Raw genomic sequence first — 72089 nt, forward strand, 5'->3', positions numbered from 1 at the left:
GGAAGATCCAGGTTTTAACAGCAACTAAGGAGTCAAACTAAAGCTTTTGTCTACAATTTTATTGATGATCATGGTTTTTATAATGGAATATTTTGGGATTTTTGAACTGAGGGTCTTATAATAAAATGTTAGAAGCAGTTTATGTAGCATTGAGTAGATTACTTTGATAGTGTCTTTATTTGATGTAAATCTAATTCCGGTGGTCCTAGAGGGTATTGCTACTCATCTGAGTGCCAAAGGAGAATTCTGCCATCATAAAATATCAACCTTTTATTTCTAAAAACAGCATATGCTTATATGAATGATGTTATAAACTTTTAAATTATTGTTATGTTTCCATGGGACAGTTATATTCATAAACGTCATTGATTATCGGTGGCAGCAATGATCTTAACATGTAAGACATGTTAAGAATAGAACAAGTTAAGCTTTTAAGATCAGAGTAACTGGAAAATAAGTCAACAATGGAGCACATACAGTGGCTGCTAATGTGGCAACCCAAACAAACAAGCAATAGTTACTACCTACAAAATAAGTTTTTCAAAAATACAATGTGACAGGTTTGTATTTTATTTTCTATGAACTTCTAGCTTTTTCCTCCAGCTTTTTAACAGTCTCACTTATGAACAATTTGCCCTTTTATAGTGACTGAAATGCGAGAAGGAAAATTAAATTGGTATTTTGTAATCAGTTTCTTTTTGTGCAATGCTCCTAAGCTTAAAATATTGATCTGTGTTTTAAAGAAAAGCTTTAATTTATTTATTTGATTTTCTGTAAAACCTTTTGGTGTGGATATGGTGCAATATTCATAAACTTGCCTTGCATTTTGCTTGAGCCTCCAGAACCAATAACATAACATATTAATTGCTTATAAATCTTAATGAAACCTCACTTTAATAATCCTGAATTATTCCGTTGACTTCCTTAAAGCTTCTGAAGGACCTAGAGTGTCTCAATCTGATCAGTCATAGATCAGTGCTACCAACCCTTAAACAACAAGGCCTTAATGTCAAATGTTTTGACCCAAAACATCAAATAGCTGTCGGGAATCTAATCTGTCAAAATGCACAGCATCCCTCAAATTAGCTGTCAGTCAAACTCAAAAGTGAACAAGATCAGCCCAGGAATAACAAGCAGGTCAAAAAGCTGACAAGTCACACAAGAGGCCAGTGTTCAAAGTAAAGAATATAACAAAATGAACAAAACAGAGAACGAATCCACTCTGCATCACAAGACATGTGTAACAACACGCCATTGTCATTAGGCCTCAGAGTCTTTGTTTGAAACCACACTGACATATTGTGCTCTCAGACAGCACTCGAGACTGCCCTGATGTTTATTCAAATAACCAACAAGTGCAACATTGGCATGAATTGGATCTTCTTTCTTCCAACTAATAAAGGACAAAGGCAGTAAAACAATTTATCTGGCTGTCTTAACACAGCCTTGCTCACGTCGTGTTTTCTTCTTGAATCTCATCCGAAAAGAGAACCACTGAATACTAGTTCCACTTCAGGCCTTTCTATTTGCTCAACTTTCTGTTCTATGAAATTATAAAGGGAACTTTTTGCAGCTTTTTATCCACTTGATAGCACTTAGTTAATTGCTGTCCTTTCATCGACAAAAACGCATTCTGTCACAGAAGACGCACACACCAAACTATAAGCATTCACTGGCTTTGTAAAGATCTAAGTGATATTCCTTTTTATGTATTATAAAATTAAATGTAACCTGGTTTTAAACTGATGTATCTTATACCATTGTCGGCACACATTGAATCTCTTTAATACAAATTTGTGAAAATCAAACTACAGCGCTGCCAGCAGCTGTATAAGTGCCTACTTTCCGAAACAATCATAAAAACCTGGTGAAATCTCTTTCACTGGAGTTATCAGCCAATTACAGATACAAGAGATCATTGAATTAACACATGAAACTTGAAAGCTTTTGCACTTTGATGCAGAATGTTCTCTGGGAAAAAAAGAGAAAAAAAATATGTCAGACCTTAAACTGCAATAACACATTGAGTCACCTGAGTTATGGGGCAGTCAATGGGTATTGTGTTAAAATGAAAAAATGTCACTGTTCTTTTTTTCCCTTTCTAACATTTTTGTAAATGCTAACTAGACAGCGATATGAATGCACAAGAAAAAAAATCCCCACATTTCCTTGCTTAATAAAGGAAATGGTATTTAGCATTAACCCCAAATGCTGTGCCCCTTTGAAACAACGGACACCAGAGCAGTGGAAGAGCAACAAAAGACAAAAACCCAACAGCACAGAGAGGTGAGCCAACTGTTCCAAGTCCTGCACAAGGGAGGATGGAGTAAAAAGGGGAGGAGAATTGGGAAATAATTTAGCATTTGTGTAAGCTGTTTATCAAATTATTAACTGCACAGATGTTTCCGACTAGGCTACGAGCTGAACATGAGGTCGACCAAGCAGAGGAACAAAGGTCTGAAGGATTCAATGGAGATGTGCACTGCATGTCAATTTAATTTACTAGCTGTTAATTCTTATGCAAATTGTGACCTCTGTTGGGGCGTATCAATGGCTATACACATTGCATGTTGCTACAGGAGCAGCAGAAAAAAACCCAGTGAAAGATCCCTGCAAAATAGTGTTATATTTGTAGTTTGTTTTGTAATTAGAAGAAAATTTATATAATAACATGTATACATATATATATATATATATATATATATATATATATATATATATATATATATATATAGAGAGAGAGAGAGAGAGAGAGAGAGAGAGACAGAGAGAGAGAGATAGTTAGATTAAGTATATCAAATATTTGTAGTTTGTTTTGTAATTAGAAGAAAATTTATATAATAAAATGTATATATATATATATATATATATATATATATATATATATATATATATATATATAGAGAGAGAGAGAGAGAGAGAGAGAGAGAGAGAGAGAGAGAGAGAGAGAGAGAGTTAGATTAAGTATATCATTTAATAGAATATAATATCATATAATAGAATACTTTGGATAACAAAACTAATCCTGCATATACTGTGTATGCATCCTCCCAATTGTCCCACTAACCTCTTTCTATGTCACTGTGGAAAATAGGGGAAGGACAATAAGTTTAAAATGGTCAGTGTTAATATTGTCTGTACTTTGAATCATACTACAGTAAATAAAATCCTTACCACACATGTCATGACTTCAAACAAAGGTTAATCGCACAACCAACAACCTTGGACAGGCTCAGCTGGAGCAGCAATGAGGCAAGTCTCATTTTCTTCATCACCTCTAAAGCACTGGCTTTCAGCTCTCTGTGCCACAAACAAAAAAAACCTAGCAACAATATCAATTATACATGCAGGAGGCAAACAGGGGGATTTATTTCACAACAAATAGCCTCATAGAGAGATGCTGAATAGGGCAGATTAGCATTAAAAAAGGACAACAAAACTCCCCTGTTCAACTGCTAAAGAGCAATTTGATGGGTCTGGAATTGGGGGAAATTGGTTGATTACAATGTGCATTTGAGGGGCTGGAATCCAAATCTCTGACATAGAGTGTTCAAATGAACATACTTCAAAGGTTTTGGGAAATACTGATAATGATAGTCATGGTTATTATCTATGTTGCAAAAGAGGGTTATTCAAAATATAAATGACAGAGAACATACAAATCCACTATTTCTAAAATAAATAAAAAAACTATATATTGAAACTGACTGATTATACTCAGTTTTTATACACCACAACTAATGCATTGGTCAATAAATCACCAATGTACAGATAACATTTTAAAACTAATTTGTAATGCAAAGTAGAAAATTAAGCTTACAAATTACTGTTGTATGTGCAGAACTGTAAGGTTTTAGCATTTGTCTTTGTGGAAAGAAGCAGTTGAACAAGCAGTGTGATAAACTAAAGCAAAGTATGACACAAAGCAGTAAAAAAATATGTTTTTCTGTGAATGAAAGGAGAGAAGACTGCCACTGACGGGGCATTCTTGTCCACTATTTAAACATTATGTCTGTAAATTTTGTGTTGCGTAAGTATTTAAACCAGAAGTCCAGTTTGCCACAAGTCATACAAAGAATGACCCATGGAAGAATGAGCTCTGACTACCTGTGACTAAAATTAAACCTAAATAAGGCCTCCTCTCAAACAACATGGTTTGAAAAAACAACACTACAGTGCACATCAATCTGAACCAATCATTTAACACTTTTCTTCAGCAGGAACAAGGAAGCTGTCCAAGCCAGGATGAAGAAAACTAATAAGAAGCTACAAAATACCTGAGAGTGGGGAGAGATACAAACCAAAACACACAACCAAAACTGCATTGGGATTTTATACTTTAGCACATTCATGTGTTAGAACAATTCAGTCAACGTTGCCCAATATCAAATTGGGAATCCCTTGCAAAATTTAAGGACAAATGCTCTTCGTTAATTTGACTGAGCTCGAGCAATTTCTCTAAAATAAATTGTGAGACTTTTCAGCTTGTTATCTGTGAACATTTTTAGAACAATACAGGGCTTTGATTTGGCTCTTACTTCACAGTAAAGCAACACAATTCAATTAGTTTATCACGTATATGCAATAAAACATTCTTATGTTTATGGTAATCTGTCAAAAATGTTAAAATGCTTTTTCAAGGTGTGTGTGTGTGTGTGTGTGTGTGTGTATTTGTGTAGCTACTTTTTTCTCTTGGCACATCATTGAGGCTATGTGTCTGTAAATTCTAAAAAGGCTCTTACGAGGAAAAAGGAAAAGTCATAATTTAATAATACATAAAGGACAGAGATAATGGGTTTAATGATAATAGCAATCATTTTCAACGGGCAAGTTTACTTCATCAAGATCAACATGGTAAAACATGACATTTTGAAAAATGTCAGTGATAAACTATGATGGAAGATAAAAGGAAACTGCCATTATCTGTGAAAACGAGACATCAGTCTTTTTCTGACAGGGAAGGGAACGCTTATCAAACAAGACAAAGGATGTTGATGGATGATATTTAAGAAAGTCAGACTATAATCCTTGATAATCAGAAGTGGTATTTAGGCACTTGCATTTTCATTTCTCAAAAGACGACGCTTTCGTTTTTAGCATTTAAGAGTTAATTTAAAAAAAAACAAAAAACAGACCATGTGGATTTTGTGTTTACCAGCAAAGGTTTCTGGGAAGTCGTTCTCATGGTAACCACCGTAAACACAACCGCCTTTCTCTCTGCCTCCTCCGTGTGCCTACCCTTCATGGTCTCGGCTCTGCCGCGGCTCCAAAGCAGGTGAAAATGGCTGCATCGACGTACAGAGAGGACCGCTACTATGCAAATATTGCGCCTATTCAGCAAAACATGCGTAAAAGGTAAGGTATTTCTGTTTTTTCTTACCAGGAGCGTCGGGCCGAGGTAGACTGGGGGCTCGAGTTGTAATCTCTGCCGCCTGGTGGTGTCTTTATGCCGCGCGACTCTGGCTAGCTATGCGGCGAATTTCAACAGCTAATTGTGTCTGAAGCTAACTTAAGCTAACAGAGGTAAAGCGAGAAGCTGCTCTTGTGTCCATACGTGAATACTTGTCAAAGCTAATCTCCGTTTAGTGATTGCGCTATTGTTTTTTTTTTATTAGATTGCGTGCCTGTAAATAATAGAGCTAATATTGCGAATAATTAGCCTAGAAATACCTTTTATGGGCTAAGCTACATAGGTCTTCTTTGAGGGAATCCCCTCCTTGAAGTTTTGGTAGTTTTGTACAACTTTTTCCGGTTCAAAATGGAGCTATTTACCACCGGACGTTTCGGATTTTTTAAACCGTATTCGTACAAAGCAAATGCGCAAGTGTAAAAAGTTTAGTAAGTTCAATACACATGACATTTAAGTATTTTATGTAAGTGTTCCTCCTACAAAAGACAAAGAAAATTATATGCAATGTTTAAGTAGTTATAAGGAGAGGAAAAGGTTTGTTTACATGCGCAATATGAACGTAAGAAGGGACAACATGGAATTGGGTGGGTATGAGTGGGGGTCATTATTTCACTAAGGGGCAATTGACCAGAGCCTTCATGGGGATGACAACTTTTGTACTTGTTTCATGTCTGTATGCAGTGAGAAGCGCAGACTGGAGCTGGAGAGGGAGTTGTTTACTTACTCCAGATCAGACAAAAGAATGTAAGTTTCACCAGTTGACAAAAATAAGAATATGTGGACATCTGAACTTCTCATTTTGCATTTTAATATATTTTTCCCCCTCATTTTCTTGCACATGTATGCTACATAGTATTATTATTATTCACTCTCCAGAGGAAATCTCAACATTGCAATGCAAACAGCTGTTCAATAAAGAATCAAACAATAGTAAAAAAATGACTTCTAAAGATTTTCTTCTTACTGTTCTAAAAAAATCTTTAAAATGCTTAAGTGTTTTGCCTTGAGAAACAGTTTTACCTTCTTGTTATGAATCTTAGAGCTCCATTATTTTCTAATAACGGCATTTAAGCAAATTAAGAGGTCATAGTGTGAGGCAAAAGGTACCTTTTAACCTTGTACCAGGTTGTTTTGTATGAATATTTGTGTCTGGTTACTTAGCAAGAATATTGTAAATGGTTTCTGAGCCTTAGTAGGGTGTCTTCATATTCACATTTCAGGTCAAAACAGCAAAGCTCATGTTGATATGAGGCTTCTGAGCAAGCTTCAAATTTAAATCATATTGTGCTTAACCTTTTCTTATGAGAGGTCTAGCTCTTAGTTTTTGACAATGCTCTCAGATAATATATCCCTTGAATAACACTTCTCCATTGCCTTCAGCTTGCAGATAAAGTGTTCCAAACTGCGCAGCTATCTCAAAGAAATCTGTGGCAGGGAAGCACGAGCGAAAATGAGAAACCTTCAGCTTAAGAGAGATGTGGAGTGCATGGAAATTAGCATGAAGGAGCACAGTTCTGACCATGGAACCCTCCAACAACAAAAGGTACTACATTCACTCACTCTGCTATGTATTTATTAACGCAGTTTCAGATTGCTTATATAGATTTTCCCTTGAAATAAGCACTCTCAACAGACTGCAAAATCCCCAACCCAAGCAAATAAATATTTTATTCATAATCTGATTAAAAAACACCTCTAGCAGTAAACAAATGACTTAAAGAAAAAGATTACTTCAAACACATTTTACACACATTAGCTTAATTGCCACATTGTACATTTACTACCAGAAAATGCATAGTAGACAAGTAGACAGCCCATTGAAATTGCTCATAGTGGCTTGATATGAGAGAAGTAAACACTCAAACAGTGCAATTTATCACCACAAGCAAATGAACAAGGGACAAAACAATGAGCCAGTCAGATTATCACTTAAAACTCAATGACAGTGCTTGACAGCTTAATATCAAATTAACAAAATTGGCTAATTATGACTCACTGAGTTAATTGCCCAATATAGAGACTCTGAAGTGCTCCAGAGGTTTAGTCATTCTCTCCCCTCAAGCAGTTGGTTTATTTCCTCTGAATGCTTTTGAGCCCTATATGTTTGTTTTTGTTTTGGTGATTTTTAGCATCGCTCTTGCATGAATGATTTTATTACCACAATTGTGACACCTGAAAAAAATAAATATTCCAAAAGTAATAGGGATAAGTTTTATTTTTAACATAAAGAAATATGTTTAAAAAAGCGTATATTTGAGCTAAACCAAGACTTATTGTTCGATTGAAATACAATTACAGTGTGAGTTTAGATTAAGGCAGTCAGTCAGATAAACGATAAGGAGAGTATCTTCTTCTACACCAGGCACGCTCACTTGAGTAAACTCGCTTCGACTGATAGCCTGCTGCTCCAAGGTTGTCACTTTAGATTCTTTGTAGTCATATAATGTTGAGCACTGGTATTGGAGGTAATCCTTTTCTAATGCAATGTGAATATGATTATTTTTTCTATATTGTATCTGGTTATTTAATAAATTTTTTACACAGGCTGACTTCTTGGAAAAGATTTCCAGATTCACTCAAGTGAGCAGCAAGACAGAGGAGCTGGAAGCGGCAAAGGTAAAAACTGATAATATTTTGGTGCTGTAAATTTTTCGGATAAGAGCATCAAGCTTCTTGTGTATGATACATTTTGCTGCTTTTGTGTTGTTGCTTTATATTTTGTGCTTATTTTGTTGGTTCTTTTTAACTCGTGCTCGATGCTCGTATTTAAAAATGTTTACAAGGTTTATGCAAATTACAGACAACTCTATTGGGGCTCTGTTTTCAGATTTAGGAGAAGAGAGGAAAGCAGACATTATGCCTAGTAAATCTGTAGAGGAGTCTACGTTTAAACTGTGTATCTGTAATAGCACAGGTGTCTAATCCTTGCTGGGGAATCTGCACAAGCAGTGTAGTTCAAGCCCATAGCTGCTTTCTCCCTTCACTTAAAGCATTTAAAGCTCTTTTAGATGAAATGTCTAAGACATCTCACAATAACTTGGAGCATGCTGTCTAGAGCAGTCACTTGTAACTGTGTGCAGCCCCCCTACTCTCTCCCTCAGCCTGTCGATATTGTAATGAGCAAAATGGTACCGTCACTCCATTATGCATACAAGCCATTGGCTGGCAGTGTGCATGTCCCTCAGGCTGCAGCATTCATTAAGGAAAGCTTACCGGGCTGAAAGCTGGAGACAGATGATAACGGGATATGATTTTCATATTTAATACATTCCTTGGAAGAGCACACGCGTGCCGCAGATTGATAGAAGAATCAATTGCTACTTTAGTGAAACACTTTCTACTTTGCCCTGCAGCTACCGATGGAATCACTCAGCCAAGAAATTAACTTTTCCTCTTTTTTTTACCTACTTTGTGGATCTGCTGGGCAGGCTGCATGGGTTACAGTGAATGTTATTAAGCAGCTAACTGTTTGGTATTTAAGACGCTTATCAGAAAAGAAACAGAAGCTACGCTTTTTGTTGTTATGTTTGGAGGGAGGCTTTTTTTCCGCTCTTTTCTCTCTCTCTCTTTTTCCTCTTGGTGACATTGCAGACATGAATCAAAACTTGTCTAAAGGATTTTTCACAAGATTAAAAGTTAAAGCTTTGATCCTGACACATTAGTATAAAAAGTAGTAAGAAGAAAACTCTAACCTTTGCCCAAATAAACTACACTTCTTATGAATCAACTGGTGACATGTAGCGAGTGAATCTCAATAAATAAGGGTATTATTTAAAATTTTGTTTATGTCAGTTGCAAATCTACTGAAATCATATATAGATTAATTACACAAAGTGTGGAATTTTAAGCATTTTCATTTACCATTGTTATGGCTGACAAGGAATGGAAAATTCTGTGTTTTGGAAATCTTTCATATTACATCACGCCAATAATAAAAGTAATTTTGATAATTTTTTTTATCTAATTGCAATACACAATAACTCGAAAGACTCCTGGCGTGATTGCTATCCATCAGACACTCATTGGCATTTTTCATGAGTGAACTGTGAAAAATTATTGCTTAGAAACTGGCTGTTCAGACTTCAGTGTGCAAGGATTATTCTTGGAATGTTTAGTGGAAGGGGAAAAACAAGCTGCCTAGAGAAAATTTTGAAGCAAAGCCCAGGAGTTTGGATGGAAAGTGGAGGGTTGAGTAGCTAATTTATAGTTGAGCTGGGATTAATGCTGCCACACTCCCAAATGCTGTGCCAAAAATACCAGAATAAATGCCACTTTCTGATCACCTCCAGTGCCAAACAGGTATAAATACAAAGGGAACCCAATCCAAAGTATTGATTCTACATACTTTAAAGTACCTGTATTTATTGTTCAAATATCGGAGATCCTTTATTTTTTGATTTGGTTTTATGATGCAAAAACATGTTTTGTAAGATTCATGCTAAATTTTGAGATGAAGGTTTTAATTTTTTGCTTTTTCTTCCTTACGATATTCCCACAACACAGCGACTAAAAAGATACATTTACTTTGGGAATTGGGGACAGTTTATGTTCATCAAACACTCTAAATATATTACTGACCTTTAGATTTTTACTCAATGGCAGTTAAAATATATTGTCCTACCAGATATGAATCTGTATACTGTATAGGATTTGTTATTTGAATTGCTTAAATTATTTTACTTTTGATTATAATTAACCAAACACTTCTACATGTGTTAAATATGTTAAATAACACTTCATTTTCAGAAAGAAAACTCCAGATGAATATTTTTATGTTTTTCCTTAATGCAGACTAAAGCTGTGCAAAGACGACAGTGGGACAACAGCAAGAACTTTAAGCAAGTGGAAATTTTTATGGACCGCCAGACCTCCAGGGGCTATGATGCCGAAGCTGGCACCACAAGTGTACACTCACACCAAGCATTGCAGCGTTCGCCCAATCGCAGCGTTCAGCCGTGCGAACGTCTACCGAGTGGCCTTTTGAAGGACTTCAGAGTTGGCGGAGAGAATGCCGCCAGTAAGCGAGCGCATTTATCAGATGACATTTCAAGCTCAAACGATTCCCCTGACGGCTGTAATTTGAGTGACAAACATGAAAGAGTGTCGAGGCTGCTCCCATCTGCTCGTGCCTCAACAGCGGCAGCTGGTTGTGTGGCTTCTGCAAGTGATGATGAACGAGAAGCTTCACCTCTGGTGACCTTGACGAGGTCTGGGAAGAATCCATTTCCCAGCAACGGTAACCCTGCGATGGCTAAGAATCCCGCTACAGAACCCACTGACTCCCAAGAGGTGGCTCGCAAGCCTCTCATAATGGGAGATGAAGAGAGAGGTCTTAGCCATTTGAAGCCTGAAACCACTTTCAGAAAAGGAGCTCAAGAGACATCAGGTTTGCAGTGATATTTCTCCCTTACTACCTTGTTGTAGCTTTTATCTGCCTTCACAGAAACAGTTTTTAGCACTTTATTTTGCCCTTTGAAGTTTTTATATTTTTCTTTAAAAAAAAGCAATACTCTTTGGGTTGTTTACATTCAGGAAAATGTGAGAGTGATGGAGAATCTTGCTCAGATGTGCAGTTGTCAGAGAGCAGTTCCAGTGACCTGACAATTTCTTTGACACAATCGGAGCTCGAGGAGGATTTACCAGTGGAGACAGCATCAGAGAGAAATGCCTCTTGCAGAGGAAGTGGTGATCACAAAAAGCATCGTCCTGATTCATCCCCCCACTCTGACGAGTCTAAGAACACAGAGCAGTTAAACAGTGAATCCTTAACACCAGGGGTGACTTTGAAAAGGTAAAGTATGTTTGAAGTGTTTTGGTTTCTGAAATTTTAAAGAGACTGTCCAGTGTTGTTTTGTTTTCACATATAAAGCTACACGGACAGCAAAAGTACATCTGGGTAATGTTGCATGGATTTTTACAATGCAGAATTTTACAAAATATAAGATTTGTACTGAAGAAAGAAATCTGCATTTCTTCTAAATTTGTATTTGGGTGATGACATCATAAGAGGCATGTGAATTTAGCTAATCATCTAGTCAAGAACACTAGGTGACAAAAACTTTTTCAAGTTGTGTTTAACTACAAGGGGTTGAACCTTAGGTCTTTGATGACCCCCAAGACATGATGAATACTGCCATGGATGGTGAACAATGACAGTGATTATCTTCTAGACTTTAACTCATAAGACTTTGTTCTATTTTCAGTGTTTTCCATTTGAGTGGTGTCTCTACATATTCCTTACACATACATTATCTCTCTGATCTCTCATCATCCGGCCCCACTCTTCTGTACCAAGTGCTTTCAATTTATCTTGTAGTTTTTAAAATAAAATTTGGATACATGACTGTTAAACAACATCTATTAGTAGAAGGTCAAAGTTTTTGTTTAATCATCGGAGGTTCTGTGTTATGTTAGAAAATTATTGTAATGTGATAAATTCACATTTCCTTAATTCTCTCTTTTATGCTTCCAACTTCATCTGTGACCTTTAACCCCTTGATTACTGTAATCAGTGTCAAGTGTGGGCATTCTGTACAGACTCCACTGAATTATCCTAATGAGATGCAAAGGGTGAACTTATGGTACTTTGACACAGTATTATTAATTATTGTATTCCAAAATGTCATATTAATTTACTAATGTAGATGCAGTAATATTGGTGATATATTATGCAGCCTTATCCAGAGTATAAATCTGTCATATTTCATTGAAGTCAACAAGCCTAAACGGAGGATTTTGGAGACAGTATAGCTCTATATTTTATAAAAATATTGAACTAACCCAAAAAATAGAAAATAAGAAAACTGGTACACAATTGTGTGTTTACAGGTACGAAATGGGGGCAGGAATAAATTAAATAGGGATGCATAAGTAAACAAGAAAACTCCTGGAACAATTTGATGAAAACAAAAAGAAAAATGGGAAAGAACAAAAAAATCTAATCAGTCACTTTATGCCTTTTTTGTGTCACGAGAGACATTTTTGCATGGACACTGGTTTATGGGAGGATTCACTTTCTTTTCTTATTTAAATAATTATTTGCATCAAACCAGCAAACTAAATCGAAACTAACTGACAATGGCACATTTTTCTGTTTTCTTCTGTTTTAGGACATTGTCCTTTTAAAATTGGTACAATTTAGTGAACCCTTTTCCAAAAACCTAAGCTAAGCTTGCATAAAAGAATGTTCTGCATGCTCATCCTGAACCACATTGCAGTTAGTGATAGTGGGCAAAGTTCTTTGCAAGTATCAAATCTGGGGCTGACAGAGAGGAGCAAAGGGAGTCACAGTTCGTGCCACAGTGTTGTCTGCAGCTTCGCATTAGCAGCGGCTGTTGTGGCAGTGATGCATCTTATAGAGGGGAGAGCTCAGGACCTGTCCACAACAATATTGCCATAATCCAAGATAATGCTCTAACAGAGCAATTTTCTGCTTGAGAGACCTCAGGAAGTCCCCACTGGAGGAGGAAATTGTGGCACCATAGAGTGTTCTGGAGGGTGGGCATGTGGACAGCACTTACAGCCACAAATCCTTAGCGTGATGATGGCTTCTGAGTTGAAGGATCACTTTGGATGGAGTCGGAGTCACAGAAAACCCCATGTGAATGTTTTTGCACACAGCGCTTCTGCTTTTTTCCCCTCTTCATATAAGCAGGCCCTTGTGTGCATTTTACAAACCACTTTATTTTTGTGCATTTGTAAACATATTTGTTTATTTTTTTCTTCTCTCTCCCCTTATCCTACATTATAGATTATACTCTGCTTACTGTACCTGTTATAAATATCACAACCCTTTCTGAGCGCTGTCTAATTAAAAGCACATTATTTAAAAGTTGGTACAGCCTTTGTGTATTTCTAAAGCAGTTTGAAAGATTATGTTTTCCCTCTAAGGATACAGCAGGCACATTTATGTGTGGTCTAGCATACTTTTTATGCTGTGACTCAGTTGCCTGCAATGGAGAGACGACGGTGGGGGCTGCTGCCACCATTGTTAACACAGAGCTTCTATGTCTGAGGAGAAAACCAGAGGCTTTGATGTAAAGCTCAGAGAACATCCTGCGTCTATCGTCTCCCTCTCTTTCCCTCTCCCTTAAGGTTAGAGTTTATATCGCTCCTTCCATTCAAACCCCATTCCCAAGCAATTCATTAGATTATCCCATTATATTTTCTTCCTCCAGCACGGACAGACTGAGAGAGACTGAAATATTGTCTGAGTTTCTTCTCATAATGGCCCCAGTGTGTCCGCCTCACAAATACAGTTTCACCTAACTGCACAATGGCTTGAGGCTTTTTGGTACTGCCAAGCGCTTTTTGTCCAAATTAAAGAGTAGTACTTTATGCTAGCAGTATAGAATTAGTTATAATTAATTGTTATGTAATCACAATGTCGTTGTAGGAGCACTGCAAGGTAAAGGAAGGAATATACTGCATATATCATATTGTGTATAGGCAGACATACATATATACATACATATATACATACTGTATGTATAATGTGTAATACGCACTACATTGCATTAAACCTTTTTGACCCTCTTCAAACTGCTATCTGCTTAGTAGATACTGGTGGTGATTTTCCAGGAACATCAGCCTGGTTGAGTCCTTCTTTCAAATCTCCAACACAGATTCATATTTTTTTGCTGTTGAGTTCTTGTTCCGCCCCCAACACTATGCCGCCCAGGGTAGTGAGTTATATTGCCTGTATCAGAAAACCATTTAGGTTTAACACCACAAAGGCAATTTACTGCTAACTGATCCATGCTTAATATTGTTTTTCTTTTCTCACTTGTTTGCTATTTCTGTTGTGACTGGCATGGTTGTTTCTCTGATTCTCTGGCCATTTTCTATTTTCTCTCCTTCTAGTCATATTTGTCCCTGTAACAGACATGATTTCCCATTTGCTCTCATTTGTTGATAAAATCTGCCCAACACAATAAAGCAACCAGAACCTCCCATACTGTTTGCATAAGCTGTCAGAGCAGGACACAATAAGAAGATAAATAACAGAGTCTGTCCCTTGAATTATCGTCTTATTGTGGAACATAGGCAATATTTAAAGCCACAGCTGTGCTGGGACTATTTGTAGCTGTATTTGTCAGTTTGGTTGAGTTATTTTTGCCATCTGTGCGAGCAGTGTGGTTCCTCCTGACACCAATCACTCAATTTTGGGACCAATTCTGTGTGGTAAAAATCACCCGAGTCAGAACTGTATGTTGTACGGTATTAATGCTGACCTCTTCCACCTTGTTAAAACATCCTGAGAACAGCAGCAACATACAAAGTAAAGATATATACCTGGACTATTTGCAGAAAATTCACTAATGCAGAAAACGTCTCCATCTCTAAGATGTTTTCTATAATAGAGAGGAACAACTTGTGGTGTACTAAGGCACATGTTTTGCCTATTCTTTCAGAATGTTAACAGAAAACAATCTGCGGAAAAAGAGGGAGCAATTGTCTGCTGACCCTTAACCTAAGAGCCTATTACAGACTGTCATAAACTCTCTCTGGCCTCTCTTTAAAGGATAGCGGCTCAGAATGTCTCTGTTGGGGTTTCTGGGAGAATTCAATGAGGGCCACCCAGAGCTTAATGCACAAGAAAGAGATGAATTTTGCATATCCACATGCATTAGGGATCCATTTCTCATTTCATAGCCTCACTAGGCCAGATTAAGTTTAAATCTTCAACCAAAAGAAATCATCCAGAGGCCCATCTATTTTTCTTTTAGATACTTTTTTTTCTGTGAGCTTTTAATGTTTTAGTTATAAACTACAATACTTATTTTCTGCACAAGTAGTTTAACTGGACAGGATTGAGCCTGCGTTTTACTACAGCAACAGACAGAAGTTCTGCTTTTTGAGTGCCAGGTGTCAGAGCTTTTCTGTGCAACCTGTCATTACATATGGCATGATCAACAGACAGTGAAGTGTTGAAATCCTGCATTGTTGCCGTCACGTTTTGCTGGCCAGATTCTCCGGTGGTCCTTGAGTATCTCAAGGAAATTGCCCGGAGAAAAAAAAAAGTGTCACAGATTTTTGGATCAAATGGCATCCTTTTATTTATTTTTTTATTTCCTTTTACAATTTCAAACCAAATCGATTATATGACCTCCTCTCTTTATTTCCTTTCATCACAATATTTGCAATGTTTTTTTTTGTTGGGTTTTTTTTAGCCTTTCCCTGGAAGGACTCTTTAATCTGCTAGACAGCATCGAAGGGCGACTCCACGGCGAGCAGAGCCACGTGTACAGAGATTCCTCAATAGATGGGAGACAACTCAATAGGATTATCAGGTACATCCTTCCTGTCTTTCTTCAAACTTTACAATCTTATCTCCCCCTGTCTAAATGGAAAGCCATGTAAATTTATTTAATAGCTATGGAGCAGTTTGAGCAGATGAGAAAAACATATTATCCTTCTGCTGAGGGCTCTCACATTAGATGAAGTGTCATCACCATCAGGCGTGCGTCTTTATTTCTAAGGGGTTTTTCAAACGCATGGGATTGTTATAGTAACCGCCCCGGCTCGATTGTTATTGGGAGTCATAGAGATAGAGGACAGGGAATGTGTTTCATTAGACCGGGCTTCTTTTTCATAAGGTTTTTATACTTCATAGCATGAATCATTTAGCATAATTGCTGCTCCTGTCGTAAAGCATAAAAGAATAAATGTTGCACCAGAACAGGGCTGTCTAACTACATAGTATGTACTTACCTCCGTCTGTTGTGCGACCATTTGGTGTCACGGCCCTCATAATGTTTAGTCGCGCTGATGTTTATGATTATGCTCGTTTAGGATGTTTGTTTGTCTTCAATGCGTTCTCTGCAATGCTGGCCTGGGGCTCACCTCAGGGTGCCATGGCAATCGCTGACCGCTTTCTATATATCGGGCAGCCTTTGTGACGATGGAGCAGGCTTGATTGATGAGGACCTTGAAGCATGTGGAACTGTCGTCCTTCACGAGCTTCGGAGGTTGTCATGGAGCACGGAGAAGGGCTGCGTGCTACCACAGGAGCTGGTGAGAGCGCATCAGTCTAACACTGAGCCTAATGAAATAAGGTAAGGGTCAGTGGGTGTTTTTTATTATCTTGGTACCTCAAAAGTGATAAATGGCATTTCTGTTTGAATTTTGTTAATTGTTGTAGTTGTGCTTAATTATTTGTCTCATAATGGGTTTTTGTTATTGTTTGAATCATGCATTTACAATGACAATTGCACACAACTGTTTTCAGTTTCTTAGCTTACTAGTTAAAATTTTGACTAATTTCTATTAATAAAATTAATTTAAAAAAAAAAGTTTATAATAGCTTTAAAACAGACACTCAAATCATTATTGCAATAATAGCTGGAGTTCTTTGCTAAAAGCATTCACTCACAGCAGAGGTGAAATCTGCTTTACAGACTGAAAGTTCTTTGTATGTTCTTTTTACTTTTATTTCTCCCTAAGGCAGTTTCTGAGATATCGCATGTTACAGTTTGATTGGTCTTCCTTGTCCACAAACCTGAAAGGTCATCTTTGGTGTCACCTCACACGGCATGGGTGAATGTCATGAGTAAATTAAAATGCCCTATCTGCGACTTCCAGTCCTTTTGGATAATGCGCAGTTATACTCTGAGCCAAATTCATGTTCTGCTTCACTAGCCTATTGATTTCACTGAGACGTTTTCTATTATATACTCCAATTCTAAGAGACACATCCAGCAGCGTCTTTCTCTGGAGATGCCAGTTGGTTGACCTCAACCTACTATCCTCTTTTTCAATCTGAGGTCATATTGGTATCTGTGTCTATTCAGTGTTAACTGGAAATGAATCAATAATCTATAGTTCTGACATTGTTTATAGACGTTATGTTACAAAAAAATAATTCTTTCCACAAAACATCTTCAAAAACATTAACCTATCAAATGTGATATATTTTGCTCTAGTCAAACTTGCTCACATTTATGACTATGCTCATTTTGATCTTTGTTTACATTTTTTTCTAAGGAATGCACCTTTTTTGTTCATTTTTCTTGCTGCCCTACCCCCACCCTAAATATAGCACCAGCCTCCCTCCCAATGCGGCTCGGCTGTGGGATCGCTGGTTCAAGCACGCCCTTGTGCTCAAGGAGAGCCGTGTCCTCAGCGCTGAGCGCCTGGTCCAACTGTTTACGCCGCTTCTGCTGGAGCATGATGCCGACTACAGCCAGCAGGTAGCGTCAAAGACACGCACACACACTCTCTCATAGGGCACACAGAGTCATGCAGTAATAACACATCCACCTATTTTTGACACGCTGACATGGTTTATAATACTTCTGTTTCTTTTTTGTTTTTTCTTGCCCTTGGAAGAAAGTCTTTTGTTTTCCTGCTCATGAGATTCTTTAATGGAGGGTCTTTTCATACAGCAGTAATTACAAATTACTGCTTTTAATCCATGCTTAAAAGCAAGCATTAAAATACTTGCTTTTAATTAAGATTTTACTCATCAGCTCAATCAGTTCTTTAAAAATCTACTCTTTAAAAACTTTCTCTTCTTTTTTATTGTTTAACATTTACCTCACACTCATGTTGCCAAAGTATTCATACAATGCTTTCACATTTTGTCACATTAAAACCACTGATTGCAGTGTATTTAAAAATGGATTTTTGTGATAGACTAATGTAAATTAGTTCAAGACTGTAACCTGGAAAGAAAAACAACACTTAAAAAAAAATTGTAAAACATGTTTTCAGTGACAGCATGTTGCTACCTCCCTTTGTGCTTTTCCACCAAAATATTAATGTTTGGTCTCATCTGTGGAGAACCTTCTTTCATTAGTTTGCTGTACAAATACGGAAAGGTTTCAAGGGGTGTGAAAACTTTTATAATCAACTAGAGATTGTTTACGATTACTGTCCAGCTATGGACCCTTGTGTTTTTCTAATTTGTTTTGACTCATGTTACTGGGATTATTGTGGCTTCAATTTGTTGCTGCGGTACACCCGACTCATTGAAAGAGGCAAAGAGGAAGGCTGTAGAGCCTCTTGAAAATATGAACTCACAAAAGAAAGAACGGTACAGCCATCTACATCATTGTATCCAAGTGCATCAGAAAGAGACTGAGTGAAATCTTTCTCTTCCTTTATTGCTTTGAGACTCGCTCCATCTATTCCTCCCTCCTGCCCTCCACTCCCCCCATCTCTCCCTTTATGTCCCTCTGTCCTCCCGTACAACCGCTCACTCTCTGCACATGGGCTCAGACAGACATTTCCATTCACGTCCTGCCACGCAGCCTGGCTACTCTAACAAATGGGAGCATGCAGCTCACATGCACACACTCAAAGTGGCCCTTTGAATATTCAAGTGCTAACAGTTGCATTCATTGATATTTAAAATGCAGTGGATGAGCGAAAGCCCTCAACTCATGGTACATTTGACTAAATAAAAAAAAAAAGGAATTTTAGGGACAAGGATTAAGTCAGATTGGCATGTGTTTGTATCTTTCTCTCCTCTGAAAAAAATGAAAGCGTTCGCATTGTTGATCTTTTCTGTGACCTACTGATAACAAATTACAATGCACTTAAATTTTGTCACTGTCAAAATTCTCCTTCATATTAGCGTTCATTTAAAGTTCCAAATGGCTGTCCAAGGCTGAGAGGCAGCCTTTGATCACAAAAGAGAGATCATGATGGCAGGATTTGATTTGGGTGTGGAGAAAGGAAATCTGTGTGTGGCATCTCCCTGAACAGCTTCTCTTAATTGTGTATCCTCATCACCACAGAGATAAAAATGAGCTGAAGAGGCGGGAAGAGAGTAGTTTGTCTCGATCCTCTCAACCAAGAGGAAAGATATCTGAGACGTGTTGCACATTAACGGCAGGGTGATTGCATTCTTTAGAAAATTCTCTAATCTCATGGATGAGAAAAGAGAGAGTGAGAAAAGCTAAAGTGATTGAAGGGGAGAGCAGGCGCAACGGCGTGAGAAATAATCTTTTTTCTTTTTTTTTTTTTAAACGAGTGAGAGACTTTAAGGTTATTGGATGTTGGTGTACGAACACACATTACGGCTGCACCTCGGCGTGAGCAGCCATGGCCAAAGTTCAATTTGACGCTTCCTTCACAAAATGAGAACAATTAAGAAGGTGGTTTTAATTTGTGCTGTGCGCAGGCCAAAGTGTTGCTGAGGGCACTTCTCTCCCGGTCCAGTGAGGAGGGCCCCTCAACAGAGGATGAGAGTGACTCTTTTTCTTTGTGCAATAATTCCTCTGCCTTGGCCGACGCAGACGTGGAGCCCTCCCAATCGGTATGCCCGCAGCACATCCAAGGTAACTGCAGATATTTATATCGCACATCATGCTTACATTGAGAGCTCTAATAAAGTTGTGTGCAAAAAATAATACACTTAATACAAAAACAAATCTGAGCTTTTAATTAATTTTAATACCTCCTAGCATGTGATCAGATCTCTATCTGATTACATACTAATTAAACCGAGAATTGAGTTCTGCTTTTTATGACACTGAGAACTGACTGTGTCTTCCTTTCTACAAATTTCTCTCTAGAAACTAATAAATAAAAATAAAGAAAAAATATATATTTTTCAACCTTCCCACGGTAAGCAGTCATCAGTTATCAATAAGAGAAGCAGAGGTGATGTCCCATTGGGTGTGATAGAGGGTATTTTCTTTCAAATTTATTTATAGATAGACAATATAGACTAAAGATTTGTTTACTATATTTTGTAATTTCTATGAGATTAATAAAAAAGAGATGATATAATTATTTAAGAAATTATCCAAGTTTTTCTGGCAATATATGTAGCATTCACTCACTAAAAAATAGTCACACATTATTTAATAGCCTTCTTCAGTGCACTTATTCTGTAAACAGCAGACAAAATGCATTTAGTCATATTTTCAAAAATATTATTTATTGGAATTAAGTGGAAAAATTAACTTGACAGTAGAAGCACACATCTTAACTTGCAAAATCCATTACTTCACAATAAATCTTAATTTTATTTTTTTATTATTTTATTTTACCAGGTAGTTACCATTTAGTAAGGTAAGATTATTGCAGTGTTTTAAACTGACTTCAGCTTATGCTAATACTTGACAGTCTGTGTTACTTTTGCTGCCTGATTTTGAAAGGCTTTTTCAATATCATTTTCAAACACAGCATGTTCCATGACAATTGAGACTAAAGTTTAAAAAGATCAAATAGAGCAATGTTGTTGTCCTTGGTTCATCCTTCCTGTTAACGGTTGAAATACTTTTTTTTTTTTTTTCTGTGTCTATCATGTTTGGAATCCAGGATTTTCCATTATAGATGGAGGTCAAAAGCTTAAAATAAAATGGCACAGTGTTCTACTTTCTCCAGGTGTTCTGTTATCTGCTGAAAGTCTTAATTTTGCTTGCCATGTCACATCCTCCACAAACCTCAGACATGATTTGACATGTCATAGAAAATAGTTTGCTTTTAAATATGTCTGATTTTGCTGACTTCAGTGATGCTGCAAAAAGCGACAGTTAAGTACTGTTCTCTGAGTAACAGAATCTACACTAAAGAGTGTTATGGTTAGCATGAGGTGGAAGCACTCGTGTATAATGCATTCATCGGAAAAAGGATTGGATTTTTGAGTTTGCGACCAGCCCACCGCTGGTCAAGGCCAATCAAGCTGGAAATCGCTCAATTCTGGTTCTACAGACAGTTTCTTTGTTCATCTTCATAGATGTAAACACTATTCATTGCTATTTTACTTTTGTTTTTTGAGTCTTTTATGCAAACATGTATGTTCTTTTGTGGAAAACATGTTTGCACAGAACATGTTATTTACTTTGCCAGTTTTTATGCAGTCTTTCATTCAGATATAAAGAAGGACCCCCTTACCAATTTCTGTCCAAGACTCACTTTCTCCCTCACGTTGCTTCTCAGTGTGTGCTTTCCTTTCTTACAGAACTACAAAGCACTGAAGAGGACAGCCAGGACAAAAGCCTGGTGGAAAGTGGTCCTATTAGAGGTAAAAAGGCATTGCTGGTGCCTCAGCATTCATACTGTCCTTATGTTGTGGTTTGTTTTTCTTCCCACTGCAGTGAATAATGGGCTCCTTTACACAATGGCTGAGGCAGGATGATCAAGGTGAATCCAGGGTCAAAGTCCCACCTGAAGAGCCATGCTAGTTCCCTCTAATTATCTCCCAAGAAAACCCTAGCAGTGTTTCCAGCCTGGTCCGACGAATTCTGGCAGGACTTATAATTCACTGGCCCGGCATAATGCGGTTTCCTTTAATTGTCAGGGTGCCAGTATAGGCAGCGCAGAAGATCTGTCATCGGTTCTCATTATCTTCTAAACAATGCTCTGGCAGGGCTGGACTTGAAAAACTACTAGATGTGACGGCATCCTGGAAGCAGTCGGTGTGCCCATCCCTCAGCTCACCTCTGAAATGTAAAGCCATTCCCACATTACCCGTGGCTGTCCAACTGGGCTTTTCATGTCTCCGCATCCCTAAGGTGCACAGCCTGCAAAATGAGTCCAGTTTGATATTGTACACCTAATCAAAAGAGCTATAACCAGCTTAAAAAAAAAAAAAAAACATTACTAAAGATTTTGCAAGGAAATATTTTGCTTTCCTGAGCAACATCAGTGTCGCAATCAAATACCATGACCTTGGAACTGAGAGTAATTGCTCAGAGATGTGGCCTGCAGCCTTAGTGGTAGATGTAAAAACAGAGGCTGTGTAAAGAGCTCTGGGAGCTTGCTATCCAATGTCAACACTTTCAGCAAAAAAAAATATTTACCAACTGAATAATTACTTTTAAAACTAGTTATATAGATAGATTTGGTCACAAGAGATCACAATATTCTTGATTTCAAATGTGGAAATAATTTTTACCTACATGGCCTTCTTCTGTTTTATTTAATAATATAGTCTCGGGAAACATCCCAACTATACATTGTCTTGAAAAGTATTCACACCTTCTAAAAAAAGTGCTGGTGTAGAATGTTTCTTACTTTCCATCATGTTAGATGCTTAAACTGAAACATATTTCACTGGAGTTTTATGTGGTACACCAACACAATGTTCTACATAATTGTGTAGTAAAGAAGTTATGAAACATGAATTTCATAATTTTATATAAACTAAATTTTGAAAAATTGCCATGCATTTAGATTTAGCCTTCCAGAGGCTATATCTAGAATTATCTTTTCAAACATTTCTCTATCAGCTTTGCTCATCTTCAGATTTTTGCTCCTCATATTTTTATGCAAAAATAACTCAGGCTACATCAGATTAGATAGAGAGTGTCTGTGAACATTTCCAGGCCAATATACTCAATTGTATTTAAGTCTCTACTTTGACTAGGTCATTCTAACACACCAATATGCTTTGATCTAAAACATTCCATTGCAGCTCCGGCTGTTTGTTGAGGGTCAGTGTCCTGTTGGAAATTAAAGTTCTGGCCAAGTTTTATTTATTTATTAATTAAGTTTATTTCAGGACAGACGCACAATAAAAAAACTGAATACCCCTGTATCATGGAACTTATAGCATCAGTTAATTTGCCAGACTTGTCCCTGGATGGGCTTTTATAAACAGTATATCTAACATATGTTAGATATACTGTCTTATAAGATTTGAAATAAGACAAAAAGAGTAAAATAATTAAAAGCGATAACATAAGCAATCACACAGAATAAACAGAGTTTCAAGCCATTTCCAGCTTTTAGGATTTTCCCATATTCATCTTAATCCGACTCGTCAAGTCTGACCAACTTCCCTGTTCCTGCCGAAGAGAAGCCTCTACATAGCATTGTGCTGCCACTACCAAGACATTTTGGGCTTTTCCTGTGTTTGCTTGTTTTTTTCCCTCCTAGCCAGTGTGAGAAACACCAAATCATTTGAGTGAATGATTAATAATCTTTAAATTCTAAATAGTATAAACTTCTCTAGAGCTATTCTAGTCATTCTGAAGTTTGAATAGTGCTTTTACACTTATCAATTTCCATCATCCAATCTAACTCACAACGTTTTAACTGTCATAAACCGATATGCAAATGGTAGACAACTTTGGATTTAGTTCATGTGACAGGGGAGACTGGAATCACAATTCTGCTCTAGTTTTTGATGGTCCATCATCTAGAAATCCAACTAAAATACATTGAAGTTTATGACAAATTTGTCTTTTTTTTCTCCCCAATAAACACCATGTCTTCCCCTTAGATATTGTTTCCCAATATATTGTTTCACAGTAACTTGTATGTCACTCCCAGTTCAGCAGTGAATCAAAAAACTAAATTCAGCACGTCGCCTCATCAAACACTAAAATCTTTGAAAGTCAAAAACCCGGCCTTTTAAGCTAATAATTGACCATGACTTTGTATTTGTATGTGTTTGTGTCTGTGTGTGTGCCCCCCTGAGCAGAGACAAAAGCATATCAGTTACTTAAACAGTCAGCCATGCAGAAAAGACTGTCGAGTTCTGAAGAGGAGGAGGAGGAGGAAAGCAGCTTTTCGGGTGAGCGACTGGAACTTGATCATTTAGAATCTTGACGTCTTTTGTTTCTTCATTTGTGCATATTAAGGGAGCCCACGACTAGTTTTGAGCTTCCTTATAAGTATGAATGCAAGTATGGATGGTGAATTAGCCTGTGATGAGATCAATCAGGAATCAAATGGTTTTATCTGAGCTTGTTTGCTCTTTTAAGGAATAAATCATGGCCATGAAGAGGACCTGGGGAGGGCCAAACGCTCCTCACATCAAGACCCTTACCCTCGGTAAGAACATTGTTGTTATTCAACGGGCCACAGGAAATGGGCCACCAGACACCAAAGTGGTTGATGTACATTTGCATGGCGGCTCTCATAATTCCCTGTTCATTTCCATAAGATCAAGGGGGCACCACCCATTAACTCGCTTACAAAGACAAAAGGCCCCTAAAGCCCCTCTTACTCACTGTTAGCCAGGTTCAACCAGAGTTCCAGGATTCAAAAGCAAATCAGCTGCCTCGAAAAATAAATTGGAGCCATAATACTACTGTTTTCAGCCTTGTTGTCAGAATGCAAACAGATCATGTCAAGAACAGAATCACCGAAAACTGTTTCAGAAGAAGGGGACTCGAGAGTCGATAAGGACAAATGTCCTCTCATTTGTCACCCTCCAAACATTATTTACCGTCTAATGATAACTGGCTCGGCAGAAGCTCACACCGTCTCGGTTACATTTGAATATCAACACAACTTCATCAAATCTGCAATCGCTTTTTAGGTCCTCAGAGCGCCTCTTCACCACAGACCCATTTGGGCTTTAGTAATGGCTGGGTAAACGTTATGAGGAATAATCTTCTCTGATTTCATGTGATTACTGGGCAACACGCTGACACGAGGGCTGAAGTCTGTATCTCCCTGTCAAACAAGCGCTCCAGTCTGCCTATTAGTCCATGGAAGGGTCTAATGGCCTGGCTCTATTGTGGTCCTCCTCACTCTTGCCCCTGCCAGCTCCACTGACCAATGTATTTAATAAACATGAGCCAATTTTGGCAAAAGAAAAAAAAAAAAAAGCCCTTCTCAGGTGGTGTCTGCCTCCCAGTCAGGGATGTGCATGTGGAATCCGCAAAGTGTGTGATTAAACAAAATTTGCTGGGCAAAATGCGGACATCCCAAATGCAACGATGAGACATAAGGTGTGTGTGTAAGTAAAATAAGACAAATGGGTAGTTAGGGATGTCTGACACTGTAATCTCTCTCAGTTGGGAGAGACATCCTAATCTTCCCCTTGTCATAGCAGATATCTCTAATTTTTCCGTTGTGCTCTGATTTAAGCATTCCCCTTACCGCACCTACTTTTGCAGTTTATTGCTCCCACAAGTGGTCTGGAAGCCTCGCACTTCAACAGAAGCACAACACTGCAGCTTTTCTCCTTCTCTCTGTCTTTCTTGCCCCTTCCTCATCCCTCTTTGCCTTTTCCTCTCTGTCATCCTGTGTTTTCCTCTCCCTCCTTTCCATCCCGCTTGTTAATTATTTGCTTTATTTTGTCAGCGAGCTGATGAGTGACTTCAAAAGGAGGACGGAGCTGGACTCAAAATATACAAAAATGGCTCCGTCTCTGTTGTCTTAGACAATAATTATGATTTGCCTGTTAAGCCTGGGACTACAGCAGAGGGATTGTAGTTTAAAGCACAGGCTTTGGTACAAAAATGCATTTATAGCCCTTTGTGAAGCTCCTCATTATGTGTGGGCTCGATTCATTAAGTAATTGGTTTGCAGTTGTTTACATGAGTATTAAGGCCTTCTATTCAGGGCCTTTGAGAGATACATTGTGCAAATGTTGCATGTTATGAATGCAGAATGAGAGGCGGGGGGCCAGTGCTATTGGCCAAACACTGCTCCCAGCTGAAAAGCGAGAGAAAAGCTCTGGGTGCTGCTTTGCATAGTAATGACTCGGCCTTAATAAGCTTTACAGATTAAAAACATGCAGTCTATACAAGATGCAAGGAGATACTCTTAACACATTTATATGCGCTCATTTCTCTATTATGGAGTTGGAGAGATTTGGAGTCTTTCTTTTCCCCCCTCTGCTTTGCTTTCTCCCACACAGCGTTTTTCAGTCTGATACTTTTATGGACTGTTCTGTTTATTGTGTTATAACTTGCAGGGAGGCGGCTGATCTGCAACATTTATTACAGATTTTTTTCCCCCCATTGTAAATCTTTTGCAGTCAAATCACTTTGTGGTTGAGTGGGGATGAAAAGAATAATGCACGAAGGAGTGAGTCTTAATAAGCAGCTGCACTCCATGTAAAGACCACTTGTTCCTCTTTGTATGCGAGTGCATGCCGCTGCTTCCTCTTGTGGAGGGAATAATCTTGCTTTTCTCTTCTGCAGGCATTTTTAGATGCCACTCCCTTTTTATTTTTCAGTTCAGGTTTTTAACTTACCATTTTAACCCACCCACCCTTTTCCACCCGGAAAAAAATCCCCAAAAAAACATCCTCAACGCACGTGCAGGCGGACAAAACAAAAGGGCGCAGCCGTCCAACAGGATAATAAGTGCCGTGCCTAGAGCCTGCTTGACAAAAACCTTGACTCAACCATTAGTGGTTTACAGCTTTGGTTTGGACAACAGGATGTGCTCAAGCATTCGACCTCAAATCACTATGTGTCAAAATCAGAAGCTCTATCTGTCTCCTTTTAGACCCCTCCCCTCTGCCTCGCGTGAGGTGGGGGCTGCGTTTGCAGCATTGACGATTCACCTAAAAGACAGATGGAGGGGGACGTGAGCTGAGAGAGGGGAGGGAAAAGGAAGAAAAATAAAAACGAGAACAGGAGTGGGGATGGAGTGGTCTTTCTGCTTCAAAATCCAACAGTGAGCTAAGTCAAACAACAAAAGAGAAAAGCAATGTAGCACATCAGAAGGATTATTTTTCTTTTCTTCTCTGAATGTTTCATTGTGGAAGAACACTTCATAGAAAAATAAATAAATTACAAATTGTTTTCTGGTTTTTACACCAAACATTGTCGGATTTGCCACTTTCAGCTTAGGCAATAAGAGAAGCCCAGGGATGCACCAATCACCTGAAATGAGATCAGAATGGGCCAATTTTCCCCTTATTTTCTTCGATTAGCATATTAGACTCTCCAGAATAAATATTTCATTTCACTTTCATTGATTATATATAAACTAAGAACTTTTAACACAATAACCAATGACAAGGAATTTTGACTCATGGAACAACAGTTAGGCTAATACTTTTATCCAAAATATTGTACCACAATTTATTTCAGGATTGGTTTTACATTTGGAATTGACAGGTCAGACCTCATAGAAATCTGATATCACTCACACCTGATAACCATTAACCCTTACTCCCTAAAATAACTAAGAAGAAAGGCAGCATTTAGAAAGTCTGACCAGTGGAGGTCACTGTACTACACTTCCTTTTTAGGATTTAGCATATTGTGCAATTATAAAACATTTAATTCTAATTTTGACACTCTCTGTTTTTGAATACTTCTGAATATTTATATCGGTGAGTTCAGACCTTGGAAGAAACAAGCCCCCAAAAGCACAAAATATACTATAATAGAAAGGCTAGAGTAATAGTCTGTAATAAAAGATCCTCTTTTCTAAAGTGTAGCTACAGAAACAGCCAATCAATTTCTGCCACCTCTTGTCTGGGCTATAAAGCAACAGAAGCGGCATGAATGTGCTGCCCTTCATCCAGCCTTTACACCGTCAGTCTCCACTAGACCGCCACCAGTCAGTGGGAGAGCGTGTTGTGTTGAAATCAGTGGCCCAGATACCTCTCACGTTGAGCTGCAGTACTTGCTCGCTGCCAGCAGAGAGCACTCACACGTTGGAGAGCATCCACTCATGCTGCACTCACAGGCGTCTCTCACTGTTTGCCCCCACTGAGGGGCTACATCCTGCTACCATTCAGGCCCGTTAGAGCACATCTAAGCGGAGCCTAAACAATGTTTTTGCAGGGTCATAGCTGGGATGGGAGTAGGAGTTGATGGGAATGATGAGGTGATGGGTCTCCCTTTACCTTTAGACAAGCACAGCCGAGCAAAAAGTGCTATTGTGCTATTAGCATTTGTGCGTGGGCGACAGGGGCTTAAAAAAAAAAAGAACTATGATAAATAAAAGCAGGTTGTAGCTGTCGGCAAGGCAGTAATAAATGCTTGGTAAGCATTATTATTAAGCATTATTTTCCTTGATAGTCCTGCTTTTTCCTGGTGAGACTCCTGGTTAAAATGAAGAATGCATCTTTGTGACTCTTGGACACTCGTCTTATGAATTTGCTTGATTTGCAGTTAAAGATTTTTATTTTGTGTATTTGAGTATAGATATTAACTCACCTCATATACAAATTGTTTTTGCACTTGTTTAAACATACTGTTATGTGCATTAGTCTGAACACTTTTGTTGTAATTTGTCATTATTAATATAATTGAGTACTGTCTTAAGTTGCTTTTGATGCTGCTTGCAAATGTTAGATCAAATGAGAAATGGATCCCAAGTTGAGAAATAGGTCAGTTTGTTTAGAGAGTTGTAAGTTGCTGCAATATTCTTAAAGTAGCATTGTTTCTTTCACTAACAAATATTGTGGAATAGGTGACAAGGACTGTTTATTAATGTTAATATTTGTATATTTTTTTTACTATATCTCAGTGCATTTCTGACCTGAAACAGATATACACTACTTTATAGCAATCACCAAAGGCGTCTAATATTTTCATGATATTAAGATTAGCTAATTTTAAGCTATAACTATAGCTATAAGCCATAACTTTTCAAGAACTATATTATAAAGTGACAAATAGAATGTGGTGGAATTTGAGAAAACGTTTAGTAAATGTAAGCTGCTTTAACCCTCTCCAGGCAGGTGTTGCAGATTTGCAATAATTTGAAAAGACTGGCTAAGTTAAGGGCATCTTGGTACTTTCCAAAATTAAACACTACACAAAAGCTGGATAATTATTCAGGCTATCTGCTCCAGTAGCCAGCTTGCAATTGGCTGTCTAAGTGATTTACATCATGTAAAAGAAGGAAATATAGTTTTAACATCAACTTCATAAAAGAGATGGGTTACCCTACTTTAGTTTCACATTTCTTTTCATGCTGTGTTTTTTTTTCAAATCAACTGAATTCATCTTCTTGTTTTTGAGGGACATGTGTATAGAGTTTTTTCATTTTATTTATCTATTATTTTCAGCTGACCAGCAGCATGCAGCAATATATGCAGCTTTACTCTGAGAAATACAGCTGGGAAAAACCCCCTCCAAATTGTCTGGCATCTATTTAAAAGGGACTTTGAAAGTTTGGAAAGGTTTGACAGAAAATTTACACAAAAAAACAACAACTTTAAAACCTTGTTTTACCAAATACTGGTAATGGACCCATGCGTACTAGTAAAACATCAATTACCCTAAAGCAAAGTGAGAACTAAAAATATGTTTCCTCAAGATTAGGAAAAACAATGTCTGTGGGGTCAGTTTGGTTTTAAAGATTATTGGGAACAACTGTTGCAAATTGCAAACCCCATATAAAGTGAACAGATACAACAATAGGGGGAAAATACATTACAACTGTAATTTGCATCATTTCACACATAATGTTCACCTCTGTCTATCTGCCCTGTGAAACACATGCCAGCCAGTTCTTACATATTCAGATCACTGCCTCATTTAAAGGAAATTCGGGAAAAGATGAACTGTGATAAATGTTTGTGGAGACTGAATTTTCAGGTCCGTGGGGTCAGATCCAGGCTTGGTTCATTGTGGTAATGATTCTGTCTTAAAATCAATACTGCACCTCACTGAAGTGGCATTGTTGATGGGCCGTTCCCGTTCTATGGGGGGAAGTTCGAGAAAAGAAATGCGCAATTTGCTCTGTGAAACGGCTATTACTGCGGCAGAGGAGAGGAAGTAATTTCACCGATTATTGCTGTGTTTTTGCTGCATCGTGGTCCGCTTTGGATCCTCTATAACACAGCTTTAAATGACTATACTTCCATTGGTGTTTTTGTTAAGCGTTCCTATTTGAACTCATCTGTTGTTCAGCGTGAAAATATGAACACGACTGTTGTGAGAGTTTCTCCTACTTTGCAGGAACTCATTATCTTTATGCTGTAGCAAAGTCGCAAAACCTGTTGCGTAAACATTTTCAGATTTACTTACTCAAAGGGAAGACTATTCATGTGTGTGTTCAAGTACCAACCTTTTAAAAATTTGCAGCTACAAAAATATTAAAATCTTGATAGTGTTGGCTTGCCAATGACAGCAAGGTATGAGAGACATGTCTACAGCTTAGTTGACAGCAAATAGGCTAACTGAGCATATACTCCAGCTAAGCCACCTAATATTAACTTGTTACACTTTTGTCACTCTTATCAAGAGCAGAACAGGAAATATGCCAAATATTCTACTAACACTGCTACATTCAGGAATTATTTAATATTTGTGCTGAGCATTTTTCATTTTCAAAATTTCTGTCATGACCCATTGTGGACATTTTACCCATTTCTTTTGCTAGTATTTTTAAACTTTCACATTTTTTGTATACTTCAGTATATTGTCTGAACAAATTTATGAACTATTCATTTATTAGGAAGCACTATTGTCATATAAATTTGCAGGTTATATTGTGATGATTGTTTTTGCTCCATGATACATAGTTTCTAACACAAAAGCAGTCTAACACAAAAGTTCATTGTATTCCCTCCTTTCCTCTCAAGTCTTGCAAAGCACCAATGTATAGTTTTAAGCATGAACAACTGGAGCACAGCCAAGGTCATTTACTCCTCATGCTCGTTCAGTCATATGTGCCAAGATTTAACTGAGGAGATGAGGGTGATTGAGAGGACGACAGTCAAAGAGGTCATGGGTCTGTAGTGATGCAAATGGAAGAAATCATAGCACACCTCTTTTTTTGTAGTGCAGCAAAACAAACTGCATTATTTCTTACTTTCTTCAAGAAAAGCATCAGCACGTGTGTGAAATAGATGACGGAAAAGCCATGTGGATCTGAACGCTAACCTGGGAGATGATGGGAATATGTTGTAGGGTTTTGAATAGGCTCTGTCATGATGTAAATTAAAGAGGACGCCTTTAAAAGTGGAGGGGGTGGCCTTATTGCATATGCATCGAGGTAGATCAAAGCCTTTTCGGAGGTCACACATTTACATAGCGATATCACTGGAGCTATGGGAACCTGGCAACCCGGTCTTTGGGCTATTTTTGAATAAAGAGGATCTTGTGGAAGTCTTTTGCTGTCAACAAACTTCCTCCTGCTTTAGTGCCTGAGTATAGCTAAACCTTATTCACTTCTGTGTATTGATTTGTGTCTTTTTATTCTCCAAGATTCTGAGTGATTTTGGATTACATATTTTATATTTGAAGTATAAACTTGCAGTTTACTTTTTAATGTACTATTTGCACAATCACTGATTTTGGTGTAAGTTTTATATTTGCATTTTTTTTTTGTGAATTTTTTTTTTAACTTTTACTTGTCTACTAACCAACTCTGTATTTCCAGGAAAGGAAGTTCAAAGGTTTATTCTGCTTTGCAAACAAAAGGTGAGTGTAGACGCTGGTGTCTAACATAATATATGTTAATTACACCAAACAGACCACCATGAAAAAATTGCCTGTTAGCATAGTGGAAATTATTGTAAAATTGGAGCTTTACCAAAAACTCTCAACCGTTTGATTAAAATGTTCTGTGATTGCAGCTGAGTCTTTTGAAGAAAAAAAAAAAAAAAGATCTTGAAGCCAAATCTAGTTCGCTGAAAGCTTCTTTTGAAGCCACTTCATTCAGATGATAAACAACTAAAACGACCTGTTAGGGGGAAGATTCTGCTTCTATTTTTATATATATGTATATTATGAAACTTTTTTTATCCTTTTTTATTTTGTCACTACTAATAAGGGAGAACGTTTTTGGCTCTTTTGTGTAACAGATGGGTAAAAAATAAAGGTGTTTCTGCCAAAACACCACCAAAAGCTTTTTCTGCTCTTCATTATCTTTATGTTAAAAGTGAAACTGTTTTTAATTTTTTCTGCATGTTAAATAGGGCCCTCTTCATATTGTCTTTGTTGTTTTTGCAGGAGGTTTTGCTTTAATTATGTGATTTTGTGTTTTGTAAAGATTTTTGGCAGGATTCTGATGACAGCGACTTCGAGATTGAAGCAGCCCTTCGTCCTCCGACTTTCAGCGCAAACAGTGATGGCACCGATGACTTTTATCATTGATATTTCTGCAATGCTCCATATTGTATCATTGTGAGACATGTGGCAGATTGACTCTTGGTTATTCACCCCCTGACCATACTTTTATTGGTCTGCATTCTAAATCATATGCACAGCATATTGTTAAAACAAATAATAAAGTTGACAACTCTCACGCTGGATAAAGTATGTGAAGAGTTGTCCAACGCTCTGATGTTAACCCCGCTTCAGTCTCTTTATCTGAACAACTCTCCCGGCTCATAATAACAGCTCGAAATAGATTAAACTGATCTTTTAAAGCGATTTGTTTGCACTGGGCTGAAAATCCTGCATTTCGAATGCTGCAAGCATCTCAGAGTGCTCTACTTGCAGCAAGCTGGAGTGTAGTGATGTGAGTCACCTGTGAAACGACAAAGCACGATGGCCACTCTGCTCGCTCCGGTGTGACCCGTGAACCCGCTGAAGAGGCTCATCTCTCAGGGCACAGAGTGTAGTAGCGCTTGCAAACTCAGAACATTTAGAGACCCCAACAAAATGCTCTAAACATTTTCTTAGGGCCAGAACAGATTTGTGAACTGAAAGTACAAAGATATGGTTAAAATCTCTCTCTTTTAGTGTGCTAATCACTCATGAGTAGCTGAAATTATGCTTATATTGCAAAATAGTCTTCTGTAATTTATGATTTTCCTGCACATTGATCATCCTGTGTCTATTATTAACTGTGTGGGAGGCTTCATTCCAAGGTTTACATTTATAGTTCATTATTTCTGCCGCGTAAAATTTCCAAGCTGAGATGTGGTAAAAGCCCCCTGGCACATAGTGTCAGCAGGATTCCATTAGTCAGCTTTTGGTGACTTTATATGCCTGAACCTTTCAAAGTAGGACTCCACATTCATTACCAATAATGGCTTCAGTCGGCCCTGACCCAGCACAGGAAAGGGAATGGGGCAGAGCAATTTACAGTTTGCTAAAAGGTTCCCTAACATAATATCCAGTTAAGGAGCATGTCAACAGATACTTGTGTGCGACTGATGGCTCATGGTGAAAGTGGAGTTATATTGTACTAATGTGTACTAACAGGAATATTTTTTATGAAGATCTTCTTTGAGTCTGTGCCACTGAGACAATTGGGATGCTATTCATATCATTTCTTTCGCTTTGTTATTGGCTTAAGTACGTGTCGCAGTTACAAATGGGATTTCAGACTCAGGTTGTCAATGGATGGAGCTTGTCTCTTATTCCTGTTTGGTTTTATCAAGGCAGCTCATCTTTTTCATTGACATTTTTGCCTACATTACCACTGTGAGGTTTACATATATTCATTGTTGCCATTAATGCCTTTAAGGTGGGAACTTAAATAATTTGAACTGTCCTTTTATAAGGTGCAATATTGTAACATAATATTCCTTCAGTTAATTTAAAACTATCAATTAACTGAATTCCAAATAAACTCAAGCACAGTCTTGAGTTTATTTGGAATTACACCTAAACTTGTGTCAAAATTATAAAGACAAGCTCAATATGCAGACACCCCCGTGATGTTTTGATAAATGCTTCTGAGAAAATTACATTGAGACACACTTTTCATAGTGATCAGAGAGCTTCTGGGGTCATTCTGACTGGATGTTTGCCTATTTTCATAATTATAAATAGTATAGCCCATTAAAACTGGTTCCTGTCCAGACACATACCGAGCATTAAAACATAGTTCATACATTTAAGTCTTGTTCAGGTTGAGGCCAAACAAGAAGCTTAATGTTTAAAACAAAATTAGTTTTGATAAATATTTGAGATAATTTTTCCATTGGAACATCCACTTCTGTCCATGATTAATTCATACAACCCAAACAGATGTAGGGAAAAAAAAGTTATCAAAATGCTCTTAATCCAGCAGCTGTATAGAAAAACTTGGATAAAATTGGTTGTTGTAGCAGTGCAGTGATCCCAAACAAACCGATAAACTGGTGTTGGAATTGAATAACGCAAACTGAAAATAGTTTGTGAAATAACCTTGACTTCAAATCAATAAAAAAAAATCAAAGAACTAAATCTAAAAGCCTTTTGAACCAAAGGCTACATAAATGTGTTATTGTTCCAAAATGAAAAAAAAAATACTGAAAGGCATTCTTAAAAGCCAACGTCATGCCAATACATGTAGGCATGACGTTCATGCCTACATTGAGCATAGAGTAACTGATTGGCACGGTATACTGATTTTTTTTTTTTTTTTTTATTGCAGAAATGTTTTGATAAAAATTGTTAATTTTTAAGAGTGCCAGAATTTCAAAAACTCTATTTTTTACAGATACATACTGTACATCTGTTTATTGAAACAAATAAGGTGGAGAGCAAGGAAAGATGTTTTGAATGAGTCAATCTTTCTTGTAACCAACGACATACCCAAAGCAGTTGTTTCTGGGTTCATGCACATAAAGCAAATGGTGAATAAGAACTGTGTCTCCACATTGGTGAAATGTGTGCTTGTAAAAATGTGTGATTCGTATCTTTCGAGACTTTGCTAAAATATGTAAATAGAAACAAGGGCAGTTCGGCACTATGATTGTTCCCTCACTCAAATATTTAGGATTTGAATTATTGCTTTAGAGAAATACAAATATATTCACATAATGGTCCAAAAAATTTTTTAAAAAAAGTTAAGTTATCTGTTAAGTTATCTCCTCTGTCTTTCAGATAAACCTCCAAATTACCATTGATAAAGGAAACATGTATCGCTAGGAAAAATAAAATTGTGTAAATCTGAAGCTGTTTGATGGTGTAGTTACACCTACTGTTATGTGTGGGAACCAGAACATGTTTTCTTAATATAAATGTTTTAGTATTATTTTAAACATTTCAATGCTGACATATAATATTATAACATATGGGCATAATAACTTTTAATTTTGTATTAGCCTTCAAAAGAATGATTGACTGCAGGTGGGGAAGGCGAAACCTGGATGTATGTGACCACTGGCTGTTTTAATTCGTGTTATGTTTGAAAAGTTATTTTTACAAGAAAAGCAGAAAAATTAGCTGTTGGTTTCAGGTTAACTGTAAAATTTGCTTTGTAATCGACATGAAATTGGTGTTATGTGAGAATATGGTAGTTCCAAAGGTTTGGAAGTCTTAGACTCATGTGCTAATTGAATGTAAAAGTGCAGTAACTACATCAGTGTTTTACCCAGACTTTAAATTAGTACTTTTAGTGCAGTTTTATTGCATTTTTAATTGTTAGTTAAAAATGCCATAAACCATTTTTTCAACATGAATTGAAATCTAAATTAAAATGTAAATTTTAATGTTTTCCTCATTCATTCAGCTAAATGAATAGTTGCATTTTTAGCATTTGAGCTTTTTGTTCATTCAGATCCATCTATTTTACTTAATAGATTATGTTCATATGCATGTATGTAATAATAATTTACTTGATTTAAACCTCATTATAAAAATAAATATAGTAAAGAACTGCTTCCCAGAGGACTCATGAGTTGTAGATATTTTTGTTCTCTTTATTAAATGAAACAATTTTCTGGATGAACATGTCTGAAATGAGCATCTCAATTTCCATGCCATTTCAGATTAAAGCCAATTATGAGAAGTGGTCAGCTCATCATATCTAATTTCTTTGTTAGAACTCTGCAATTTGAATTAAATGCTTCCTATGTAAGTGTGATGAAAAGCTGATCTTGCTGTTTCTTTTCATTATGTCCAAATACATTTAGTCTTTTTACAAACAATATTTTTTGGGAGTGATTTAATGTAATTAACACAAAGTGTTTCATAATTGTAAAGTGGAAGGATATATTTTTTTATTTTTACAAATAAAAACTTGAAAAGTCCAGTGTACATATTTACTCTGGTTATTGATCCATACCTTGCAGAGCCACCTTTTGCTACAACTACTGCCTTCCTGGATTTGTCTACCAGTTTTACATATCCAGACATAAAATTGTTGCTCATTCTTGCTAACTAGATCAAGCTCTGACTCGATAGAGAACATCAGTGAAAGGCATTCTTTTGTCACAGTTTAATTTGGGTTTGGACTTTAACTAGACCATTGTAACACATGATGTGCTTTAATCTAAAAGTTAAAAACTTTCACTAGCAGCTCTGAATGAATCAAATCAAGACACAGCTCTCGTATTTAACAGTCAGATGCATTTTCTTCACTGTGTAACCAGCTACTCAAGATATTAAAACACAAGATATGATTGTTATTTTGAACAGGAAAAGCTCAATAAAAATGCTTCTTGAGCCTTATTCACTGTGAGTCAACTATTTTTCTCTTTTGCTCTTATAGAATATTTATTCCTTCATAGAATGCTGTAGTTGAGAAGAAACTCACCGCTGAAGCTCAGTTTTTCAAGTTCCAATGTCACTTTATAGTTGCAGTCAGTCAAAGCAGTTGAGCATTACAATATGATCTATCAGTTGTATGTTGAGAAACTACAAGGCTTTCAGTAAATGGAGTGATACACTTGTGATACACAGAGAAACTCTCCTGATTGACGTAGGTCAAGGTCTGATATTATGTGGTTTCATTAGATGTACATGTCTACAGAAGCAGCCTCATTCCTGCTTGACAATCAAGTAATATTTCAGAGCTGATTTTAAAAAGAACCAAACAGTGAAAGTCTGCTACCAAACAGTGGATAGAAAATGGGAAAGAATGGCTTTCCCATTCCAGGTCATTCAGCCTCATTTTACCCACAAGTATACGGCATGAAAGGAAGAAATACTGTGATATGTTGAGATGCTCAGACTTCTGATTGCAGTCAAGTCCATTATTCAAAATACAACATATCTTGTGGCTGCGGTATGGTGCACCACAGTTGGAGAAATTGTGTCCTGTACTCCAGATCTCCATGTTTGATTGTTGAGCAGTGTTGCAAAATGGCTCTTCAGTGTGCGGCTTTCATTCTCCACACTACCCTACTCTTACTTTGCTCTGAATAATCATTTAAAGCAAGGTCATTTTGATCTTTTGCCTCAATAGACCTCAATTAAATATTCATTCATTCTGATGCGGCCTCTTCTGCGTCTTCTTCGGTATGTGTGTTAAAGAGACAAAGGCTTTTGCGTTTGATTATACAAGCCTTCGTGTGTGTGTGTAGGCGTGTGTGTGTGGGTGTGTGAGCGCGCGTGTGTGTGTGTGTTTGAGAGATCAGACACCATTAAACAATCCTTTACCCCCGATCAACTGTGTTTAGTAAAAATGTTTGCCTAAGCTATTCTGATTTATGTCCTTGAATGTTTGAAGAGAAAGTTTATTCAGTTTAGGAAGCTCATTTAAGCTTTGAATCCAAGTGTTTTGTTTATGATGTTTCATGCTCTGCTACATATTTGTCAATAGGTTCTTTTAAAGTTTGTAAAAGGTTTAAAAATGTAAATGTTATGTTAAAAATTGAAACATATTACCATTTATATAATCCAACATATATATAATAATTCTCATAAAACACTTGCATAATAATTCTATAGATCCAACTCTGTAATTCAAGTAAATATCCAGTGTTTAGAGTTACATTGTTAATTATACCAACAAAACTACATGTTAATGTTAACTCAGTTATAATTGAACCCATATGTTTACATACACTATTAAAAATGTATTACCTTTATCTCAAAACACCTGCAAATTACATCTCCTCATGGGTCAATAGGCTACACAATTAAGGACTGTTGACTTTATAGATGTCTAGAAGGCAGTCATCAACACCCTTCACAAGTAGAATGTGTGTTTGCGGTTTTGTATTTGATACATTTTTCCAACAAATAATATGTGGTATCAATAACCCTTCATGGGAGCCAAAGTCTGGGCCCTATAAGAAGAGGTGCTGTTTTTGGGTAAGGCTTAGAGTTAAAGTGTAAATTGAGTTTTGGTCAGATTTAAAGTTAGGCATGAACTGTACCCTCAAGGTTGTATGTTATCCCTGTTGCTGATGCAACTTTCATGGTGTTTTCTTCCTTTCAACTTACTATAAATATGCGTGGATAAAACACTGTGAAAAAATCAGATTGTCTAGCATTGATCTTTGTGACTTACCCTTCTTGAGGATGGGGTCAATGACTGTTTTCTGGACATTTGTAAAGTAAACAGTCTTCCCTGGATTGTGTTGCCTGACCAGTGGGGAAATTCAGGTATACCAGCAGCAAAGTGAAAGGCAAATGGAAGCATGCAGAGTCGCATAACGGTAAAACTAAAAAAAAAATTAAAATGACATGTGAGCAAAGGTCAACTTGACAACACCAGAAAATGGCTGTGTAATTTTATCAGTTGTACAATATTTATCAATATTTGTTTTCCTCAGAAAGTATTGATTTTCCATCCATGAATATCAATACATTAAATCCTACTTTGAGTTCTATGTCAAATCCACATGAATTAAATGATAACTATCATATATGACATTTTTTTACCCAGTTGCGCATGCACACTAAAAGTGACATGTAATCAAACAACCAGTTACAAATAATTTAATTATGAAATTAAATAGATAAATTACGTTATATAATATAGGTGAATAAGACAAAAAAAGGTTCCTTTTCTGCATAACCAGATACACAAAGCCCCATATTTAACATTTAGACAAAGCAAATGCATGGCATAAAAAAAAAAAAAAAAAAACATTTATTACACCAGTGTTACACCATCAATTAATCCAATACAAGTCTATGGAACAGTCAGAAAGTATCACCAAAATCACTTTGTCCCTCTAAATCTTTCAAAAAATCTAAAGAATATGTTGAATTGCATCAAATCGTATCGTTTGCCGAATATTGTGATGTATATCATATTGTGAGCAGAATATCATACATTTCATTACATTGTAAGATTAATGTACCGTTACAGCCCGAAAGTGTATATGCTTAATAAACTGTTTTTTTTAACAAAGTAGAGTGGGAATTTGAACAACTAATTGAGAGTGAGTTTGTTGGATACAGTGATGGTTATAAATTTTTACCAGCTGCTGGGAATGTATGGTTGTAGATATCAAGTTTATCTCGTGAGTATGCTAATGTGAACAGATATAACAAGAAGCCACTTTATCACACAAGGTTGTCAAGAAGGACATAAAGAAAATAGGTTGCATTTGAATGTTTCAGCACCGAGGACAGTTCTCTGCTCTGCTCAATAGGTGGATTCATTGACAGCCAGTTCAGCACCGTAACACATAGACAGTTTCAGGCAAAATACATACAATGGCTTAGTTCATCTCTTAATTTATTTTGGTATTAAACACATTTCTGGACTGAGATGTCTGATGTTGTTCCTGGGATCTGTTGTAGCCACTGCTCCAGTTTGGGGGTTACTGCCCGAGGGCCCGATGACCACAGGCACCACTGTGGTCTTCACCTTCCAGGCCCTCTCCAGTTCTTCCCTGAGGCCCTGGTATTTCTCCAGTTTCTTGTGCTCCTTTTTCCTGATGTTACAGTCGCTTGGTATTGCTACATCTACCACAACGGCTTTCCTCTGATGTTTATCCACTACGACAACGTCTGGTTTGTTCGCCATTACCATTCTGTCTGTCTGGATCTGGAAGTCCCACAAGATCTTAGCTCTGGCGTTCTCCACCACCTTTGGGGGTGTTCCACTTTGATCTCGGTGTTTCCAGTCCATATTCTGCACAGATGTTAAATTTTCTGGGCATAAGATATTGCACTTTCAGCTGTAGTTATTATTTAGTCAGTATTAAAAATCAATAATTTTATATATATATATATATATATATTTTTTTTTTTTTTTGCTTTTAACTGTTATGGTTATAATAGTTGAAGTATGAATATGTTTAGCTAATACTGAAAAATCAGAACTCTCTTTTCTTTCCGAAATAAAAATACCTCAGTAGAAATGTAGTGCTTTTATCATTCTGATTGATTTTTTCAGAAATTGTCCGATTAATTGGGATATTAACATAACTTTAGTTGGTTAAATCACACCACACTACCTGATTTTGAAAATTTGTATTCCCATTTAATCTTATTTCATAATGAAGCTGTTAAAAAACTTCTTCGTGTTGGCTTTTGTTCCAGCAAATAATTTAATTTTCACAGTCTGAACAAACACAAATACTTGTTAAATCTGATACTGTCATAGTTGTGACAGCGCAGAATGCTTTTTTAAGCCCTACCTACCATTAAATTTAGCACTACTTTAGTACATATTTGAGTGTGCAGCAGGTGAACAATGGGTCCAAGGATGATTTGCACATGAATGAGGTCTGTGAATAAGAGCATGTGTCACAGAGGAAGGCTGTCTCCATCGTCGGAGCAGAAAGGTTTGCTCCCTTCTGCCCCGACTACAAGGACCAGGTGAGGATCTTTGACACAAAGGGCCAAGTGAAAATCTGTTCAGCACAGACCTATAAAGACCTTATTATGGTGATGCTTCTGGGAGGACAAATAACAAAAACAGTGTTGTTCCCATCTATGTCTGCCTCCGATGTCTTTGCAGATCGATGTCACATGTTTTTTGGGCTTTCATTTTTAGATTATGAAGCTACAATATTGTTCAATCCTACATAATGTATCCATATCTGTGTCCCATACTCATGTTTGAACTGAGGCTGTTCAAATTAGTATCATAATTATTTGAAATTATTACAATGATTTATAATAATTATAAATTAATATGATAATTTATTCTTAATTATTATAAATCAATAATTATAATAAATCTGTAACTTTAGTGTGTGTGATAAAAAATTCACTGATTTATTTTCTCTTTCCTAATTTATTTTCTAATCTAAGTCTAATCTGAAACAGAATGTTTGTTGCATTTGTCTTTCACCTGCACAGATGCATTTTTCATAGTTCTGGAAGTAGCCTATGCTTGATTTTGCTTGGCGGAGCACAAAGTTGGTATGGTGGTGATTCTGAACATCTGCCATGTATCTATTTTAATCAAAACTGCAAAATGGTAGCATTCTGCTTCTGTGCACCACTAAACTGCCAGAAAACTGCAAAACACATTTCCTTTAAATCATGGCTTAAAACCACCTTTGATGAGTTGTGCCACAATAAATGGAAAATTGATCAATGTATTTGCTTGATGATTTTCATAATGGCGTTGGACACATTGAAATGTTTTTTTCTTGCTTCATAATTGATGGCTGTGTGATGTTTTCATGATAGCACTTTGAACTGCCTTGACATTGACGTATATTACACAAGTAAACTTGACTTTACTTGACATTTAGTTAAATATGTGAATTAATCTCTTAGGGAAACCACTTAGAAAGGCATAAAATGTATTCCTATTTCCAAAGGCTTTACAAAACAAAACACAAAAGTACATTTTTGTTAATTACATAAGTTAACCTGTGTGTTTCTGATTTTTTTTTACCACACAGTATTTAGTCAAAATGTTGTCCCTTATATTTCTAACTGTTATTGCAGCTTTAAATGACTCCTCTTAATAATATTGTTTGCAATCCAAGTGTGACATTATACAACCAAAAGTATCAAGAAAAGGTTTTATAGTTTTCAGTATTTTACAAAGAAAAATCCAAAATGTTTGGTGTTTCCACTCCCATTTACTCACATATCCCTAATTAAATTCAACCAACTGCTTTCAGAAATTACCCAATCATGAGAAAAAGCCAAGAAATTTGTAACTTAAAGGAAATTGTTGAAATGGTATTATTGGTAATAGTTCCCTTAACTATAGCATACATATGTAACATTGCTGTGACCTTTTTAGAATTAAAATCATTCCGACTGAAGGAAGCTAAAAGTTGCTCAGATGTACACTGAGTATTTTAAAGAAACTTCTGTTTTTTTTATTGATAAAAAACAAAAACCTAGCTGTGTTGGCAAATATTAGCAAAGTACAGTGTCATAAAAGATCCTTGTTTTGTTTGGTGCTGTTTTGTTCCACATTAATTATGGAGAGAGATTGGTTGAACAGCTGTATCAACACTGCCAAGAATGGAGTCAACATTCAAATTTTCTACTAGACTGTCAGGTATGCAACAGCAAAAATGTATCTTCTATTTGTTGTATACTGGTGGTCTTAAGACTTGCTGATTCTCTAAATTACCCAGTAAGGCAAATTGATACAAAATACAACTGACCAGCTTGTTATTCTTCCTGTGGTGATGACATCTTTCCTCTATGTTTGCCACTAAATTCAGATTAAAACGTGTTATGCACAGTTGACCGAAAAGTTCAAACCACAAGAAAAAAGAAAAAACTTCACAAATGTTCTGCTTGTTCCATTTCTGTGATCTCTTAGCTACATATCTGGTGCAGTCTGCTCGTCTTGAGCTTAATGAAGAGGCCCAAGCTGATGCTCTGATCACAGGGCTCCCTGCCTGAGATGCTTCTGATCACATTACAATTAACTACATTTAAAATGGAGGGCAGAGTGTCACATTTATTATTATTTCCCATGGTTCTGTTTCTATTTCTCCCTCTTCCTTTTCACACTCTCTTCCTTAATCCCTATCTTCTCCCATCCCTATTTTCAGCAGTGGGTAATTAATATGGAAAAACGAAAAGACATCATATTCTGCAAATTCCTGTGAGATTGGCTTGCAAAAGCTGTTAAACCCAAGTAGGCAAATTAGTATTCATGCAGGTTTTCCAGTTGCAAGTCATTTTTTCCTGTGGGACCAAGTAGTAGATTGGGTAGACAGGCAGTGCTCGTCCTTGATTATGTGAGCAGAATGCTGCAGCAGAGCCAAAGCCCAGCAGAAAAAAAAAAAAAAATTCCTTCGGCAGTAAATCAATTTCTGTGACCTGCTAAATGTAATTGACTACACTGTAATTCTTTAACCCTGCGTGTGAGGCAGAAAACACATCCTGAGGTTGAATGATTATACCTGCCATTATTTAAATCCCCGGTTTCAGTATTGGTTAATATCCATTTACTGCAAAATTATACATATGCCACCATATCAGTGGCAATAAACAATTGCTTTAATGCAGTAGCCATGTCTTTGTTTAGTCAATCAACAGGATCTCAGAAAACATCCTATTATTCAAATGAGAAAATGGTTTGGTAAAGAGTTTTCTGCTTTTAGATGCATGGAAATTTGTATGTAAATTTAGGCGTTAATATTTTAGCCTGTGTGGAATACATGATATGGCCTGCGATATTATAGTTTATTTGACTGGACACATTTTATCCAGTGGTGTTCTGTAACTTTCTTTTCTGGTCATGGATCTGAATATTTTTGAGGTTTTGCTATAAATAGATATTCAACTGTCTTAGATTCACTAGGATGTATTTGCAATGAGCTTAACTCTACTACAAGACCAAGACATCATTCTGACGGGTTGTGCTTTGAACAGAGTCATAACTAAAATGCCTATGTTAGCTCTAGACGGACTGCAGACATCCACAGCTCGGATTGATTCATCTGTTAAAAGTTGGAATAGATTTATTATCTACAAATTAAAGTCATAACAAGGACACCATAGTTTGCTTCAGTCCAAGTCAGAGGAGCAATAACAGCAGAAGAAGATGCTCTGGTCAGAAGAGAAAAAAAACTACACATTTTTGAATGGGTTAGATAAAAATATAGTTCATGTCAGACACGTGACCCAAATGTAGCTCAGAATTTATTGTAAGAATTTAAATTTGCTTCTCTAATTATACTTGCAATGCACATGCTAAAATAGGGTAGTGAGAGTATCATGCTGCATTGATGTTGTTCTTCACCAGGGACTGGTCAGAACTTTTGAGAAAGTGGATGGAACAGCTGTGCTCAGATTCTTTACTTCTTATGGACCCATTTAATTTAGAAATCCTCCTCTTAATTTGTATCTGCTTTTAGAGTGACTAAAATACAAATATGCCCCAAATATAAAACGTAATCTCTTTTTTCACCTTTGGAACACGTGCATATTTGAAAATATGCACATCCTCCTGCCTCAACTTGTTCAGCTGTCAGCAGAGCCCAGGACATGGGCTCTGACTTTAGCCAGATTAATTAGCAGTCTGTCCTCTTCAGTCTCTTTTTGCCCAGTCCTATTAGACCCAGCTCAGCAATCTGGTGGAAGGTAATTTTGCACAAGCACACAGGGTTGCAGCACTGACACCTTATGTTTCATGATTGAAGGCAATCTCCTGGGGACAGCGATAAATTTATTCATGGTACTCTCTCCCATAGCCACTAGAGATATGTCTGTGCCTGCCCCAGAGCATAGCAGAGCAGCCACAGATTTCCTGTGCTGTATCGTTCCCTGAATGCAATAATAATACTAAATGATCTGAGGGAGTTGCGTCTTATATTCTTATGCATGCATGCATGCAGGGGGGTTGGTGATCTTTTGCTGTGTGACAATATGACTCTGAAAAGAAGCTAATGCATAATGTGAGTCCGGTGAATGTTTTTGCATTTACAAATCTTCACCTTTGTAACCTCCAACTGACTCTCCTTCTCCAAAAGGGAATAAACGTGTTAAGAAATATACTTGCACACACATGCTTCATGCGATTGGGTCACAGCAAGTGTCATTTGTGTAATTCCTTGTTGATGACTAAAATCTGATGATAATAGAGATGTTAGTAAAAGTGATCAGCGTAGATTAGCCCAGGAAACAGAGGGGGTATTGGTTGGGCTCCCCATCATTAACACTGGCTGTTATCTAGGAGGCGGCACGCTCGCTGCTCTTCGCTGGGGGAATATGGGGTCAACAATTAACACGGAGTAGAAATGCTAATGCCCAACTTGAATCAACAGGGCTCTGACTGTCTGCCAGTGTTTATTTACGGCTGGGATTTCAAAGGTGTTATTAGCTTGTGACCAAACAGATGCACTACAGCTCTGATGTTGCTCCAGGGCACAATAGGTCACTTATGTCTAATTGAGAAATTGCCTTCTCTTCATGAGATCCATGCTCTATGAAATAATCTAAAGCACAAGGATTTTTTTTTCCCCCTCTGTAAGTGTATCATGGTGGAAAAATGTACCATTAGGTCATGGTGGCACTGCTAAGAGTTTCAAAGATGCTCTCAGCTCTCGTGGTGATAAAAGTAAGTACGAACCTCAGAACACACAAATGAGAGCTGTCACTCCTGAGGCTGTAAACTTGTTTGGAGTTATTGTATCATCAGCGCAGAAGAGGCAAACAAGTACCCTCAAGTCTTGCAGTGCTTGAAAGGGAAGAGGTATTTTGACAATTAGCCCCATGAATTTGGTTCCCTCTGCATCAAAACACAAGTGCCATCAATATTTGTCACATGGTCCATTCATATCCTCTTACCACGCTGCCTGCTTTTTTTTAGTAAGTGATGGTTTTTGACACAAGATTTCGCTGCAGCTACAGCCATAGGAAAAAGACAGTAAGTTATATTTTAGTTCTAGCTTAAAATGATGTAAACAAATGTAATCCCTCTGAGTTTGTTTGAAGGATGAATTATATCAATATCCCACCATCTCTATCACAAAGGTGACTAAATTATAATTATAAATTAAATAGCGAAGGGAAAACAAAACAAAAGGTATATCATTAAGAATTGATTTATTATTAATCACTCTCAAATTTTTGATGGTTTCATGATGTAAAAAAATAAACATTTAAACTCTGCTGTTTCAGGAAAACAAGAAGATTTTTATCTATGATCCAAGCTGTTTAAAGGAATGGTGTTATGTGTTTTCCAGGCACATGGAGTCATTGTATAGCATGGGCAAGTAACTGTGTTGCCTTAGTTGTTCTAAAAATGCTGTAAATATCAAACATGCCAGCAACAAAATTTTACTTTATAGTTTGATGTCTTGAAATTGGACCTCTGTCTCTTTAAGAATATTATGCTTTTTCCCACACTCTGCCTTCAGCACATCATCATAACAATTCTTCTTATTCTGTTTACTTTGTTCTTAGGAACATTGTACTGAGAAGTAGATCATAGGAGAAGCTCAATAGATGTAAAAGTAAATTTTAATATAAGTAAATTTTACATAATACCACCCCTTGAAGTTCAACTTTTATACCCATCTTTTATCAACGTTTTACCAAATTTGAAGATAGAAAGTAAGTTACTGAATAATTATCTAATGTTAATTTAAGGCTGCGTAATCTATAGTTTTAGAAGCACCTTTTCATTAGTCAACTTCCAGCAACAGAAGGAAAGGAAAACCATCCTTCTGTGGGTCAGTAGAGGCTGTTTGGGTTCTATCAACTTATCCTGTTGTGGCTTCATAGTTCTGCTATTTCATCTTTCTCTTTGATAAAGGGATAGTAAGCTCTCAGAGCAGTTTTGTTTGCCAGATCCATGCTAAAAAGGCAAGTGAAACTGGTCCTGCTTTTTTGTCTGCCCTATTCTTGACACTAAGGGTTGTAAACTAACTAACCCATCCTTAAACTGTACTAAAACATATTTCTAAATGTATTCCTACATGTTATTTGGCTTCTGTGAATATCAGCTGTTACTAAATATTGTATGTAGTATGCATAAATTTTCTTAGCTGATTTTCAACTTATTAATAAAATATTGTTAGACTGGCAAATGTTCGTGTCATGTCTAAACTGTCGAATTGTATGGGTTTAGTCCTTGTTGACCCAAGTACTATAATTACTAATAATGTGACTAAGCCATAAAATTGTCGGCCTTCTGAGTGATTAAGGTCATAAATATATAGTTAGACTTTTTTGTGCTTTATGTTTGCTCAGATTAGCAAAGTAAAGGGATTACTCTTCATAGTGAAGAAACAGATTTACTGTTTAAAAATATTGTACTTAAATTCATATGCTTTGGGAGAAAATAGAGGACAAGTGAACTTAGAGGAATAAAAAATCACCGGTTAAATTACAGGACAAATAAATTCTTTGTAAAGTTTAAGTGGGAGATCTTTGGGTGACCTTCTTGTTACCTGTTGATTGCCTGTAAAATTTGAGATTTAAATCAACCCCACCAGCACCAACCTCCCATGAATACTTTCAACAGCTATTTTTGCATATTGTGTGTGCTTATGCTCAATTTTGTAATCATTTTATGCATGGAAATAGGGGATGGTCAGTAAAATTAACATTTATGAGTCATGAGTGGCTGCGATCTGCTAAATCTGAACATTGCAAAAAATAAATTACTTGTGTTGTAAACACAGACAAATCAGTAGTAGCTATCTTAGTTTTAGCAATAGCAGAATTTTTCAAGATTACTACAAGGATATGATTGGAAAACCACAATGAAAAGGAATAAATCCATGTTGGAGAAGTGAAGTAACTCACTACAAAATTAATGGTTTTGCCTCAAGCACTTAAGCAGATTAACACCACACATAATGAAATAAACAACTCTCTTTTACTTGAACAAGATTTCTGGTTAAAAAAATCATCAGAAGTCTATAATTCTTTAAGGAATTCAGATCATCAAGGTTCAGGCTTCATATTTGGTTGGGATACAGTCATTGGCAAAGGGTCTATCATGGTTGACTATGGGACGATGGTGGAGACGGTGGTAGGAGTTTGTCTTGCAGTCGGTGGGTTGCTGGTTTAATTCTGTCTGCCTCTGTCACTCTGAAACTTCAGCAGGGTCCGATGGTACCGGTTCATGGCAGCCTCACTCCTGGTTGTGCTACTATCCAGCAGCTTCCCAATATCAGCGTGTCAATGTGTGTGTGAATGACTGAATGACTGAATGTAGTGTGAAGCACTTTGGGATCTCTGGACTTGAGAAAGCAACATACAAGTACAGGCCATTGGAAAACTGCTTGTTCTATGTATGTATTTTACTCCTTCCTTTCCTCTCATGGATGGACCCAACACTAGGCAAGGAAAGTATTAATCAAAAAAGCAACAAGGAAACTTGCTGTGAGAAAAATGGGCTAATCTTTAGCTGTAGATTTTCAGAGCTGGGAAGGACAAACTCAAAAAATATGTTCTAGAAACTATTGCTGAGTACATAAATATAAATTCATCTCGCACTTTTCAGATTTTTAATTCTGAACAGTTTGAAAGTTATGTGCCTTGTTGCTACACATTACCCTGTATTCGTCTAACGTCTAAAATCCTGTGAAAATACATTTAAGCTTCTGTTTGAAACACAATATGAAATTGCTAGAGGAATCTCAAAACTTTTGCAAAGGACTGTATTTTGTTAGAAGCTCTTCTCTGCAAATTAGCAGCACAATCTCATCCTTTGGCTTATGATGCGCTCCATTACAATATAAAGATCGCTCCCAAAAAACCTTACATTGTCTGACCTTCAGTAATCTAATTTATGAATAGAATATTCATCCTTCAATCCGTCTGTGAACTCACTCATCTGTCCATGGCAGACACATTCCTTTATGTTCAGAAGGGCAATAAGGATTTTATCTCTTTGGAAGATTCTGCAGGCATGTTCTTCATCAATGAGGGTTTAATATGAAGAATAGTCTCCATAAAGCAATTTGGTTTAGTAACTCTGTCAGATTTTACAAGTTCTGATATAAAGCTCTGATTATATAAAGCTTAAGCATTGGTTACATTTGTTTTATTCCTTATTTTTATTTATGTTTAATTATTTTATTTTCCTGATTTAAAAATAATGATAGCAACACTATATTAAGTCTATCAGCAACATAGTGATGTTGTGAAACTACCTGTACTCTTTGATGTGCATAAATCTGCATAAATTTATATCAGTTCACAAGTTTGTCCTTTTTAACGTTCTGGTGTTTCAGGGTAATTAAAGTTCCAGTTAAAGAATCCTCTTGAGAATATCCAGATAATCATACACACTTTGTGTACTCATGCATAAAGTGACAGTTTGTAATTTATATGTAGTGTGAGAATGAGATCCAACATTGCACCAGTCAGTACACTTAATTTACTCAATCGGGAATAAAACAACATTGTAAACATGAACATGAATGGGAAAACCTGAATTCCAAATGAATATATACAGCTTTACCTTTAGGAACATTTATGAGTAATAATTTAACTGTCAGGGTTGCAGTTTGCTTTGCATAACATGGACACGTTGTAAAAATCCAACTCTCATCCATAAATTGTCATCACGAATTTATAGCAAAAATTGTGGAATTTGTTATGACAAATTTTGACTTTTTACAAATAATTTCCACTTGCTTAGAAATAAAGGTTTGCAGCTAATCTCAATTTATTATTATTATTATTATTATTATTATTATTATTATTATTATTATTATTATTATTATCTCAAATAATCATGTCGCTTTAGATTTGCATTTTGAAGCAAGCAGAACCTAACTGTATAGAGCGGACACACAGAACGAAGGGCATCGCGGTCAATCAAAGGCCACATTTTCTCTCGGCTCTTGCTTTGGGGTCTTTCTGGCGGTAATTCGCTGATTTGACTTTGATGTGCCAATTTGTGCTTGATGAATAATTGTCTGGTTTGCTGATAACTTGTGGGAGTCAAGTGTATTCTGGTGGCACTCAATGCAAATGGGACATATTTGGGCCCTTCAAATCACGACAGTGGCCCCTCTACATTTGCCTCGCCGTGCCGTGAGTAAACTGACCAATTAGCTGTTTTGAAGAAGCCATTTTTGATTAGAGCAATCAGTAAACAGCAAATTCTCAGTTTGATTGTCACTCTCCCCCTCTGATTAGATGAGTTGTCACTTGAGAAGTTGTTTTAGATTTTAATTTGTGGCCTTATATCACTGGAAAGTATGGTAATTACCCAATCCATTCTCCATGGTTCAGCACTTGGATTAAAATTCATCCATACTGCTAATGTTGATGACCTCATTTTCCCACCCAAAGTTTCTTAAGTAGTCTTTGAATCTACTGAATCAGGCAAATAGGACAGCCGCTATTAAGATTCAGATGGGTCGCACGGACTGCAGTACAGATGACATTGAGTTAAATATAAAAAACAAAACCAATCAAATTTAACAAAAGTATTAAATTATTTAAATTGAAAAAAATAAAAGTTAAATTATAGATTCTACATATATGTAATTCCAACTAAATTATTTAAAATTAGAATACAAATGTGACCCTACAGTGTGCTTTCCTGCTACTTTTGTCCTTATTTTACATATTTATTATGCTTGTTGCTTATTAATCTCTTATGACAACACATTAATTAGTATTTAAGAAATGATCGGATACAGAGATGAGAAAAACATATTCTTTCAAGAAAAATCTCATTATTCACTTCAGTCTTTGAGAGTTTATGTGTTAGTCTTTAATTAACTTCGTAGATTGGTTAATGACCAAAAGCTTATGATGAGTGATAAATTACAGCATGGTGCAACCAAATTACCATTTTCATGCAGACATGACATTTCAAACTTTTGAAATGAATCATATTTTTTCTAATAATGTTACAATAAAATAAATATGTTTATCTGAGTAAACCTGCAAAGGGTTCAATGAATGATTCCAAACAAGGCAATGAATAATCTATTTGGAAGGAGAAATAACAAACAGTATATGGATGGAAATTCCTTTAAATTGCTTTTGCTTCATCTCCGTTTCTCATTTAGTGAAGGAAAAATGACACATCCATTTGTGTGTAGCGCTATTCATTTCTCAAGGTAATTTGAAGAGACTTACAGAATAAAATATGGTGGAAAAAAAGTTCGGAAACAAAATAGAACACCTCTTTAAATTTCCAGTTATTTAATAAGAATTGTTCACATGTCAGTGTCTAATTTTGATTTGGTGTAATTCCGGAGTAGAAATTTGTTAAATTACAGGTATAGAACAAAAGAAATAAGTACAACACTCATCTGTACAGAATCTTTCTTCCATGTACAGCTTTTTAAAATCAACCCACAGCATCTTAACAGGATAAGGATCTTGGTTTCACTCAGCCACTCTTTCTTAGTTTTCACTTAGTCCTTGTTGAATGTACTGGTATGTTTCCAATCACTGTCGTGTTTGCATCATTTGCATCATTTGATTCCTCTCTAGCGATGCTGCTTTTACACATCTTCTCATGTTTCCTTCAATCACTCCCTGATACAGAGAAGAGCTATGGTTGATTATATGATAATGAGCCCACCGCTGGTCCTGCTGTCATACAACATCCTCAAATCATGGCACTTCTCCCTCCGTGACTCACAGTTAGTATGAGGTTCCTTTCCTGGAATTCAATATTTATATTAAATTTTGTTCTGTTGTTAAAGAAAAAAAAAAACATTTTAGAAACATTTGTTGAAAAGCAGTTGCTCTGAAAGTCAGTGACAAAGGTCTGTATGATGTTCATGTTTTTCTTAGTAGGCAAAAATTTCCTTGTTGCACACCTCTGAAGAAAGGTACATTTATGCAGTCTCCCTTTGGTTGTATTTTTAGATCTGCAGGTCCTAAAAAGATTACATTTTCATCTTTCTTCTCGCATCCTATATGGTCTGTTTTAAGGGTGGCCATGCATGTTACCAATTGTTTAAAATGTTCACTTGTTGACTAACAGGGGAATTGACGACAGCAAATTCTTTCAAGAGATTATTAATTCAAATTTAAATTAAATTCAAAAGCTTTTTAATAATCTAAAAGGGAGATTAATTGTTATTGTAACTCATGTTATACAAGTTTCTTTAAAGAGTTGTTGTTGATAGTGATGGCTTTGAGAAGGAAGGCTTCCAGTTTGCTGCCTGTATTGCAGTGGGCCTGAAGAAGCATCTGACTAACAGTCAGACAGTCTTCATCATTTTTAAGTGTTGAAGCGGGTACTATGCATTGTATGTATTTTATAAACACATTGGCACATACTTTATTATACTATTAATCATTCTTTGCACAATGATCTTCAGAGGTTCCAGAGGATCTAAAAGTTAAAGTGTGGTAGTTCTTGAGGACTGGACTTTGAACCCTTGCTCCAAGATGAGGGATGTCAGAACAATTGGTCTTCATTCACTAAAGGCTCATTGAGGACCTTCTCCTTAGTCAGGCTAAGGTTGAACAGATGCAGACGAATCCCACTGCTCTGGACAGACCATCAGGTCTGTCCATCAGGTCTGGACTGACAATCAGGTATCTGGGGCTGTACCTACAGTCTTGTTCTAGTTTAGTCCAGCACAAGAATCCCCTTGAATCGGTTTGCAAACATTTAGAAGCAGAAGCGGTCACCGAGGCGGAAGATAAACATCTAAAATGTAACAGGAAAGCATTGGTTCAAATGAGGATGGGATGTTTGTTTACCTGTGGGGAGAGGAGTTAGATGCTGAACTTGATCCTAAACCAAATCAATGTCCACACAAACTCCTGATATTATTCTGCTGGAATTTATTCTCCAGAATTGTCCTGTACTCTGCCTCCAATTTTGACTTTAAGCTGCTTGTTTACTCCTCCATATTTTTTCTCCCTCACAAAATGCTCTCTTTTTATTGTCCAACATTTTCTTCAGGTCATGAGAGATCCATTTTTTTTCCTTTGGAGAAGTGTCTCACTTTGGTGGTTGAGGTTACGTTATCCCTCAAAGCCATCTAAGTCTTTCTTGAAGGAATAACATTCTTTTTAATCCATGAGGGCAAGATTTGTGGAGTGTACAGCTGTTGACATTTCTCCTGTCAAAAGCTGAGCTTTTCTAGATATATAGAGATTAAACAGTACAAAGGTGGACATTTACTAATTTGAGTTTTGATTTTTCTTGGTTGTACTGGACTTTGTTTTAGGAGTATCAGAGTAGTGAGAGCTGAAAATAACTACCACACATTTCCTTCCCACTTCACAAGTATGACCGACTTTGCCTTCACCTATGATTTACTATTGCAGTGAATACTGTTGTGTCAGCGTGTATTTTTTTTCCAAAGACACTGTGGGAGAAAACATAGTATGTCTACAACTTGGATTATCATTTTGAATAATGATTGGTAAGAATGTAATTTATGTAGTTTGCAACATCTTCATTGTTGTTTACATTTGAGTTTTGTTGAGACAGCCATTGCTGAGCTATTTCAAGATTAACTCAAACCGAAACATTGTTTAATCTAACTACTCAATGCATTGTTCGACAGCCACACTGATAGTAGTCTAGTGACCACCCTATAGAATCTCCTAATCAATACAGCAAACAGAATAGGTAAAACACAAGATGGGTATGTGTGACACAAAACTAGGATTAGGCCTGATTAGGACACTTTTAACATGTCCTGCTGATTAGGGGCCTCTGAATCTGACTGCTAATTACATGTGAAGTGTGGCTGACCGCACAGACAGGACAGCAGACGCTCCGGGGACAGGCGCCCCAAACTCGTCCCCCTCCCTCTCAATGCCCACCCTTGTCCACTTTCTACCCCCACAAAGGGAGTTCTGGAGGCCCTTTGATTGGGTCTGCTGAATTGTGGAGAGGGGACTTGAAAAAGAGTCCCTCTTCCCTTTGGCTGTATTACCACCCCCTGCAGGGAGGAGTCAATATACAAATTCTATGCTTTCGTATAACCAGCTGGCTGCAGAGGTGCAAATAAACACTCAACGTCCACTGGCCTGTGTTTATCGGAAACAGAACCTTTGTCTCTTGTGGACTGTCTTTTAATTGGTGTTTCAGAAACAAATTCTGTGATCACTATTTGCACTGATGAGGTTTTAATGAACAGAAAATACACCTTGAGATTCAAATAAAGACAAGTAGAAGGAGCCTATGCTTGGGTTTGTGTATTAAAACAGTTGAGATGCACAAAGTTCATACATTCAGAATAAAAATAAAATTTTCTCCCATCCTCTGAGATTCAAATAATGTTGACTTTCTTGTTTTAAGTCAGTTAGGATTAAAGAAAAATATTCCAATTGACCAAAGGAATTGATTGATAGAGGAAATGATTTATGTACATTAAGATTGCAATGCCTTCAGTCTTTTGAGAAAGCCTATGATGTCACAGTTTTGGTTAGCTTCTGATTGTTTTGTTTATATATATATATATATATATTATATATATATATATATATATATATATATATATATATATATATATATATATATATATATATATATATATAACTTTATTATATATATATAACTTTATTATATATAATAACTTTATTTATATTTATATGCTGATATAAATATAAATAAACATGGTCATAACATATGGGATAATGTTCTTCATCCTGGGAATTAATGTTTTGGTATAAAATGTGCATATCACCCTCAGAAAAAAAAGCAAGACCTTGTGAAGATGCTGGCTGAAGCTGGTAAGAAAGTGTCATTCTCTACAGTGAAAGGGTCCTGTGCATACCTGAGCTGAAAGGCCATTCAAGGGAAAATAAGTCATTCCAAAAGTAGCACAAAAAGGCACAAACACAGCAACAAATACCATAATTTCTGAAGACATGTTCAAATTTTAACCTTATTCAACTAAAATTGAAGTGTTTGTCAGACTAATTAAGGCTGACTTTTATTGTCTTGGTTTGGGCTAAATTTTAGTAAGGTATATTTGCGATTTACAGGACATTTCAGGCCCCTTTCATGGAGTATTGGAGTGGTCAGCCAAACAAAGTTAGAAAAAGACTTGAAGGGGTGGTATGGATTGTCCAGTGACATAGTACCATTTAATAGCACAACCAAATTATTATGTTACCTTCAGTTATTATAAATAATAACTGCAAGAAACATAACTCAAAATGACATTTTTCTTCGCAATTTAATGCCTTGAGATTGGTTCCTGTCTTCTTTGAAAATGTTCTACTCTTTCCAACATGCCGTCTTCAGCATGTCATCACAACAAAGCCTTTCCTTAATGCTGTTTACAACCATTCTTTGGAGAGTTAGACAGAGGAGTAGTTTTTATGATAAGTTCACTTGACTTGCAGTTCCAGCAGATGTTTACTAATTTATGCTGTCACTGGTTTGGTGGAACTGAGTGAGGATGGAGTGGGGAGGTAGAGAGCTGCTCTACCTATCCATCACATCCAGAAATATGATTTAGATAAACATATAGTCATGTCAGAACGGCGTAGTCAAAGTCAGTAACTGAATCCATCTGAGAACCAGTCTAACAACTTCAACGCTCATGTTACAAATGTAACAGCTTCTATTCATCCAGTCTAACTGAGCAGGATGTATTTCTCAAAGACTAAAAGGGGCAAAAATGTTGACTACATGTGCAAATCTAGTAGATACATGCCCTCAATAACTTGCAGCTGCAGTGAGGTTCAACAAAGTTTTAACTCTGGAGAGTTAAATCCTTATGTGTTACATTTAAGTTTATAATTATGTGGCAAAATGTGACAAAGGTCGAAGGGTGTTAAAATATATTCAAGGCACATATAGCCCTTTAAAATAAATAAATAATTCTTGAATCCTTGTATTTCTACCTATAAACAAATGTCCTATAGAGGAAGATGTTTTTTGTGAATTACTTTATTTTTATGACGGATTCCTTCAAATTTTCTAAAGCTCTGCAAGCTTCAGTTAAGAATTAAACATAAATGATAACCTAAGGTGATCAGCTTCATACACAACACATTATTCTATATTCACTCCTTTTTTATATTAGTTAAATATGATTTTTGTTGCATGTAATTAGTCTTTTTTTCAGAGTTTGCAGGGGAATCCAGCAATGTTCTCTCTCCCAGTCCAAGCCACCACCCTTTGCATCCCGGCTACCCCTGCTCAGGAGGACGAGGGGAGTGGGTAAAGAAACACGGGATTTAGAGCGTAATCCTGTTTGTCCTCAGGGTCACATGCTGCACAGAGTTGAGATTGTCAGCTACTGTCTGAAAGTTTATTCGCGGGACAAACAGCCATCTAATTGTAATTCCCTCTAGAGAGCAGTCAGTGTCTCCTGCTGAATGCTAGAGAGGAGACAGGTTGTTGCAAGATGATAATTGAAAAGAAAGTGGGTGGTCCTGTTTGGCCCCCATGGCCCTCTGGGACAGTCATATTGAGACGCCTGCGAGTTTTGGAGGGGGCAGATTAGCGCATGTTATATTTGAAGAAATCATTATGTCCTTCTGGGCTTAATTTAACCCACATAGCTGTTGAGTGATGGCTGCTTCTGTTATCTTTTGCCATTCATGTTAGATTGCGTGTGTGAGAGTTTGGCTATTTGCTGTTGGATCATTGCCCCCTATTAACTTTTTCTCTGGGCACTTTTATGAGCTTTTATGAAATTCTGTCCTTGAGTTTGTAGATCTTTAAATTTTACTTTACAATTTTTTTTTAATTTGTCATCTATTATTTCCAATGATGTTAAATACATTGGAACAGAATGAAGATTCATTCATGTATGATCACAAACACAAAAAAATTATAAAAAGAAATAAAAGTAAGACAATTTTTTTGAGAATTATACTTTGCAAAACAACTTTGCAGTATTAAAGACACACAGATCTTATCCATTGCTTACCTTCACTGAACTGCTCTCCAGTCCCAGCCCTATTAACCAGTAATCCTCACACTGGCAGCTGGCCATTACCGTGGCAACGATGAGATGGGAAAAAACTGCTTTGCTGGTTCAAACGTAAAAAGGAGCGCTGTGAAGGACAGAGATGAACTCTTTTGTCCTGTAAATTCGCTTTTTTTTCATATTTCTGAATGCAGGAACTCCACAGCTAACAAATTTTCACTTCATCTCCTCATCTAGGCTGTTTAAACATGATAATTACATGTCTTTGGTAGTTTTAATTCTATTTGTGGATATTTTTTCCACACATAAAGACATATTCCAAGGGTGAATGTGTATCACATAAAAGAAGCCCTACAGAACAGCCTGATGTATGAATGCATCTTTTCATTAACTTATGATTAATTTGATCTGTGCACAGAATAAAAATTACAAAGTTGGTTCCTGGATCATTGCATGAATTCTGTATCTGCAGTTTAAAATTGTTGACAGCTTTTGCCTGAAGAAAGCATAAATATTCTTTAGAATTACATTTATGATGCTTTAATGAACTCTGCTGGTGCAAAAGCAGGAGTTGTTTCTTACAATTTTATCCAAAACAACCTTCTGACAATTCCTTAAGGAAGCGTAAGCAGTTGAAGAACCAGGTTAGCAGTTTGCGTCCATGTTTATGTTTAACTAGGTATGACGGGGGTGGGATGTGGGGGGTGCATCCCTTATTAGAAACTCATGTCACATTCTCCTCTGAGGCGACCAGGACTCGCTGCACTGCCAGTAATCCCCCCTCCAAGTCCCCGTCTGCATCTTATTCAGTTTTCTCATAAGTAGTTAGAGAAACTGTTTTCAGTTGCCACTAATAACTACTGACCTCCAGTGACACAGGCCAACAATGGATTTTTCAGACCTGAAACACACAGCTAAAAGAAGCTGATTAGGAACTCAAGAGGCTTGAAGCAAGAATCAATGGTTGCTCTGTCCTGCCACGGTGCTTCCAGCATGGTGCTGATGATTGTGGGACCTCTATTAGTTATGCCTCATTAAGTCCCACAAACTCCTCTTTCAAGAAAATGAGTTGGGCTGGTGCTGAAATCTATTACGGTCGGGAAGACTCCACGGAGGTGCTTCTGCATCCTGGCTTTGAGACAGAAAAGGCCGAGGAATTACTTGTTTCGGAGTGTAATAACTTTTTCAAATGTTGAACTTTAATTCCTTCGATGATGTAATATTTTGTTTTCCTAAAAAACACAGTCTCACTGCAGTAGATCTTATAAAATATTCATCTGATTCTGCCTTTTGAGTGCTAACATAGGAGCTGCCTGCAAAATAAAAAAAAACAAATCTACAATCTTTCAAATGCAGGTGCTTTAAACATCATCTGAGAACATATGAACAAGGTGTCACATACTTTTTATCACTCTTGTTCTTTTCAAAAACATTTACCATTCCATTCTTAAATTTGAATCTTTCTTTTTTTTATCATTTTAAGGCTGATATATGAACTAATTATCAAAACCATTTATGGAATGCTTTTAACAAAACAAAAATATTGTTTTTGAAAAATCCTCTGATTTTCTCAAAGTTTTTTATTTGCATCAGTATACGCTTTTGCAGTCATGTAATCATCATATCAAAAAGTTACATCCTGCATGCAAAATAAAAAATACAAAACACCTCAAAATTTTGTTGTTATAGAATATTTGTAAATTATATTTAGCAACATGTTTACTGGACACGTTCAAATTTACTATCACTGTAGACTCCACATCATCAACTGTGTCTTCAAGTATCCATGAGACCTTTATCTCTTTGAGAGTAAAAAAGTCTTTAAGAAAACTAGAATTTCTTTGAAATCATTAAGTTTTTGACTACGGTATCTATGTATTTCTCCATTAAAAAGTGGCTACAAAAAAGATATTTTCTCTTTATGTGGCAAAAAAGCTTGCAGTAACTAATTTTCCTGAAAACCAAATAAATCCAACACTTGCGATACTCACACAAAGACGGTCTCTCCTTGGCCGATAACAAGGGCAGTAACACTAATTAAAATCTTTTAGGCTTAATCAATTCAGTGCATTCATGTCCTTAGAAAAATAAACATTTAAAAAAGTGGATCTTGAGACTTAAATTTATTTGGAAAGATTTGGTCACTATCCAGAGAAGGAGGGGCAGGAAAGGAGACAGAACCATGTACAAGTAAACAAAGAATATTAAGTCTCAATCAATTGCTTTATGATAATATGTACTACCATTAAAAACAACAAATGACGTGGACCTAAATCAACCTATCACTTTCCTCATTCACTCTACCACTCATAAATTAGGCCAGGTTCTGCTTTTAGCTTTTCAGTTTAATTGCCTCGCCACAAAGACTTGAAATATGGAACAATTTCTCATTCTGTTCGAGGAGTACAACAAAACATATCTCATTTGTGTAACATTATGGCTACATGTTGGGCCAATGGTACTGTGTAAACTATGCTGAAAATAGTGTGGAGCCCTTGCCAATTAGCGCTCTCTAGGTTGCTAGGTCGCCATGGTCAATTGAGGAACACATCAATAGGACTTGAAAAGGTTTCTCTGTGATCAGACCTTCTGACATATTAAGTAGAATAATGGGGAGGAGGAGAGTTGGGTGCAGGGGATTGGGGGGTACTGCAGGAGACTGAAGCAAGGCTTCCTTCTGTGTTCACATTATGCAGTGCAACCTGCAATTACCTGAGAAGAATAGGCAAAGAAATCCTTTACATCAGCAAAACACAATATCCCCTGCTCCGTGCTTTATTATAACTGTAAATGGCATTGAAGTAATGATAGAGACCCCTTCCAGCCCTGATGGAAATATCTGCTTTGTATAATAGAGGTAATTTTATATAATGTATGAGTTATTCAATTGCTTTTTCTGTTTAGAAATGTGCCTGAGCAAGAGTGCATATGCATGTTAGTGGTCATTGATCACATCTTTTAGACACCTTTTGCAGATAGATTCACATGGTACAGCTCCCAAACTTCCCAGCCAGCAACGGTGATGCCACAGCCAATTACAGAACCAAACTTGTCTCATATTGCAATACAAAAAGAGGTAAGCTCCTTCACGGTCTCCCAATAAACTGAGAGCAACAGGCACAATAACCAGTGATTACCTAGCATAGCCTATTAGTGCGCCATAACTGTGGCTATTGAAAAGAGAAAAGAATAGCTTCACCTCCACTTTCATTTCATGTGGTTCACCAGGAAAAAGCTTTGTTGACAACTCAGCCATGCAATAATTTAGACAAAAAAATCGATGAGAAACATCTTGCAGTACCAAAGTGTGTATTATGGAGTGCCTTTTTAGTTTAGCAGCTCCCTTTGACAGTCTTCCGAAAGTGTTGTCGTACTTTACTTTCGAACGTCAGGTGCATATTGGCTGCTGGAGCTTCCTTCGCGTGCAGGGATGATAAAATGTACACATGAAGCTGTCAGGTATGTGGAGGTGTTTCCTTTTGGAAATGAAAGCCCTCCAAGGTCTCTACTGAGATACACTGATAGCTATCATCACCATCATCATCAGAGGGAATTATTGAAAATAATTTCTGAACATGTTTAAAATCGCTGCAGATTTAAATGGAGGTTGTTTTGGAGGACAGAGCCAAGATGCTAACACAGGTATGACCTTAATACGTTGAAGTGATTATTATTATTATTATTATTATTATTATTATTATTATTGAAATAAAATAAAATAAAATAAAAATAATATCAACATGAAATTAATGTATCACTTTCAGGTTAATTTTTGCCATTACATTTATCACATACATCAATATCTAATCTATTACCGAATGCTAATATTTTTATAGTTGCACACCTGAAATAAAAAAAAATAAAATAAAAATGAAACAAATGACAATAATAAAATAAAATAGATGAAAAACATCACGTTAAAATAAGAGTGAATAAATGAAGTTAAATACTCCAGTCACATTAATATAAAAACGCCACTACAGTTGCTGAATCCTTTCTTTAATTTGTAATTTTGATAAAACTGGCTTAGCTCATGTAAGGTACATGTCACATCTGATACACACATTTAATGCGATTAATGTTGATGTCTTACTAGAGATTTTTTCATACATTGCAAAACTTGAACTTTATGGCCAAAAAAGAGTTAATATAAAAAATATATAAATATATATTTTCTATCCAATGGTTTTAACATTTTTTTTTTTATTTAAAGAAAAATGGGCTGCATTGACACGGAAATAAATTAGAATATTTAGCTGACGTTGGAGCTATTGAGCATAAATTAAACCGTAGAAAATGTGACGGGTTTTAAGTTTTAGGTCACTGTTAGTAATAATGAATGATATATTTTCTCTGAATGTATAACTAAATATGTAACTAATAAAATTCATGATGTAACATATATAATAATAATAATAATAATAATAATAATAATAATAATAATAATAATAATAATAATAATAATAATAATAGTTAATGTGGTATAACAACAATAAACTGCACATATTCCAGGCTTTTCGTCCTTATTTCAATAATTGGCTGTAATTATGAATTTCATGAAAGCACGCATAATCACACACAAAAAAAGAAAACTGAACAATTGAACGACATCATAACGATGGTCTGGGCCTATCAAAGAAAGGTATAGAAAATCTATATTAATACTTTTTCAAGGATTTTCTAAAAAAATTATCAATAAATATATCGGGTAAACTGCTTGTTTCAAACGTGCTGAAAAGTGCTAAAGATGTTAAAAGAGGTGATGTCTCCCATGAAAGCCAGCCCTCCAAAATGTCACCTGAACAATGCTGGCTCCCTCATCGACCTTGCTTTCCAGCTCAATTTGGTCTCAATAACAACATAATGAAAATGCACTCCAAATCAGATCCCCCTTTTAAAAAATTACTTATTCAGGAATAGCTCTCACACTTCAAGTTATTTATTGTTAACGTTCACTTGGTTTTGAAACATATACAGCAGCCATCACGCATGTGTTCCTTCTGTTTTTTTTTTTTTTTAACTTACAAAAAATATTAAAGAAAACATAACTGTGGACGCTAACGAATATCATACAGTTAAAACGCCTTGTGTGTGTGTGCGTGTGTGTGAGTGTGTTAGGCAAATATACAAGTACCTACTTTATTCAATAAGTCTAATCAAATGAATACATTAGTTTACAATATTAATATGATAAAATACCAAAGGAGGAGTGGTGGTTTTAGTGGAGTTCGGACCTGATCCCACCTGTCCTCCTCATCAGTACAAAGAAGTGAAGCAGCATTCCTTTTCGTTTCAACAACAGAGACTACGTTTAAAACAATATGAGGAAGGTCCAAAACATGAATTATAAAAAGGTCCAGGAACGACACGGTTTCTGTTGAGGGTAGCCATTCGTGTAATGTTCAAAAATAGACTCCCTCCTTCAGAGGTGTCAAGAAAATGTGTCCTGATCAGTTCATGCGCCTCTTTGCGCGTCTGTGCGCCTTGTCCCGTTTGACCCTTTGCCACCAAATAATTTCATATATATATATATATATATATATATATATATATATATATATATATATATATATATATATATATATATATATATATATATATATATATATATATATATATATATATATATATATATATATGGGCTCATCCGCAGGTTCACATAAAACTGGACAGAAACAGTGCTTTGAAAGTCCTACCACGTTCTGCCGTACAGGAGGTTTGAGCTGACCATGTTACTGGTGTAATCTACAGCAGATGTGTCTATCTGGGCCATGTTCAACTGACTGTGCAGTGACGGCGGACTGGGCGACATCTCCTCCAGCTCCAAAGCGTTCACCTGCTGCTGGCTCTGATGCTGCCCGAGGCTTCCGGCCGAAGACGCAAGCACCACTCCACCTCCGTTCTGCTGTTGACTCTGTTGTTGGTTCTGTTGAACCTGTTGCTGATTCGGCGTCGGTGTGTTGGAGCCGTTCTGACACGGCTTACCATCCTTTACCAAAACAGGCACTGCGACGCGCCGCGGGGACTGCGCCTGCTGTTGGCACAGGTTGCCGTCCTGTTGCTGCTGTTGTTGCATCTGCTGCGCCGCCTTGTCCTTGGCCTGGCGCTTCATCTTGTACCGGTGGTTCTGAAACCATATTTTCACCTGGGTCGGCGTCAGGTGGATCATGCTGGCCAGGTGCTCCCTTTCGGGCGCCGACAGGTATTTCTGCTGCTTGAACCGCCTCTCCAGCTCGTAGACCTGAGCCTGCGAGAACAGCACGCGCCTTTTCCTCCTGGGCGCAGCGTGCAGAGCTGGCATGGCTTTGCTGGCGTCTCCCATCCCCGTCAGGCTCCCCATGCCACCCATGTTCATACCTGTGGAAGGTCCCATGAATCTAGAAACTTTAAAAAATACATACATATACGTGCGTTCAATAAACAGAAGAGGAGAACACTATTTCGCCTGAACTATTTATCTTTTATTTATGTAAATTATTTCTGGGAACTTTGAAAAAAAGTTTTAAAATCTTCAGATATAACATAATAATAACAATAATAATAATAATAATAATAATAATAATAATAATAATAATAATAATAATAATAATAATAATAATAATAAAAGTATTTGAGCCAGACTTGAAATGAATGATCTCCTTTTCAGTTTAGTCATTAAATGTTTCTTTCTTTTTTTTCTTCTTTTTTTTTTTTGTAAAATGTGGTCCATCATAAAAATTTTGCTTTTGTCCTTACAGAATTAATATTTTGTAAAATATAGGGTCATCTGGGGTTTACGCGTTCATAGAGCATGTAAAATGACGAAAGTGAATATAAAATTAGAATCGAACTTACTCGTGGAGTATCTTGGATCAGGGTTGGCGCTGTACCATCCTGTAGCTGCTGCAGTATTCCGCATGCTTTCCTGGTACGACGGGAGGTCTCCCATATTGCCAAGGCTCCCGTTGCAGTATCCCCCCATTGCGCCGTGGGAGAACTGGGAGACGGTGTGCGGCATGTGGTAAGTGGTTGCCACGGTGGCGTTGTGGCCCATCGAGTGCTGTTGCATGCCGGTCTGAGACACCTGAGGCTGTCGGTAGGCTCCCAGTGAAGAGGTTAGATTCCCTGCGCCGTCCATGCCACTGAACTTCTTGTAGGTCTCCTCGATTGGACTCAAAATATCTGTCACTGAAAAAGGCGTTGTATGCTTTGGGCTCAACGACATGATTCAGAAAGCAGGTAGATTTTTTGTGTTTGAGCAGATCAACCGTGTTGTTGTATCGGCTCTCTCCTTGGTGGATGTCTACGTAAGAGAGTGCTTGGAGTGCGCCTGAGATCCTATTGATCGCCTTGGAGAAGGAGGCGAGCCCAGGGCGCTCTTAGCCCGGGTTTATTGGAGCCAGGAGCCAGGTTTACGACAAACACCGGGGGGGCGGAGCAAAACTCCCAAACCAGCAAACAACGGTCATTGACATTTTTTAGGGACATAATTCATGAAAACACCCTCTGCCTTGTGGTAACTTCGACTAAACGACCAAAAACTGATATTGGAGTTTATGAACATGTTCTTTCTGGCGATTTTATCCAGGTGAGAAGAGCTGGTGGTGTTACGTCCGCCAGCTGAGCTTGCCACATACGACTATTTTGCGTCAGTAGGGAATTCCACTCTTTCCAGAAACTTTGAGAGCACTTTGAACAGACATAAGGACCACCGAGTATCATCAAAGAGCCACAATGAAGTTGCATGACCAGCTCATTTGGTCTTCTTGAGCATCATTTTACCCCACCAGAGAGGGGCAAGCCCAAATAAGATGAAAATGACAGAAATACACGAAGGGAAATACATCAGGGATCCAAATTCTAACGGTGTTTTTCTTTGTGTGCGTGTGTCCTATTCATACATCTTCAAACACAGTTGCAATTTTCTTTTGCTATTTTCTGAAATCTGAATAATTTAGGGAAGATTTACTTAATGTAATTAATTTACCTGGTGAACTTTGGAGAAAGCATGCTTCAAAGACTGCCCAAAAGTTTAGATTTTAAAAGATTGAACTGTTATTTGACTATTTTAGTTAAATTACCACATAGAAAGGATGATTTTGCAAGTTTATGCTAAGTTGATATCAGAGTTGAAACATCAGGTTTTTGCAGTCAAAAAGTTATCAAAACACAAGTCACATTTAAAAAATATATGTTAATCACCTGCACTGCAGGTTTTTAAGAAAAGTACAAACTTTGACAAAGTATGAAATAATGTCTTACTGGCAATCAAAATGAAGATGTTTATTGAACACTTCAACCAAAATAGAAATTGTATACATATGCTTGTATGTAGCATTATGTATCAATAATAATACATAAGGATTTTGCAGTCATATTATTTTTATGGCTGCCTTTTGAATACAGGTGTCACCTTATGGAGATAGCTTTTGAAGAAAGCAAAAACCTTTCTAAAGAGATAGTGTTTTCAGAACTACTTGTATATAGATGTGTGCATTTGGTCAAGAAAGAAATAATAAGAATAAGAAATAATTATAAAGACCAAAGAATCTTTGGAGCATTGCCTGATTTGCTGTACTTGCATTTTTGTGTCATCAATAATATACTTGGCTTTTGGGAGGAAGCAAGTTTTATAAAGGCCTAATAAAATATATGGTACAGTTATAAAACATATTTAGCAGCACATTTACTCTTGATACAGCATGCCTTTTGGAAAGTACCAAGTGTGGTGAAGAGATGGCAGGCAGCATCTGAAATTATACATTTAGCATTGCAGAATTAAATCTAACAATAAGCAAGTCAAAATGTTCTATCAGTTTCATATGAGTTAAGGAACAGATACACTGTGTTTAAGCTCGATGTGTTTTGGACACAGCATTGTAGGTTGATGTTTGACTGTTTTTTTTAAAGCATCAGAAAATGTAGCTTTTTGGGTGATTTTAACAATACAATAAATATTATTGTCTCTGGATGTCTCTGGATTTTCTGAAGTTCTTTATATCAGAAATGACAAGTGAGAGTAATAAAATACATGAGAATTTGCAAAATAAGTTTATTGACATCTTTATGCAAGAAGGCAGTCTTTTGAGGAAAACAAACTTTTTGTTGAAACAGTATTCTTTCATAACATATTGTTTCTTTTCACATGAGAGTTGCCACAAAGGGCTTTATATGGTCATGTAATTATGATAGCAAAAAAAAAAAAAAAAAAAAAAAAAAAAAAAAAAAAAAAAAAAACATTTTGTATGCCTTATAAAAGCAACTGGAACTCTGATTATATATAGAGACACACTCAGGCAAGTAAAATGCTTTTTTGGAGGTAGAATAACTCAGGAATGTTACATCACTGCAGAAAGCTTGTATCAAAATGGTGCGTTTGGGGGCTAGAGGGTTAAACAGACTGAAGTTGGAATTTGTTTGAAAAATATATTCTATTTTAAGCAACTCCAAATAAATTAAGAGAGGCTATGTTCAGGACTGATTCACTTTGGATACAATTTTGGAAACTTTAAATCCTCAAATCTGGTCCGCAGTCTTCACCCGACGATATAATCTCTGAGCAAACTGACTGGCGCCAGGAGAAGAAAGGAAGGGAGAGCGAAACAAGAGAGAGGTCAAGGAGGGAAAACAAAGTGTGATGATGAACAACAAACAGCACGAAAAATTCAGATTTAGATTCTCACATGGGTTAAAACTTTATAAAAGTAATAATTTCTTTAAAAACAATCTTTGATTTGCAATGGGACAATCGCAATTTTAGGTTTATTTTAAATTTAGAGAATTAATAACTTTTTTTAATGCAGGTTTTTACTTAATTCCTTTTAATGTGTGGAGGAAGCTCTCTTCTCTGCTGCATCAAGCCACTAATGAAATTTACCATGGCATGATGGCAGCGAGCAGCTACCCATCCTAATTGAGCAAATGAAGATGTGACATGGTCAGCCATCAATTACAGCGGCAGAGCGAGAATGCCAATCTCCATCGTTTAAGTTGATAACCTGAACGTAATAAATTGTTGTTGCCGCCGGATTTCTTTCTTTCTTTCTTTCCTTCCTCCACTCATCTTCTCCCTCTCCGGATGCCAGGACGGATTTAACCTGGAGTGGCCCGTCTTTGCGAAGTTAGTAGAGCTTGTCAGAAAGGTACTAATGAGAAAGAAAAAAGAAAAAAAAATCTCTGACATGACGCTGAATATGTGTATATAAATACCTAACACCCCATATTTACATTTCAAAAAAAACTTTTTTTGTCATTTAAAAATGAAGAATTACTTCCTGCCGATGTATAGTGTCTCAACCGTGCGCCTTTTCCCAACCTTTCTTTGGGAACGGTGTGTCAAAAAAAAAAAGAAATGTAAAAAAAAAAGAAAGAAAGAAAGAAAGAAAGAAAGAAAGGCCAGAGCTCTAACATTATGTAAATGAGGCAAACCTCTCAACCTTGTGGATTACCGAGTCAGAGAGCAAGACCCTGTAGTCCGCAAACCCCCCTCCACATCAGGACCCCATAAAAATCTGGAGCTCGATGGCTGCAAGCAACGGTTAGAACAGCTTAGACCCCAAATTAATTATTTTTATTATTAGTTTAAATCTATGTCAACTTAAAAATAATAATAATAATAATAATAATAATAATAATAATAATAATAATAATAAAAAAACAAAACATGGGAATAAGATGCGAAGAACGCAGATGGAGACAGATAAACGAGGAACCGCGACAAGGTTGGTCAATTTCTGGGATTTGCCTTTTTTTTTTTTCTTTTACAAATGAAACTGTTTTCCTTGTAATTATTTTTGAAGATATATGTTACCTGATGCAGTGTGTATTGCCATAAGGCAGACCCTATTTGCCTCCATGTTAAACATGAGCCTATTGAGGATAAGAGTTAAAGAAACATTGTGAGGAAAGATGCGTTCTGGTCCTCTTTCTTTTTGGCACTAACGTTAAGATCGCTTTAACATTTTGACTCCCGTTGAATGCATCTCCGCTATTAATTATTGGAGATAATATCTCATACTCATTGCTATAAGGATGGAGATATATCTGCAGCTCATTTGACAATGAATCGTTCTATATGTTTGAAATTACTTCCTAAAGAAAAAAATAATAATAATAACATTTGCATGTTTACTGTGCAAATCAAGGGATTTTAATTCACATCAGCGACACTATTACTTTTCCACCAGTAAGTGATTTTATCTTGGCAGTTTAGCAGTTGTTTACAAGAACCTAATAACAAACCATGATTATCACTAGTTCATATCCCCCTGTCAACCTTTTTTTTTTTTTCCAATACTGTCACTCCTCCCTTAAAGCAGCAGATGCATCCAGGCGGCCTGGTTCCTGAAGTGCTTTTCTCCATCTCGTTGATGCGAGTTCAATACCCTGAGAGATGCGTAGAGATGGCTGAAGGGCCCGGGTCCTGACCCTCCAACTCAATCACACACCGGCCGAGGACATTGTGCAGGAAAGTGCAGAATTTATTTTTACTTAGAGCCCCGGACGTCTCCATTCGACGTCGCGTGTTTTGTGGTCTTCTCTATACGACGGAGTTTTAATTTTCATATAGATAGAAAATAGGTGACAGTGAAGATAGTTTACGGCACTTTGTCTGTGATTTGTTGTCGCTTGTTGATTCAAAATGTTTTAGGAATTAGATGAACGTCAATACATATTCGTAATTTACGCACAGCCAGTTTCCTTAGATTTTCTTTATTTATTTATTGATTTATTTATCATTTTTTGCAAGTGGATCTATAGAGACGTTGAACCGAATGCAGCCTGTTTTTTGCGTGCAACTTGCTGTTGTTTGCAGCGTTTTTGAGGTCTGGAAAAGCGCACGCGATGTCAGAACTTAAATGTTCAACAAATGCATAAAATTTAAGGCATAAACGTGAATGCGTGGTGCTTAAAAATCTCATTTTGACTTAAGTTCCCACGGAACAATTGGGATATTGATCTGAAACATTAAAAATGTTCGAGTAAATGATTGAGGACAAGTTGTTTTTGATTACAAATAAACATGACCTCCACCTCTCCCCGAAATACTGATAAATTTGTCGGAAAACCAATAGTAGATAAATATACATAATACAAATAATTTATTTGTTGTTTTTGTGACGGGGAAGGAAGAGAAAAAAAATAAAAACAAGAAAAAGAATCTAATTTCGAATATTTGCACTCACAACCAGATTACTTCATGTGATCTTATTTGAGATGCCGGTCTCTCGTGTCTGGCCTGTGAGGCTCATTTGTTGCAGAGATTTATGGAGGAAATTCCACACCTGCGGCCATTGTTGCACCATTTAGATCAAATACTTTCTCTCCTCTCAACTCGCGGCGCAGTGCGAGAGCAAAAAGCGGGCAGGTGCATATCTTTCAGCCGCTCTACTTGAAATGTTGCGGCTTCTCTGGTAAGTAGGTTAAAGGTCCTCCCAAGTGGAGAAAGTATGTGACAGACCTCTTGAAGGCCGTATTCTTCTGCAGGAGTTTGCATTCATTCACAATTAATGTGGCTTGATGAACGAAATGATGCTAATAGGGGTCCCCCAAAAAAAAGGCATAAGAAAAAAAGAAAGAAAGAAAGAAAGAAAGAAAACAGAATATGGGCTTTAATGGGATGCGGAGACATATTCTTGCTGCTGGGGAAAACGGCGAACGGAAGAATTAAATGTATTATAATGGGATTAAAGTGCTGGCGTTTTATTATTTTTTTTCTTCTTCTAGAATCAAAGCAGTTCATTTAGTGTGGTAGAGCTAAGAGAAATATAAAGGAATCACAATTTCTACATCTGAAATTTCTCAATGTCTCAAAACGAGTTTGCTCTTTACACGGCCTCTAAATGTGCAACATGCTGATGAAAGAAATAATTCTTTCAAATTTGTAAAAGTTAACAGTTTATTTTATATTTTTCACGGAACAGCGACATAAATTAAAAGTGAAGAACATGGTTTCCTGCATCATTACAGACACATAGGGCTTTTCTAACTTAAAAAAAATACATTAAGATTTGTTTAATTGGTTTATGTACATTATAAAAACACACGGGACACCCTAAGAGGCCAGATGCATAATTTTTGATAAAACATTTTCTGAAAGCTTTACCACAATTAGAACTTTTCTCAGACATTTGTTGTCGGAGTCTGTGTTTTTGTGATGTATTAAGCCTCCATAGTTTTGATTATGAAAACTTGATTATGGGCACCAAAGCCAAAGGAATCAATTATTATACAAATAAGCCTGAGAGAACCCAAAGATGAAGAAAAGATATTGAAAAGTAATTTTAAGAATCAAGAATAAGCTATATTAAAAAAAAATCATGTTTAAAAATAACATTTTCTCCCAAGTATCTACTGTACGATTCTCTAAAAGAGTTAAATGAAAAGACTTTCTATGCTTCAAAGTGAATCCTTTCTCTTCACTCTATGCACAAAACAATGAAGGTAAAATTAGCTTCAGTGCCAATAGTGCATTTCAGCTTCTCAAACCTAATCTCCCATTGAGCTCGCCCAAACCGAAACGCTAATTCATCCTTGGGGACCCTAAAAGGTTTCAGATTTTTGTGAGATGTACTACTTTAACAGTCAAAACTCTTTAGAAATGATAATAATAATTATAAAAAAAAAAACCTGTGCCAGAACAAAAACTAAGAAAATGTTGCTTCCAAAACTTTCAAACCCAAATGTCCATGAGTGCCAGTGTCCTCCGTGCTGTTTCAAGTGGCAACATTTTATCATACCTGCTCTCTTTTGTAACAACAATTAAAACAAAAAAAATCATGCAGGCACAGCAGCAGATCAATGCAGATCACCAAATGTACTGCAGAACAAAGCAGGGTGGTGTACTTGGACTGGGTGCTTGGTTCCAAGGGTACCTGGTTCAGTCCACTTCTCTGCTGCATTAATTGTGGCAGCAGTAAGGGCAGGTAAACAAAGCTGTTAGAGAGTATAGTTGTGACTCAAACACGACTCGCTCTAGCTTTGTCGCCCAACTACTCGTATGTCCAAATGCATCTGCCAATCTTTCTCTTGTCTTTTTATTCTCCCTTGAATGCAATTGGTTGTTGTGATACAATAAAACCCACTTTGATATCTGGAAGCAACATTATAGAACAGAATAGAAGCTAAAAAAAACAACAAAAAAACTCATAAGGTTGTGTGTTTTTGTTAATGAACAAACATTGTTCAAGTTACAAAAACAATGTTTAAGTGTTTCCAGAAACTGTGAATGGAATAAACATAAATAAAATAGATATACTTCATCAGCTGTTTTTGGTTTTTACTCATAATGTAAACCATATTGATTTTAGTGCATAAAGAGGAAATTGTACCAAGTTTATGCCTTTATTGTCTTCAACAACAATAACTAAGTTGGGCAAAACCTGCACAAGTTTACTGCATCCATAAACATCCTGTGACAGTTATACAAAACATAGAATTATATTTTGATCACACAATACCTTATTCTTTCAATTCAAAAGTTACATTTCTTTGATGTAGTAGATCTTTATACAACACAGCATTGGACAAAAAAATAAAACAAAACAAAACAAAAAAAACTACCTACCAAAATGTATAAGTTCTTTATACAAAGACAGTGATATAATTTGAGGGATTGTGAAAATTTTAAGATCCAAGCAGTGAGAACCACTAGGAAAAGTTTGTGTATGTGTGTTTGTTGTGTTAAACTTAGAAACTGGTTGTTTCACAGCTCAAGCAAAGTTCAAAATTTCATCCCTTTAAATGAAGACATATAGAAATGTTCTGTTCACATCACTGCTGTCTGACTGGGATGGCAAAGTATATTTGTATTTTGCAACACTAACTGTATATTACATTTAGTGATTACTTTTTATACCTTGTTAATGTAAAATGCTACGTTGACATGGCACTGAAGAAGTAGTTACTAAACTGTACCAGCAAACATATAATTTATTTTGGAATGCAAATGAGGAGTGGTGGTAAACGTTTTTCCTCATCCCACTCCTTATTATAAGTTTAATACGTTACATTATTCTTAAATTTCATCTTTTTCTTTTTTTTTTGTAGATCTGCATAGTTATTTACATATATTTTTCTTACCAAATGAAAAGGTGTTACATAATATTATACTGTATTTGATTTCTTACTTAAGCAGAAAAAAGTAAACATGTCCAAAAGTCATTATAGCAAATTTGAATTCCACTTAAAGTCCAAGTTTGATGATTACTCTTTTGGACCTCTAATAGACTTTAGTTGATTTAGTGATTCAGTTTCAGCTTAAATGTATTTTTGCTCACTTATGTGTTCAGTCCTTTCCCACATCGTTGTCTCTGGACTGAGCAGATATTCAAAGCTGTTTTCTTGTGTTCATGGTTGTTGATGATCAGCTCGCATATGATCCATTTCATTTGACTCTACCACCTGCACACTGCCAGGCTATTAGTGCAAGATTACAAAAAATGTGTTTTGTTTTTCATCAATCAGCCATGAATACAGAAAACCTCAGTGGTATCTTCTCAGGCCTTTTACTATCGGACACTTGCCAATTAATGTGGACATTATGCTTCGTTGAGTAAATGATGCCTTCATTTGCTGGCTGTATTTCTCCTTGAAATATTCAAACAGCACTGCAAAAATATCGAGTTTTTTAGACTCCAAATTGAACCTCTTATAAAAAAAAAAAAAAAAAAAAATTACAGATTGATTTTATGTGAATTGCGTTTATTTTTATGTTAGAAGACTCAGGTTGATGCATTCATATTCAATAAATGGGCCTCTGTGAGGCCCGTTTGTCAGATCAAAAGTACTTCTTAAAAA

At 36.6% G+C, this 72089-nt stretch overlaps 2 protein-coding genes and 1 long non-coding RNA gene across 9 annotated transcripts in view; 2 read left to right on the forward strand and 1 right to left on the reverse strand.

Annotated features, from left to right (window-relative positions):
* Window positions 1-5180: 5180 nt before the first annotated feature.
* Window positions 5181-35936, forward strand: kiz (kizuna centrosomal protein). Of its 5 annotated transcripts, XM_055038886.1 has the most exons (15): window positions 5181-5355; window positions 6092-6154; window positions 6791-6953; window positions 7955-8026; window positions 10202-10796; window positions 10943-11201; window positions 15583-15702; window positions 16303-16467; window positions 17451-17601; window positions 19539-19695; window positions 21327-21389; window positions 23793-23885; window positions 24076-24145; window positions 31406-31446; window positions 32018-35936. In XM_055038886.1, the coding sequence occupies exons 1-15, from the start codon at window positions 5282-5284 to the stop codon at window positions 32119-32121; spliced, it is 2190 nt and encodes a 729-aa protein (XP_054894861.1). In that variant the 5' UTR covers window positions 5181-5281; the 3' UTR covers window positions 32122-35936. The 5 variants fall into 5 exon arrangements, 2 of the variants coding, with proteins under 2 accessions (XP_054894861.1, XP_054894860.1); XR_008606536.1 differs by lacking the exons at window positions 24076-24145; window positions 31406-31446; window positions 32018-35936 and adding exons at window positions 21463-21508; window positions 21666-21879 and having other exon boundaries at window positions 5191-5355; window positions 23793-23882; XR_008606537.1 differs by lacking the exons at window positions 24076-24145; window positions 31406-31446; window positions 32018-35936 and adding exons at window positions 21463-21508; window positions 21666-21814 and having other exon boundaries at window positions 5191-5355; window positions 23793-23866.
* Window positions 35937-61971: 26035 nt separating this feature from the next.
* On the reverse strand, window positions 61972-63633 carry nkx2.4a (NK2 homeobox 4a). 2 transcript variants are annotated; one of them, XM_055038573.1, is made up of 2 exons: window positions 63147-63633; window positions 61972-62669 (listed from the first exon to the last, which is right to left on the reverse strand). In XM_055038573.1, the coding sequence occupies exons 1-2, from the start codon at window positions 63514-63516 to the stop codon at window positions 62005-62007; spliced, it is 1035 nt and encodes a 344-aa protein (XP_054894548.1). In that variant the 5' UTR covers window positions 63517-63633; the 3' UTR covers window positions 61972-62004. The 2 variants fall into 2 exon arrangements, with proteins under 2 accessions (XP_054894548.1, XP_054894547.1); XM_055038572.1 differs by having other exon boundaries at window positions 61972-62696.
* Window positions 63634-71449: 7816 nt separating this feature from the next.
* The window catches only part of LOC129365128 (uncharacterized), a 4339-nt gene continuing 3699 nt past the window's right edge, over window positions 71450-72089 (forward strand). For both annotated transcript variants that reach the window (XR_008606503.1, XR_008606502.1), the window contains exon 1: window positions 71450-72089. This exon is cut by the window's right edge and continues 847 nt beyond it. This is a non-coding gene — a long non-coding RNA (uncharacterized LOC129365128).

Source organism: Poeciliopsis prolifica, unplaced genomic scaffold (assembly GCF_027474105.1).
Source record: "Poeciliopsis prolifica strain line A6 unplaced genomic scaffold, Auburn_PproV2 SCAFFOLD013, whole genome shotgun sequence".
Lineage (NCBI taxonomy): Eukaryota > Metazoa > Chordata > Actinopteri > Cyprinodontiformes > Poeciliidae > Poeciliopsis > Poeciliopsis prolifica.

Bases quoted from the DNA above. Each gene is read 5' to 3' on its own strand.
- kiz (XM_055038886.1), top strand. From the start codon at position 5,282: ATGGCTGCATCGACGTACAGAGAGGACCGCTACTATGCAAATATTGCG. The intron at 6,954-7,954 runs GTACTACATTCA...TTTTTTACACAG, and splicing joins GAACCCTCCAACAACAAAAG to GCTGACTTCTTGGAAAAGAT. The intron at 31,447-32,017 runs GTGAGTGTAGAC...TGTTTTGTAAAG, and splicing joins TTCTGCTTTGCAAACAAAAG to ATTTTTGGCAGGATTCTGAT.
- nkx2.4a (XM_055038572.1), bottom strand. From the start codon at position 63,516: ATGTCGTTGAGCCCAAAGCATACAACGCCTTTTTCAGTGACAGATATT. The intron at 62,697-63,146 runs GTAAGTTCGATT...TATTTTTTAAAG, and splicing joins TGATCCAAGATACTCCACGA to TTTCTAGATTCATGGGACCT.